The sequence below is a fragment of the Carcharodon carcharias genome, chromosome 14 (genome assembly GCF_017639515.1).
Source record: "Carcharodon carcharias isolate sCarCar2 chromosome 14, sCarCar2.pri, whole genome shotgun sequence".
NCBI lineage: Eukaryota > Metazoa > Chordata > Chondrichthyes > Lamniformes > Lamnidae > Carcharodon > Carcharodon carcharias.
In genome coordinates, this window is record NC_054480.1 from 79,747,117 (window position 1) to 79,819,205 (window position 72,089).

The following is a 72,089-nucleotide window of genomic DNA, read 5'->3' on the forward strand; positions in this document are numbered from 1 at the left end:
AAGGGACTAAATTTGACAAATGCCCAGGGCCTGATGGCCTACACCCTGGGGTTCTAATGAGATAGCTGCAGAGGTAGCTGGCACACTGGCTATGATTTTCCAAACTTCCTTAGATTCGGGGACAGTCCATTAGATTGGAAGGTGACAAATGTTACACCACTTTATCAAGGAAGGAGGAAGAGGAAACAGTGAACTATAGGTCAGTTAGCCTAACATCAGTTGTTGGGAAAATGCTGGAATTTATTATTAAGGAAGCCTTAACAATGCAATTAGAAAAGCTAGTATAATTAGAACAAAGTCAACATGGTTTTATTAAAGGGAAATCCTGTTGACAAATATATTAGTTTTTTTGAGGATGTATCTAATAGAGTAGATAAGGGGAACCAGTAGATGTGGTATAGCTGGATTTCCAAAAGGTATTTGATAAGATGATACACAAACGGTTAATAGGCAAGATAAGGACTCATGGAGTTGGGGTAATATTTAACATGGACAGAGGAAACAAACACTGAAAATGCTGGAAAAACTCAGCAGGGTCTGACAGCTCCTGTGGAGAGAGAAACAGAGTTGACGTTTCGAGTCCATATGACCCTTCTTCAGAGCTAGAGAAGTAGAAATGTGGTGAATTTTAGACTATGTTTAAGGGGGTTGAGCAGGGAAGCTGATAGAAGGCCAGCGATAGGTAGGGACAAAGGAGAGATTGACAAAGATGTCATGAACAAAAGGACAAAGGGGAGTGTTAATGGTAGTTGTCCAGGGCTAAAAAAAAGGTGCTGATTGTGGCATAAAGATAAGAAAGCAGAATATGATAATAGCAGAAGCAAGGGTAAGCACTCTGAAAAGAACAAATGACAGATGGCCCTTGTGGGGGTGGGGTGGGGGAGGAGATGGTGGTGTGGAAAAAAGGATCAAAAATGGGATAAAAAGGAAGGATAAAAAAGGAGATATGAATAATTGAATAAAAAGAAAAATGGATAAAAATAAAAATGAATTTTGAAAAAGGGGTTAAAAAGAGGTGAGGATAGAGGAAAGAGTTTATGGTTATGAAGTTGTTGAACTCAATGGTTAAGCCCAGACAGCTGTAAAGTGCCTAGTCGGAAGAGGAGATGCTGTTCCTCCAATGTGCGTTGTGCTTCACTGGAACATTGCAGCAGGCCAAGGATGGACAGTGGGCATGAGAGCAGGGTGGGGTGTTGAAATGGCAAGCGACAGGGAGGTCTGGGTCATGCTTGCAGACAGACTGAAGGTGTTCCGCAAAGTGGTCACCCAGTCTGCGTTTGGTCTCTCCAATGTAGAGGAGACTGCATTGGGAGCAGCGAATACAGTAGACTAAATTGAAGGAGGTACAAGTGAATTCTGCTTCACCTGAAAGGAGTGTTTGGGCCCTTGGATGGTGAGGAGGGAAGGGATAAAGGGGCAGGTGTTGCACCTTCTGCGATTGCATGGGAAGGTGCCGTGGGAAGGGAATGAGGGCACTGGGGGTGATGGATGGAGTGGACCAGGGTGTATTGGAGGGAATGGCCTCTATGGAATGCTGACCGGGTGGTGGGCAAGGGAAGATGTGTTTGGTAGCGGCATCATGCTAGAGTTGGCACAAATGGCAAAGGATGATCCTTTGAATGTGGATGCTGGTGGATTGAAAAGTGAGGACAAGGGGGACCCTATCATGGTTCTGGGAGGGAGAGGAAGGTGTGAGGGCAGAGGTACCGGAGATGGGTCGGACACGGTTGAGGGCCCTGTCAACCACCGTGGGTGGGAAACCTCGATGAAGGAAGACATGTCTTACCCCGCATGGGTTGAAGATTGGTTATGAATAGAAAAACATGAGCGGGGCTTTTTCAAGTTGGCGGGCGGTGAATACTGGAGTGGATCAGTGCTAGGACCTTATTTATTTACAATCTATATAAATGACTGAGAAGAAGAGACAAAGTTGTATCAAAGTTTACTGGTGATATAAAGCTAGGTGGGAGGTAAGCTGTGGAGAGGATACAAAGATACTACAAAGGGATATAGACAGGTTAAGTGAGTGGGCAACAAGATGCCAGATGGAGTATGATATAGGGAAGTGTGAAGTTATTCACTTTAGTCATAAGAATAGAAAAGCAGAATATTTTTTAAAAGGTTAGAAACTCCTGAGTGTTGATGTTCAAACAGACTTGGGTGTGATCATACAAGGAATAAAAAAAGTTAGCTTGGAGCTGCAGCAAGCAATTTGGAAGGTAAATGGCATGTTGGCCTTTATTACAAGGGGATTGGTGTACAGGAATAACAATGTCTTGCTACAATTGTACAGGGTTTTGGTGAGACCACATCTGGAATACTGTGTGCAGTTTTGGCCTCCATATTTAAAAATGAGATACTTGCATTGGAGGCAATACAGCAAAAATTCACTAAATTGGCCCCTGGAATAAGGGGTTTGTCCTATGATGAGAGGCTGAGTAAATTGGGTCTAATTTCTCAGGAGTTTAGGAAATGAGAGGCGATCTCATTGAAACCTACAAGATTCTGACGGGGTTTTGACAGGGTGGACACTGAGAGATTGTTTCCACGGGTCAGGGAATCTAAAACGTCTCAGGATAAGGGGCTGATCATTTAGAACTGAGATGAGGAGAAATTACTTCACTCAAAGGATTGTGAATCTTTGGAATTCTCTATCCCAGAGGGCTGTAAATGCTCCATGGTTGATTACGTTTAAGGCTGGGATAGATAGATTTTTGGTCTCTGAGGGAATTAATGGATATGGGGATTAATTAATGAAGTGAGGTAATTGAAATAACTTGAAATTAAGACTGATATTCAGACATGCATTAGCAGCTTTAAAAGTAGACAAATGTAGTTATGAGAGCTCTTTCTAGGCATCATGGAAAATATAGTGAGTACTATGGGAACCAGCTAAGAATCACAAGCCATAAACTTAATGGCCTTCACAGCTTGGGTAAACAAAGTGTTAGGGAGATAAGGAAACAGACAGGGAATCATTAAGCTCCTGATGCGAAGAAACTCCTGCTGAGGCCAAATGCTGAAACTGTTGCTGTAACAAGGAACATTTGCGGAATGAAGTATCCCCCACTCTTGATTGGGCGAAGTATGTGTTTTAAGGCACTGCTGGTGATGGGGGTTGTAACAATGTTTTGCTATGTGAGAACCATGGACTATAAAATTGTGACACAGTCTTTGTATCAGGGAGAGATCATTGCGAAAGTGACCAAGAGGCTTTCACAATGATCTCTCCCTGGTACAAAGACTGTGTCACAATTTTATAGTCCATGGTTCTCACATAGCAAAACATTGTTACAACCCCATCACCAGCAGTGCCTTAAAACACATACTTCTTCCAACTAGGCATTTTACAGCCTTCTGGATTGAATACTGAATTCAATAACTTTAGGCCTTGAGCTCCCTCCTCCATCCCCACCCCCTTTCTGTTTCTTCCCCCTTCCTTTTGTTTTTTCCAATAAATTATATAGATTTTTCTTTTCCCACCTATTTCCATTATTTTTAAATATTTTTAAATCTTTTATGCTCCCCTCACCCCCGCTAGAGCGATACCTTGAGTGCCCTACCATCCATTCTTAATTAGCACATTCGTTTAGATAATGTCACCAACTTTAACACCTATGTGTTCTTTTGTTCTGTTATCTGTGACATCTTTTGATGATCTGCTTCTATCACTGCTTGTTTGTCCCTACAACCACACCAGCCCCTCCACTTCTCTCCCCACACCCAAACCTACCCCCCCCCCCCCCCCCCAACACACCTTAAACCAGCTTATATTTCACCCCTTTCTTGGATTCACCCAGTTCTGTCGAAGGGTCATGAGGACTCGAAACGTCAACTCTTTTCTTCTCCGCCAATGCTGCCAGACCTGCTGAGTTTTTCCAGGTAATTCTGTTTTTGTTTATGATCTCTCCAGCATATGCTTGAATAAAACCTTTACTTACTTGAAAGCTCAAAGATTCGAAGTGGTTGTTTTTACCACAACAAATGGCGTAATTGGCAGGATCCTCACAATACCAGTCACTGGCACCGGATCGAATATTGACAGCAGAGGATGGGTGAGTATATTCATTTACCATCCATTAGATAGGGCAGTCAGCAGTCAGGACGGTGGGCCGATTTGAAGACCTGAACTAGATTATTGGCCTGTGAGTGGGGTAACTGAGGTCCATGTGGCACCAATTAAACAGCCATGTGGTAAAACAGTAGTACAGACTGTTTCCTAGAGAGAGTTCTGAGACAACCGATGTGGTAAAACTGCGTTGACCATTTCCTAGTGTCCGGCGTAGCGAGAGAACCAGTGGGGTAAAGCCATTTCCAAGGGCAGGATTTTCCACTTGGCATGCAAGAATGTGCCCGACACACCCGAGTGTGAAATAGTACGCGATGACATTGGGGCGAGCATCCCGATGTCATCGTGCGCTCTCACAATCTTTCAGTTGGTGGGCGTGTGCGAGAGTCGGCAGCACACTCATCGACAATTAAGAGGCCTGTTAAGGCCAGGCAGCCTTTGGATTTTTAGGAAACCTCATCCATGGTGCGATGAGGTTTCAGACATTAATTTAAAAACATGTTTTGACATAATTTTTACTATTGACTCATGTGAGTGATTCCTATGCATTTTTTTCCGATTTTCAAAAGCTTCATTTTAGATTTTAAAGCCCTTCAGCTCCTTGTGGCAGCTCTCTGCCTTCAGGGAGCTTTCAGTGCATGCTCCCCCACGCAAGCGCTGACTTTTGCACTCGCCTTCCTCCCACCCCCACCCCAACAATGCTGAGCTTCTCATTGAATTGTCCAGCCAGCGCAAAATTGCAGTCGGGAGCCGATCAGGGGTGGCAGGCCGTTCCTGGGCCCACCTGCAGTGCCCGTCCCAGGACCAGAAAATCCTGCTCCTGGTGTCTGGTATAGCAAGAGAACCGGTGGGCTAAAATGGTATCTACTGTTTCCTGGTTTCCGGTGTAACAAGAGGACCATAGAACGGGAAGGGATAGGTCTCCTAGTAAGAAAGCAATAGTAGTGGTCTAGACTATAAACATAACATCAGCCATGGCAGACAAAAATTTAGAGTAAGAACCCAAAGGGCCGGCCCCCTGCTAAATTTTTGGCAAATAACTTAAAAAGTGAAAAAAAATTGAATTGATGTAAGTCACTGAAGCCTTTGTTCTGGGGATAGAAAGAGAGAGAGAGAGAAAGAGAGAGCAGGTTCCCCTATGGAGTGTTAATAAACAGTGACAGGCAGGGACACAGGAATTTTGAGCTTTGGTTATTTTGATCGTCCCTATAAATGGAAGCCTTGAAGATCTGTTTACTCCCCCCCCCTCCGACAACTGCCACTTGAAGTTTCACTTAGAGTATGAAAGTTTTAAGTTGTGAAGATAAAAGTTATAAGAATGGAAATATTCATATCTTTATATACCTGTGTGTTTGTGCAATGAAGAGTTTGTGTGTGAACCTGAATGTGTTTTCTTCCCTAAATTGTCATTGGGCGTGGAGCTTCAGCACTTTGAACTAAAAGCCTCACAATGTGCGGATTGTGAGTCAGAGCATTGGAAAGTGTAATTAAACAAACAAATATTAAATACAACCAATGTAAATTACAATTCTTGCAAAGTCTAAAGATTTGAGGTTTGTTTCCTGATAAAATTCTCCAAAAAGGAAAAGGAATTTTTATTTTAAAAGGTTTCACAACAACTGACACTAATTCAAATGCTGTAAGTTTCTGTGCCGAGAAAAAGGAGTTTAAAGTGTACTTGTAAGTCTGTTCCCAAAATATAAAGATAAGCCCGAAGCCTTGATGAAGTTTGTCAGAAATCCAAGTTTTGGCAGAGTTAAAGAAGGCAGCTCAACAGTACTGCTATTTGAATCTGGGGTAATTTTAAGATGAAAAGAAAGGTCAGACACAATCTAGTGGGTTACTTTTGAGCAAAGAAAGACAACGAAGCAAAACATGTTAATGGCTGGAATCAAATAGAAACGGTTGATTTCTGTTTTAAAAGTATTATGAGAATACTTTACTGGACTGTAAAGTCTCTCAAGACAAACTGAATGAGATCAGATGGTAACTATTGGTGTAAAATGGTATGAGGAAATGATTAAGGGTAGGAGATAGAGTTAGGAAAAGAGGACACAACATATACACTTTTTAAGAGAATAGAATTTGATAATCTGGCCATCAACGGAGACATTGGAACCATACAGGGGGAGATAAGCAAAGATCTAAGATAGAGACCCCCTTTGATGTGAAATGGTAAATATAACCTAAAGAGTAACGAAATACTTTTCAAACGATTATGGCAGTAGAGAAATAGAGAATCTTAAGATGGTCATGGCCAGAGGGAATGAGAAAATAACGTGAAAATGTAAGGAATCTGTGGTGCAGACAATTGAAGAGGGAGGAGAAATAATACTTAACAATTATCCACAAGTAAAGGGAGATGAGGATGGGATGGGTGGATGTATTACCGACCACATTGATGTGCCTGCATTACTGACCTATTACTGAACATATTAATGTGCCTGCATTACTGACCTATTACTGAACATATTAATGTGCCTGCATTACTGACCTATTACTGAACATACTAATGTGCCTGCAATACTGACCTATTACCAATCTATTACCGACCATATTAATGTGCCTGCATTACTGACCTATTACTGAACATATTAATGTGCCTACATTACTGACCTATTACTAAACATATAAATGAGCATACATTATTGACCTATTACTGACAATATTAATGTGCCTGCATTACCGACCTATTGCTGACAATATTAATGTGCCAGCATTACCGACCGTTTAATTGACCATATTAATGTGCCTGCATTACCGACCTATTACTGACCTATTACTAAACATTTTAATGTGCCTGCATTACTGACCTATTACCAGCATATTACCGACCATATTAATGTGCCTGCATTACTGACCTATTGCTGAACATATTAACATGCCTGCATTACTGACCTATTGCCAACCTATTAGCGATCATATTAATGTACCTACATTACTGATCTATTACTGAATCATATTAATGTGCCCACTTTACTGACCTTTTACTGAACATAATAATGTGCCTGCATTACCAACCTACTGCTGAACCTATTAATGTGCCTGCATTACTGACCTTTTCCTGACCATATTAATGTGCCTGCATTACCGACCTATTACTGAAACTATTAAAGTGCCTGCATTATTGACCTTTTACTGACCATATTAATGTGCCTGCATTACTGACCTATTACTGACCATATCAATGTGCCTGCATTACTGACCTATTACTGAATATATTAATGTGCCTATATTACTGAACTATTACTGAACATATTAATGTGCCTACATTATTGACCTATTACTGAACATATTAATGTGCCTAAATTATTGACCAATTACTGAACATGTTAATGTGCCTACATTACTAACCTATTATTGACCATATTAATGTGCCTGCATTACCGACCTGTTGCTGAACATATTAAAGTGCCTGCGTTACTGACCTTTTACTGAACTATTACTGAACATATTAATGTGCCTGTATTACTGACCTTTCACTGACCATATTAATGTGTCTGCATTACCGACCTATTACTGAACATATTAATGTGCCTGCATTACTGATCTATTACGGACCTATCACTGAACATATTAATGTGCCTGCATTACTGACCTATTACTGACCTATTACTGAACATATTAATGTTCCTGCATTACCAAACTTTTACTGACCATATTAATGTGCCTGCATTACTGACCTATTACTGAACATATTAATGTACCTGCATTACCGACCTTTTACTGACTATATTAAAGTGCCTGCATTACCGACCCATTGCTGAACATAATAATGTGCCTGCGTTACTGACCTTTTACTGACCATGTTAATGAGCCTGCATTACTGACCTATTACTGAAAATATTAATCTGCCTACATTACTGACATATTACTGAATATATTAAGTGCCTGCATTACTGACCTTTTACTGACCATATTAATGTGCCTGCATTACTGACCTATTAGCAACCCATTACCAACCATATTAATGTGCCTACATTACTGACCTATCACTGAACATATTAATGTGCCTACATTATTGATCTATTACTGAACATATTAATGTGCCTACATTATTGAGCAATTGCTGAACCATATTAATATGTCTACATTACTGACATTTTACTAACCATATTAATGTGCCTGCATTACCGACCTATTGCTGAACATATTAATGTGCCTGCATTACCGACGTTTTCCTGACCATATTAATGTGCCTGCATTACCGAACTTTTGCTGAAATATTAATATGCCTGCATTACTGACCTTTTACTGAACATATTAATGTGCCTGCATTACCGACCTATTGCTGAACATATTAATGTGCCTGCGTTACTGACTTTTTACTGACCTATTACTGAACATATTAATGTGCCTGCATTACTGACCTATTACTGACCTATCACTGAACATATTAATGTGCCTGCTTTACTGACCTATTACTGACCTATTACTGAACATATTAATGTGCATGCATTACTGAACTATTACTAAACATATTAATGTGCCTACATTACTGACCAATTACTGAACCATATTAATGTGCCTACATTACTGACCGATTATTGACCATATTAATGTGCCTGCATTACCGACCTATTGATGAACATATTAATCTGCCTGCATTACTGACCTATTACTGAACATATTAATGTGCCTGCATTACCAACCTTTTACTGACCATATTAATGTGCCTCGTTACTGACCATATTAATGTGCCTGAATTATCGACCTATTACTGATCATATTAATATGCCTGCATTACTGACCTGTTACTGAACATGTTAATGTGCCTGCATTACTGACCTATTGCTGAACATATTAATGTGCGCACATTACTGACTTTTACTGAACATATTAATATGCCTACATTTACTGAAATTTTACTGACCATAATAATGTGCCTGTATTACAGACCTATTACTGAACATATTAATGTGCCTGCATTACTGACTTTTACTGAACATATTAATATGCCTACATTACTGACCTATTACTGACCATAATAATTTGCCTGCATTACTGACCTATTACTGAACATATTAATGTGCCTTCATTACCAACCTATTGCTGATCGTATTAATGTGCCTGCATTACTGACCTATTACCAACCTATTACCGACCATATTAACGTGCCTACATTACTGACCTGTTACTGAACATAATAATGTGCCTACATTACTGACCGTTTACTGACCATATTATTGTGCCTGCATTACCGACCTATTATTGAACATATTAATGTACCTGCATTATCGACCTTTACTGACTATATTAATGTGCCTGCATTACCGACCCATTGCTTAACATAATAATGTGCCTGCGTTACTGACCTTTTACTGACCATGTTAATGTGCCTGCATTAATGACCTATTGCTGTATATATTAAGGTGCCTACATTATTGACCAATTACTGAACATATTAATGTGCCTACCTTATTGACCTATTACTGCACATATTAATGTGCCTACATTACTGACCTATTACCGACCATATCAATGTGCCTGCATTACTGACCTATTACTGAATATATTAATGTGCCTACATTATTGACCTATTACTGAACATATTAATATGCCTAAATTATTGACCAATTACTGAACATATTAATGTGCCTACATTACTAACCTATTATTGACCATGTTAATGTGCCTGAATTACCGAGCTATTACTCATCAAATTAATGTGCCTGCATTACTGATCTATTACTGAACATATTAATGTGCCTACATTACTGACCTATTACTGAACATATTAATGTGCCCACGTTACTGACCTTTTACTGACCATATTAATGTGCCTGCATTACCGACCTATTGCTGAACATATTAACGTAGCTGCATTACCGACATTTTACTGTCTATATTAATGTGCCTACATTACTGACCTTTTACTGAACATATTAAAGTACCTGCATTACTGACCTTTTACTGACCATATTAATGCGCCTGCATTACATACCTGTTACCAACTATATTAATGTGCCTACCTTATTGAACTATTATTGAACATATTAATGTGCTTACCTTATTGACCTATTACTGAACATATTAATGTGCCTACATTACTGACCTATTACCGACCATATCAATGTGCATGCATTACTGACCTATTACGGAATATATTAATGTGCCTACATTATTGACCTATTACTGAACATATTAATGTGCCTACATTATTGACCTATTACTGAACATATTAATGTGCCTAAATTATTGACCAATTACTGAACGTATTAATGTGCCTACATTAATAACCTATTATTGACCATATTAATGTGCCTGCATACCGACCTATTGCTCAACATGTTAATGTGCCTGCATTACCGTCCTATTGCTGAAAATGTTAATGTGCCTGCATTACTGACCTATTCCTGAACATATTAATGTGCCTGCATTACTGACATTTTTCTGAACGTATTAATATGTCTACGTTACTGACATTTTACTGACCATATTATTTTGCCTGCATTACCGACCTATTGCTGAACATATTAACGTAACTGCTTTACTGACCATTTACTGAGCATATTAATGTGCCTGCATTACTGACATATCACTGATCTATTACTGACCATATTAATGTGCCTGCATTACTGACCATATTAATATGCCTGCATTACTGACGTATTACTTAACATATTAATGTGCCTACATTACTGACCAATTACTGAACCATATTAATGTGCCTACATTACTGACCGATTATTGGCCATATTAATGTGCCTGCATTACCGACCTATTGCTGAACATATTAACGTGCCTACATTACTGACCTATTCCTGAACATATTAATGTGCCTACATTACTGAACTTTTTCTGAACATATTAATATGTCTACATTACTGACATTTTACTGACCATGTTATTGTGCCTGCATTACCGACCTTTTACTAAACATATTAATGTGCCTGCATTACCGATCTATTGCTGAACATATTAACGTAACTGCTTTACTGACCATTTACTGACCATATTAATGTGCCTGCATTACTGACATATCACTGTTCTATTACCGACCATACTAATGTGCCTGCATTACCGACCTTTTACCGACCATATTAATGTGCCTGCGTTACTGACGTATTACTGAACATATTAATGTACCTACATTATTGACCAAATATTGAACATATTAATGTGCCTACATTATTGACCTATTACTTAACATATTAATGTGCCTACATTACTAGACTATTATTGACCATTTTAATCTGCCTGCATTACCGACCTATTGCGGAACATATTAATGTGCCCACATTACTGACTTTTACTGAACATATTAATATGCCTAGATTACTGATCTTTTACTGACCATAATAATGTGCCTGCATTACTGACCTATTACTGAACATATTAATGTGCCTGCATTACCGACCTTTTACAGTCCATACTAACTTGCCTGCATTACCGACCTATTGATGAACATATTAATGTGCCTGCATTACTGAACGATTACTAAACATATTAATGTGACATTACTGACCAATTACTGAACCATATTAATATGCCTACATTACTGACCGATTATTGACCATATTAATGAGCCTGCATTACCGACCTATTGCTGTACATATTAATGTGCCTGCATTACTGACCTATTACTGAACATGTTAATGTGCCTGCATTACTGACTTTTACTGAACATATTAATATGCCTAGATTACTGATCTTTTACTGACCATAATAATGTGCCTGCATTACTGACCTATTACTGAACATATTAATGTGCCTGCATTACCGACCTTTTACAGTCCATACTAACTTGCCTGCATTACCGACCTATTGATGAACATATTAATGTGCCTGCATTACTGAACGATTACTAAACATATTAATGTGACATTACTGACCAATTACTGAACCATATTAATATGCCTACATTACTGACCGATTATTGACCATATTAATGAGCCTGCATTACCGACCTATTGCTGTACATATTAATGTGCCTGCATTACTGACCTATTACTGAACATGTTAATGTGCCTGCATTACCAACCTTCTACTGACCATATTAATGTGCCTCGTTACTGAACTTTACTGACCATATTAATGTGCCTGAATTACCGAACTATTACTGATCATATTAATATGCCTGCATTACTGACCTATTACTGAACATGTTAAAGTGCCTGCATTACAGAGCTATTACTGAACATATTAATGTGCCTGCATTACTGACTTTTACTGAACATATTAATATGCCTACATTACTGACCTTTTACTGACCATAATAATGTGCCTGTATTACAGACCTATTACTGAACATATTAATGTGCCTGCATTACTGACTTTTACTGAACATATTAATATGCCTACATTACTGACCTATTACTGACCATAATAATTTGCCTGCATTACTGACCTATTACTGAATATATTAATGTGCCTGCATTACCAACATATTGCTGATCATATTAACGTGCCTGCATTACTTACCTATTACCAACCTATTACCGACCATATTAATGTGCCTACATTACTGACCTGTTACTGAACATAATAATGTGCCTACATTACTGACCTTTTACTGACCATATTATTGTGCCTACATTATTGACCTATTACTGAACATATTAATGTGCTTACCTTATTGACCTATTACTGAACATATTAATCTGCCTACATTACTGATCTATTACCGACCATATCAATGAGCCTGCATTTCTAACCTATTATTGACCAGATTAATGTGCCTGCATACCGACCTATTGCTGAACATGTTAATGTACCTACATTATTGACCTATTACTGAACATGTTAATGTGCCTCCATTACTGACCTATTCCTGAACATATTAATGTTCCTGCATTCTGACCTTTTTCTGAACATATTAATATGTCTACATTACTGACATTTTACTGACCATATTATTGTGCCTGCATTACCGACCTTTTACTAAACATATTAATGTGCCTGTATTACCGACCTATTGCTGAACATATTAATGTGCCTGCATTACCGACGTTTTCCTGCTCATATTAATGTGCCTGCATTTCCGAACTTTTGCTGAAATATTAATATGCCTGCATTACTGACCTTTTACTGAACATATTAATGTGCCTGCATTACCGACCTATTGCTGAACATATTAATGTGCCTGTGTTACTGACCTTTTACTGACCTATTACTGAACATATTAATGTGCCTGCATTACTGACCTATTACTGACCTATCACTGAACATATTAATGTGCCTGCATTACTGAACGATTACTAAACATATTAATGTGCCTACATTACTGACCAATTACTGAACCATATTAATGTGCCTACATTACTGACCGATTATTGACCATATTAATGAGACTGCATTACCGACCTATTGCTGAACATATTAATGTGCCTGAATTGCTGACCTATTACTGAACATGTTAATGTGCCTGCATTACCAACCTTTTACTCACCATGTTAATGTGCCTCGTTACTGAACTTTACTGACCATATTAATGTGCCTGAATTACCGATCTATTACTGATCATATTAATATGCCTGCATTACTGACCTATTCCTGAACATGTTAATGTGCCTGCTTTACAGAGCTATTACTGAACCTATTAATGTGCCTGCATTACTGACTTTTACTGAACATATTAATATGCCTACATTACTGACCTTTTACTGACCATAATAATGTGCCTGTATTACAGACCTATTACTGAACATATTAATGTGCCTGCATTACTGACTTTTACTGAACATATTAATATGCCTACATTACTGACCTATTACTGACCATAATAATTTGCCTGCATTACTGACCTATTACTGAACATATTAATGTGCCTGCATTACCAACATATTGCTGATCATATTAACGTGCCTGCATTACTTACCTATTACCAACCTATTACCGACCATATTAATGTGCCTACATTACTGCCCTGTTACTGAACATAATAATGTGCCTACATTACTGACCGTTTACTGACCATATTATTGTGCCTGCATTACCGACCTATTACTGAACATATTAATGTACCTGCATTACCGACCTTTTACTGACTATATTATTGTGCCTGCATTACCGACCCATTGCTGAACATAATAATGTGCCTGCGTTACTGACCTTTTACTGAACATATTAATCTGCCTACATTACTGACCATTTACTGAACATTTTAAAGTGCCTGCATTACTGACCTTTTATTGACCATATTAATGTGCCTGCATTACTTACTTATTACCAACCATATTAATGTGCCTACCTTATTGACCTATTATTGAACATATTAATGTGCCTACCTTATTGACCTATTACTGAACATATTAATGTGCCTACATTACTGACCTATTACCGACCATATCAATGTGCCTGCATTACTGACCTATTACTGAATATATTAATGTGCCTACATTATTGACCTATTACTTAACATATTAATGTGCCTACATTACTAAACTATTATTGACCATTTTAATCTGCCTGCATTACCGACCTATTGCGGAACATATTAATGTGCCCACATTACTGACTTTTACTGAACATATTAATATGCCTAGATTACTGATCTTTTACTGACCATAATAATGTGCCTGCATTACTGACCTATTACTGAACATATTAATGTGCCTGCATTACCGACCTTTTACAGTCCATACTAACTTGCCTGCATTACCGACCTATTGATGAACATATTAATGTGCCTGCATTACTGAACGATTACTAAACATATTAATGTGCCTACATTACTGACCAATTACTGAACCATATTAATATGCCTACATTACTGACCGATTATTGACCATATTAATGAGCCTGCATTACCGACCTATTGCTGTACATATTAATGTGCCTGCATTACTGACCTATTACTGAACATGTTAATGTGCCTGCATTACCAACCTTCTACTGACCATATTAATGTGCCTCGTTACTGAACTTTACTGACCATATTAATGTGCCTGAATTACCGAACTATTACTGATCATATTAATATGCCTGCATTACTGACCTATTACTGAACATGTTAAAGTGCCTGCATTACAGAGCTATTACTGAACATATTAATGTGCCTGCATTACTGACTTTTACTGAACATATTAATATGCCTACATTACTGACCTTTTACTGACCATAATAATGTGCCTGTATTACAGACCTATTACTGAACATATTAATGTGCCTGCATTACTGACTTTTACTGAACATATTAATATGCCTACATTACTGACCTATTACTGACCATAATAATTTGCCTGCATTACTGACCTATTACTGAATATATTAATGTGCCTGCATTACCAACATATTGCTGATCATATTAACGTGCCTGCATTACTTACCTATTACCAACCTATTACCGACCATATTAATGTGCCTACATTACTGACCTGTTACTGAACATAATAATGTGCCTACATTACTGACCTTTTACTGACCATATTATTGTGCCTGCATTACCGACCTATTACTGAATATATTAATGTGCCTACATTATTGACCTATTACTGAACATATTAATGTGCTTACCTTATTGACCTATTACTGAACATATTAATCTGCCTACATTACTGATCTATTACCGACCATATCAATGAGCCTGCATTTCTAACCTATTATTGACCAGATTAATGTGCCTGCATACCGACCTATTGCTGAACATGTTAATGTACCTACATTATTGACCTATTACTGAACATGTTAATGTGCCTCCATTACTGACCTATTCCTGAACATATTAATGTTCCTGCATTCTGACCTTTTTCTGAACATATTAATATGTCTACATTACTGACATTTTACTGACCATATTATTGTGCCTGCATTACCGACCTTTTACTAAACATATTAATGTGCCTGTATTACCGACCTATTGCTGAACATATTAATGTGCCTGCATTACCGACGTTTTCCTGCTCATATTAATGTGCCTGCATTTCCGAACTTTTGCTGAAATATTAATATGCCTGCATTACTGACCTTTTACTGAACATATTAATGTGCCTGCATTACCGACCTATTGCTGAACATATTAATGTGCCTGTGTTACTGACCTTTTACTGACCTATTACTGAACATATTAATGTGCCTGCATTACTGACCTATTACTGACCTATCACTGAACATATTAATGTGCCTGCATTACTGAACGATTACTAAACATATTAATGTGCCTACATTACTGACCAATTACTGAACCATATTAATGTGCCTACATTACTGACCGATTATTGACCATATTAATGAGACTGCATTACCGACCTATTGCTGAACATATTAATGTGCCTGAATTGCTGACCTATTACTGAACATGTTAATGTGCCTGCATTACCAACCTTTTACTCACCATGTTAATGTGCCTCGTTACTGAACTTTACTGACCATATTAATGTGCCTGAATTACCGATCTATTACTGATCATATTAATATGCCTGCATTACTGACCTATTCCTGAACATGTTAATGTGCCTGCATTACAGAGCTATTACTGAACCTATTAATGTGCCTGCATTACTGACTTTTACTGAACATATTAATATGCCTACATTACTGACCTTTTACTGACCATAATAATGTGCCTGTATTACAGACCTATTACTGAACATATTAATGTGCCTGCATTACTGACTTTTACTGAACATATTAATATGCCTACATTACTGACCTATTACTGACCATAATAATTTGCCTGCATTACTGACCTATTACTGAACATATTAATGTGCCTGCATTACCAACATATTGCTGATCATATTAACGTGCCTGCATTACTTACCTATTACCAACCTATTACCGACCATATTAATGTGCCTACATTACTGCCCTGTTACTGAACATAATAATGTGCCTACATTACTGACCGTTTACTGACCATATTATTGTGCCTGCATTACCGACCTATTACTGAACATATTAATGTACCTGCATTACCGACCTTTTACTGACTATATTAATGTGCCTGCATTACCGACCCATTGCTGAACATAATAATGTGCCTGCGTTACTGACCTTTTACTGAACATATTAATCTGCCTACATTACTGACCATTTACTGAACATTTTAAAGTGCCTGCATTACTGACCTTTTATTGACCATATTAATGTGCCTGCATTACTTACTTATTACCAACCATATTAATGTGCCTACCTTATTGACCTATTATTGAACATATTAATGTGCCTACCTTATTGACCTATTACTGAACATATTAATGTGCCTACATTACTGACCTATTACCGACCATATCAATGTGCCTGCATTACTGACCTATTACTGAATATATTAATCTGCCTACATTATTGCCCTATTACTGAACATTTATTGAGCCTACATTATTGACATATTACTGAACATATTAACGTGCCTAAACTATTGACTAATTACTGAACATATTAATGTGCCTACGTTACTAACCTATTATTGACCATATTAATATGCCAGCATACCGACTTATTGCTGAACATGTTAATGTGCCTGCATTACCGTCCTATTGCTGAACATGTTAATGTGCCTACATTACTGACCTATTCCTGAACATATTAATGTGCCTACATTACTGAACTTTTTCTGAACATATTAATATGTCTGCATTACTGACATTTTACTGACCATATTATTGTGCCTGCATTACTGACCTATTCCTCAACATATTAATGTGCCTACATTACTGAACTTTTTCTGAACATAGTAATATGTCTACATTACTGACATTTTACTGACCATATTATTGTGCCTGCATTACCGACCTATTACTAAACATATTAATGTGCCTGCATTACCGATCTATTGCTGAACATATTAACGTAACTGCTTTACTGACCATTTACTGACCATATTAATGTGCCTGCATTACTGACATATCACTGTTCTATTACCGACCATATTAATGTGCCTGCATTACCGACCTTTTACCGACCATATTAATGTGCCTGCATTACTGACGTATTACTGAACATATTAATGTACCTACATTACTGACTTTTACTGAACATATTAATATGCCTAGATTACTGATCTTTTACTGACCATAATAATGTGCCTGCATTACTGACCTATTACTGAACATATTAATGTGCCTGCATTACCGACCTTTTACAGTCCATACTAACGTGCCTGCATTACCGACCTATTGCTGAACATATTAATGTGCCTGCATTACTGACCTATTAGCAACCCATTACCAACCATATTAATGTGCCTACATTACTGACCTATCACTGAACATATTAATGTGCCTACGTTATTGATCTATTACTGAACATATTAATGTGCCTACATTATTGAGCAATTGCTGAACCATATTAATATGCCTACATTACTGACATTTTACTAACCATATTAATGTGCCTGCATTACCGACCTATTGCTGAAGATATTAATGTGCCTGCATTACCGACGTTTTCCTGCCCATATTAATGTGCCTGCATTACCGAACTTTTGCTGAAATATTAATATGCCTGCATTACAGACCTTTTACTGAACATATTAATGTGCCTGCATTACCGACCTATTGCTGAACATATTAATGTGCCTGCGTTACTGACCTTTTACTGACCTATTACTGAACATATTAATGTGCCTGCATTACTGACCTATTACTGACCTATCACTGAACATATTAATGTGCCTGCATTACTGACCTATTACTGACCTATCACTGAACATATTAATGTGCCTGCATTACTGAACGATTACTAAACATATTAATGTGCCTACATTACTGACCAATTACTGAAACATATTAATGTGCCTACATTACTGACCAATTATTGACCATATTAATGAGCCTGCATTACCGACCTATTGCTGAACATGTTAATGTGCCTCCATTACTGACCTATTCCTGAACATATTAATGTGCCTACATTACTGAACTTTTTCTGAACATATTAATATGTCTACATTACTGACATTTTACTGACCATATTATTGTGCCTGCATTACCGACCTTTTACTAAACATATTAATGTGCCTGCATTACCGATCTATTGCTGAACATATTAACGTAACTGCTTTACTGACCATTTACTGACCATATTAATGTGCCTGCATTACTGACATATCACTGTTCTATTACCGACCATACTAATGTGCCTGCATTACCGATCTTTTACCGACCATATTAATGTGCCTGCATGACTGACGTATTACTGAACATATTAATGTACCTACATTATTGACCAAATATTGAACATATTAATTTGCCTACATTATTGACCTATTACTTAACATATTAATGTGCCTACATTACTAAACTATTATTGACCATTTTAATCTGCCTGCATTACCGACCTATTGCGGAACATATTAATGTGCCCACATTACTGACTTTTACTGAACATATTAATATGCCTAGATTACTGATCTTTTACTGACCATAATAATGTGCCTGAATTACTGACCTATTACTGAACATATTAATGTGCCTGCATTACCGACCTTTTACAGTCCATACTAACTTGCCTGCATTACCGACCTATTGATGAACATATTAATGTGCCTGCATTACTGAACGATTACTAAACATATTAATGTGCCTACATTACTGACCAATTAATGGACCATATTAATATGCCTACATTACTGACCGATTATTGACCATATTAATGAGCCTGCATTACCGACCTATTGCTGTACATATTAATGTGCCTGCATTACTGACCTATTACTGAACATGTTAATGTGCCTGCATTACCAACCTTTTACTGACCATATTAATGTGCCTCGTTACTGAACTTTACTGACCATATTAATGTGCCTGAATTACCGAACTATTACTGATCATATTAATATGCCTGCATTACTGACCTATTACTGAACATGTTAAAGTGCCTGCATTACAGAGCTATTACTGAACATATTAATGTGCCTGCATTACTGACTTTTTACAGTCCATACTAACGTGCCTGCATTACCGACCTATTGCTGAACATATTAATGTGCCTGCATTACTGACCTATTAGCAACCCATTACCAACCATATTAATGTGCCTACATTACTGACCTATCACTGAACATATTAATGTGCCTACGTTATTGACCTATTACTGAACATATTAATGTGCCTACATTATTGAGCAATTGCTGAACCATATTAATATGCCTACATTACTGACATTTTACTAACCATATTAATGTGCCTGCATTACCGACCTATTGCTGAACATATTAATGTGCCTGCATTACCGAACTTTTGCTGAAATATTAATATGCCTGCATTACAGACCTTTTACTGAACATATTAATGTACCTGCATTACCGACCTATTGCTGAACATATTAATGTGCCTGCATTACTGACCTTTTACTGACCTATTACTGAACATATTAATGTGCCTGCATTACTGACCTATTACTGACCTATCACTGAACATATTAATGTGCCTGCATTACTGACCTATTACTGACCTATCACTGAACATATTAATGTGCCTGCATTACTGAACGATTACTAAACATATTAATGTGCCTACATTACTGACCAATTACTGAAACATATTAATGTGCCTACATTACTGACCGATTATTGACCATATTAATGAGCCTGCATTACCGACCTATTGCTGAACATGTTAATGTGCCTGCATTACTGACCTATTCCTGAACATATTAATGTGCCTACATTACTGAACTTTTTCTGAACATATTAATATGTCTACATTACTGACATTTTACTGACCATATTATTGTGCCTGCATTACCGACCTCTTACTAAACATATTAATATGCCTGCATTACCGATCTATTGCTGAACATATTAACGTAACTGCTTTACTGACCATTTACTGACCATATTAATGTGCCTGCATTACTGACGTATCACTGTTCTATTACCGACCATATTAAAGTGCCTGCATTACCGACCTTTTACCGACCAAATTAATGTGCCTGCATTAATGACCTATTACTGAATATATTAATGTGCCTACATTATTGACCTATTACTGAACATATTAATGTGCTTACCTTATTGACCTATTACTGAACATATTAATGTGCCTACATTACTGATCTATTACCGACCATATCAATGTGCCTTCATTACTAACCTATTATTGACCAGATTAATGTGCCTGCATACTGACCTATTGCTGAACATTTTAATGTACCTACATTATTGACCTATTACTGAACATGTTAATGTGCCTCCATTACTGACCTATTCCTGAACATATTAATGTCCCTGCATTACTGACCTTTTTCTGAACATATTAATATGTCTACATTACTGACATTTTACTGACCATATTATTGTGCCTGCATTACCGACCTTTTACTAAACATATTAATGTGCCTGTATTACCGACCTATTGCTGAACATATTAACATAACTGCTTTACTGACCATTTACTGACCATATTAAAGTGCCTGCATTACTGACATATCACTGATCTATTACTGACCATATTAATGTGTCTGCATTACTGACCTTTTACCGACCATATTAATGTGCCTACATTTCTGACGTCTTACTGAACATATTAATGTATCTACATTATTGACCTATTACTGAACATATTAATGTGCCTACATTATTGACCGATTACTTAACATATTAATGTGCCTACATTACTGAACTATTATTGTCCATTTTAATCTGCCTGCATTACCAACCTATTGCGGAACATATTAACATGCCTACATTACAGACCTTTTACTGACCATAATAATGTGCCTGCATTACTGACCTATTACTGAACATATTAATGTACCTACATTACTGACCAAATATTGAACACATTAATGTGCCTATATTATTGACCTATTACTTAACATATTAATGTGCCTACATTACTAAACTATTATTGACCATTTTAATCTGCCTGCATTACCGACCTATTGCGGAACATATTAATGTGCCCACATTATTGACCTATTACTGAACATGTTAATGTGCCTGCATTACCAACCTTTTACTGACCATATTAATGTGCCTCGTTACTGAACTTTACTGACCATATTAATGTGCCTGAATTACCGAACTATTACTGATCATATTAATATACCTGCATTACTGACCTATTACTGAACATGTTAATGTGCCTGCATTACTGACTTTTACTGAACATATTAATATGCCTACATTACTGACCTTTTACTGACCATAATAATGTGCCTGTATGACAGACCTATTACTGAACATATTAATGTGCCTGCATTACTGACTTTTACTGAACATATTAATATGCCTACATTACTGACCTATTACTGACCATAATAATTTGCCTGCATTACTGACCTATTACTGAACATATTAATGTGCCTGCGTTACCAACATATTGCTGATCATATTAACGTGCCTGCATTACTTACCTATTACCAACCTATTACCGACCATATTAATGTGCCTACATTACTGACCTATTACTGAACATAATAATGTGCCTACATTACTGACCGTTTACTGACCATATTATTGTGCCTGCATTACCGACCTATTACTGAACATATTAATGTACCTGCATTACCGACCTTTTACTGACTATATTAATGTGCCTGCATTACCGACCCATTGCTGAACATAATAATGTGCCTGCGTTACGGAACTTTTACTGACCATGTTAATGTGCCTGCATTAATGACCTATTACTGAATATATTAATGTGCCTACATTATTGACCTATTACTGAACATATTAATGTGCCTGCATTACCGACCTTTTACTGTCCATATCAACGTGCCTGCATTACCAACCTATTGCTGAACGTATTAATGTGCCTGCTTTACTGACCTATTACTGAACATGTTAATGTGCCTGCATTACCAACCTTTTTCTGACCATATTAATGTGCCTGCGTTACTGAATTTTACTGACCTATTACTGAACATATTAATCTGCCTGCATTACTGAACTATTACTGATTTATCACTGAACATATTAATGTGCCTGCATTACTGACCTATTACTGACCTATTACTGAACATATTAATTTGCCTACATTACTGACCTTTTACTGACCATAATAATGTGCCTGCATTACAGACCTATTACTGAACATATTAATGTGCCAGCATTACTGACTTTTACTGAACATATTAAATGCCTACATTACTGACCTATTACTGACCATAATAATTTGCCTGCATTACTGACCTATTACTGAACATATTAATGTGCCTTCATTACCAACCTATTGCTGATCATATTAACGTGCCTGCATTAGTTACCTATTACCAACCTATTACCGACCATATTAATGTACCTACATTAATGACCTGTTACTGAACATAATAATGTGCCTACATTACTGATCTTTTACTGACCATATTATTGTGCCTGCATTACCGACCTATTACTGAACATATTAATGTACCTGCATTATCGACCTTTTACTGACTATATTAATGTGCCTGCATTACCGACCCATTGCTTAACATAATAATGTGCCTGTGTTACGGACCTTTCACTGACCATGTTAATGTGCCTGCATTAATGACCTATTACAGAATATATTAATGTGCCTACATTATTGACCTATTACTGAACATATTAATGTGCCTACCTTATTGACCTATTACTGAACATATTAATGTGCCTACATTACTGACATTTTACCGACCATATCAATGTGCCTGCATTACTGACCTATTACTGAATATTTTAATGTGTCTACATTATTGACCTATTACTGAACATATTAACGTGTCTACATTATTGACCTATTACTGAACATATTAATGTGCCTACATTACTAAACTATTATTGACCAAATTAATGTGCCTGCATACCGACCTATTGCTGAACATGTTAATGTACTTACATTATTGACCTATTACTGAACATGTTAATGTGCCTCCATTACTGACCTATTCCTGAACATATTAATGTGCCTGCATTACTGAACTTTTTCTGTACATATTAATATGTCTACATTACTGACATTTTACTGACCGTATTATTGTGCCTGCATTACCGACCTTTTACTAAACATATTAATGTGCCTGTATTACCGACCTATTGCTGAACATATTAACATAACTGCTTTACTGACCATTTACTGACCATATTAATGTGCCTGCATTACTGACATATCACTGATCTATTACTGAACATTTTAAAGTGCCTGCATTACTGACCTTTTATTGACCATATTAATGTGCCTGCATTACTTACTTATTACCAACCATATTAATGTGCCTACCTTATTGACCTATTATTGAACATATTAATGTGCCTACCTTATTGACCTATTACTGAACATATTAATGTGCCTACATTACTGACCTATTACCGACCATATCAATGTGCCTGCATTACTGACCTATTACAGAATATATTAATCTGCCTACATTATTGCCCTATTACTGAACATTTATTGAGCCTACATTATTGACATATTACTGAACATATTAACGTGCCTAAATTATTGACTAATTACTGAACATATTAATGTGCCTACATTACTAACCTATTATTGACCATATTAATATGCCAGCATACCGACTTATTGCTGAACATGTTAATGTGCCTGCATTACCGTCCTATTGCTGAACATGTTAAAGTGCCTACATTACTGACCTATTCCTGAACATATTAATGTGCCTACATTACTGAACTTTTTCTGAACATATTAATATGTCTACATTACTGACATTTTACTGACCATATTATTGTGCCTGCATTACCGACCTTTTACTAAACATATTAATGTGCCTGCATTACCGATCTATTGCTGAACATATTAACGTAACTGCTTTACTGACCATTTACTGACCATATTAATGTGCCTGCATTACTGACATATCACTGTTCTATTACCGACCATATTAATGTGCCTGCATTACCGACCTTTTACCGACCATATTAATGTGCCTGCATTACTGACGTATTACTGAACATATTAATGTACCTACATTATTGACCAAATACTGAACATATTAATGTGCCTACATTACTGACTTTTACTGAACATATTAATATGCCTAGACTACTGATCTTTTACTGACCATAATAATGTGCCTGCATTACTGACCTATTACTGAACATATTAATGTGCCTGCATTACCGACCTTTTACAGTCCATACTAACGTGCCTGCATTACTGACCTATTGCTGAACATATTAATGTGCCTGCATTACTGATCTATTAGCAACCCATTACCAACCATATTAATGTGCCTACATTACTGACCTATCACTGAACATATTAATGTGCCTACGTTATTGACCTATTACTGAACATATTAATGTGCCTACATTATTGAGCAATTGCTGAACCATATTAATATGCCTACATTACTGACATTTTACTAACCATATTAATGTGCCTGCATTACCGACCTATTGCTGAAGATATTAATGTGCCTGCATTACCGACGTTTTCCTGCCCATATTAATGTGCCTGCATTACCGAACTTTTGCTGAAATATTAATATGCCTGCATTACAGACCTTTTACTGAACATATTAATGTGCCTGCATTACCGACCTATTGCTGAACATATTAATGTGCCTGCGTTACTGACCTTTTACTGACCTATCACTGAACATATTAATGTGCCTGCATTACTGACCTATTACTGACCTATCACTGAACATATTAATGTGCCTGCATTACTGAACGATTACTAAACATATTAATGTGCCTACATTACTGACCAATTACTGAAACATATTAATGTGCCTACATTACTGACCAATTATTGACCATATTAATGAGCCTGCTTAACGACCTATTGCTGAACATGTTAATGTGCCTGCATTACTGACCTATTCCTCAACATATTAATGTGCCTACATTACTGAACTTTTTCTGAACATATTAATATGTCTACATTACTGACATTTTACTGACCATATTATTGTGCCTGCATTACCGACCTTTTACTAAACATATTAATGTGCCTGCATTACCGATCTATTGCTGAACATATTAACGTAACTGCTTTACTGACCATTTACTGACCATATTAATGTGCCTGCATTACTGACATATCACTGTTCTATTACCGACCATACTAATGTGCCTGCATTACCGACCTTTTACCGACCATATTAATGTGCCTGCGTTACTGACGTATTACTGAACATATTAATGTACCTACATTATTGACCAAATATTGAACATATTAATGTGCCTACATTATTGACCTATTACTTAACATATTAATGTGCCTACATTACTAGACTATTATTGACCATTTTAATCTGCCTGCATTACCGACCTATTGCGGAACATATTAATGTGCCCACATTACTGACTTTTACTGAACATATTAATATGCCTAGATTACTGATCTTTTACTGACCATAATAATGTGCCTGCATTACTGACCTATTACTGAACATATTAATGTGCCTGCATTACCGACCTTTTACAGTCCATACTAACTTGCCTGCATTACCGACCTATTGATGAACATATTAATGTGCCTGCATTACTGAACGATTACTAAACATATTAATGTGACATTACTGACCAATTACTGAACCATATTAATATGCCTACATTACTGACCGATTATTGACCATATTAATGAGCCTGCATTACCGACCTATTGCTGTACATATTAATGTGCCTGCATTACTGACCTATTACTGAACATGTTAATGTGCCTGCATTACCAACCTTTTACTGACCATATTAATGTGCCTCGTTACTGAACTTTATTGACCATATTAATGTGCCTGAATTACCGAACTATTACTGATCATATTAATATGCCTGCATTACTGACCTATTACTGAACATGTTAAAGTGCCTGCATTACAGAGCTATTACTGAACATATTAATGTGCCTGCATTACTGACTTTTTACAGTCCATACTAACGTGCCTGCATTACCGACCTATTGCTGAACATATTAATGTGCCTGCATTACTGACCTATTAGCAACCCATTACCAACCATATTAATGTGCCTACATTACTGACCTATCACTGAACATATTAATGTGCCTACGTTATTGACCTATTACTGAACATATTAATGTGCCTACATTATTGAGCAATTGCTGAACCATATTAATATGCCTACATTACTGACATTTTACTAACCATATTAATGTGCCTGCATTACCGACCTATTGCTGAACATATTAATGTGCCTGCATTACCGAACTTTTGCTGAAATATTAATATGCCTGCATTACAGACCTTTTACTGAACATATTAATGTACCTGCATTACCGACCTATTGCTGAACATATTAATGTGCCTGCATTACTGACCTTTTACTGACCTATTACTGAACATATTAATGTGCCTGCATTACTGACCTATTACTGACCTATCACTGAACATATTAATGTGCCTGCATTACTGACCTATTACTGACCTATCACTGAACATATTAATGTGCCTGCATTACTGAACGATTACTAAACATATTAATGTGCCTACATTACTGACCAATTACTGAAACATATTAATGTGCCTACATTACTGACCGATTATTGACCATATTAATGAGCCTGCATTACCGACCTATTGCTGAACATGTTAATGTGCCTGCATTACTGACCTATTCCTGAACATATTAATGTGCCTACATTACTGAACTTTTTCTAAACATATTAATATGTCTACATTACTGACATTTTACTGACCATATTATTGTGCCTGCATTACCGACCTCTTACTAAACATATTAATGTGCCTGCATTACCGATCTATTGCTGAACATATTAACGTAACTGCTTTACTGACCATTTACTGACCATATTAATGTGCCTGCATTACTGACGTATCACTGTTCTATTACCGACCATATTAATGTGCCTGCATTACCGACCTTTTACCGACCAAATTAATGTGCCTGCATTAATGACCTATTACTGAATATATTAATGTGCCTACATTATTGACCTATTACTGAACATATTAATGTGCTTACCTTATTGACCTATTACTGAACATATTAATGTGCCTACATTACTGATCTATTACCGACCATATCAATGTGCCTTCATTACTAACCTATTATTGACCAGATTAATGTGCCTGCATACCGACCTATTGCTGAACATTTTAATGTACCTACATTATTGACCTATTACTGAACATGTTAATGTGCCTCCATTACTGACCTATTCCTGAACATGTTAATGTCCCTGCATTACTGACCTTTTTCTGAACATATTAATATGTCTACATTACTGACATTTTACTGACCATATTATTGTGCCTGCATTACCGACCTTTTACTAAACATATTAATGTGCCTGTATTACCGAACTATTGCTGAACATATTAACATAACTGCTTTACTGACCATTTACTGACCATATTAAAGTGCCTGCATTACTGACATATCACTGATCTATTACTGACCATATTAATGTGTCTGCATTACTGACCTTTTCCCGACCATATTAATGTGCCTACATTTCTGACGTCTTACTGAACATATTAATGTATCTACATTATTGACCTATTACTGAACATATTAATGTGCCTACATTATTGACCGATTACTTAACATATTAATGTGCCTACATTACTGAACTATTATTGTCCATTTTAATCTGCCTGCATTACCAACCTATTGCGGAACATATTAACATGCCTACATTACAGACCTTTTACTGACCATAATAATGTGCCTGCATTACTGACCTATTACTGAACATATTAATGTGCCTGTATTACCGACCTATTGCTGAACATATTAACATAACTGCTTTACTGACCATTTACTGACCATATTAAAGTGCCTGCATTACTGACATATCACTGATCTATTACTGACCATATTAATGTGTCTGCATTACTGACCTTTTACCGACCATATTAATGTGCCTACATTTCTGACGTCTTACTGAACATATTAATGTATCTACATTATTGACCTATTACTGAACATATTAATGTGCCTACATTATTGACCGATTACTTAACATATTAATGTGCCTACATTACTGAACTATTATTGTCCATTTTAATCTGCCTGCATTACCAACCTATTGCGGAACATATTAACATGCCTACATTACAGACCTTTTACTGACCATAATAATGTGCCTGCATTACTGACGTATTACTGAACATATTAATGTACCTACATTACTGACCAAATATTGAACACATTAATGTGCCTACATTATTGACCTATTACTTAACATATTAATGTGCCTACATTACTAAACTATTATTGACCATTTTAATCTGCCTGCATTACCGACCTATTGCGGAACATATTAATGTGCCCACATTATTGACCTATTACTGAACATGTTAATGTGCCTGCATTACCAACCTTTTACTGACCATATTAATGTGCCTCGTTACTGAACTTTACTGACCATATTAATATGCCTGAATTACCGAACTATTACTGATCATATTAATATACCTGCATTACTGACCTATTACTGAACATGTTAATGTGCCTGCATTACAGAGCTATTACTGAACATATTAATGTGCCTGCATTACTTACCTATTACCAACCTATTACCGACCATATTAATGTGCCTACATTACTGACCTATTACTGAACATAATAATGTGCCTACATTACTGACCGTTTACTGACCATATTATTGTGCCTGCATTACCGACCTATTACTGAACATATTAATGTACCTGCATTACCGACCTTTTACTGACTATATTAATGTGCCTGCATTACCGACCCATTGCTGAACATAATAATGTGCCTGCGTTACGGAACTTTTACTGACCATGTTAATGTGCCTGCATTAATGACCTATTACTGAATATATTAATGTGCCTACATTATTGACCTATTACTGAACATATTAATGTGCTTACCTTATTGACCTATTACTGAACATATTAATGTGCCTACATTACTGATCTATTACCGACCATATCAATGTGCCTTCATTACTAACCTATTATTGACCAGATTAATGTGCCTGCATACCGACCTATTGCTGAACATTTTAATGTACCTACATTATTGACCTATTACTGAACATGTTAATGTGCCTCCATTACTGACCTATTCCTGAACATATTAATGTCCCTGCATTACTGACCTTTTTCTGAACATATTAATATGTCTACATTACTGACATTTTACTGACCATATTATTGTGCCTGCATTACCGACCTTTTACTAAACATATTAATGTGCCTGTATTACCGACCTATTGCTGAACATATTAACATAACTGCTTTACTGACCATTTACTGACCATATTAAAGTGCCTGCATTACTGACATATCACTGATCTATTACTGACCATATTAATGTGTCTGCATTACTGACCTTTTACCGACCATATTAATGTGCCTACATTTCTGACGTCTTACTGAACATATTAATGTATCTACATTATTGACCTATTACTGAACATATTAATGTGCCTACATTATTGACCGATTACTTAACATATTAATGTGCCTACATTACTGAACTATTATTGTCCATTTTAATCTGCCTGCATTACCAACCTATTGCGGAACATATTAACATGCCTACATTACAGACCTTTTACTGACCATAATAATGTGCCTGCATTACTGACCTATTACTGAACATATTAATGTGCCTGCATTACCGACCTTTTACTGTCCATATCAACGTGCCTGCATTACCAACCTATTGCTGAACGTATTAATGTGCCTGCTTTACTGACCTATTACTGAACATGTTAATGTGCCTGCATTACCAACCTTTTTCTGACCATATTAATGTGCCTGCGTTACTGAATTTTACTGACCTATTACTGAACATATTAATCTGCCTGCATTACTGAACTATTACTGATTTATCACTGAACATATTAATGTGCCTGCATTACTGACCTATTACTGACCTATTACTGAACATATTAATTTGCCTACATTACTGACCTTTTACTGACCATAATAATGTGCCTGCATTACAGACCTATTACTGAACATATTAATGTGCCAGCATTACTGACTTTTACTGAACATATTAAATGCCTACATTACTGACCTATTACTGACCATAATAATTTGCCTGCATTACTGACCTATTACTGAACATATTAATGTGCCTTCATTACCAACCTATTGCTGATCATATTAACGTGCCTGCATTAGTTACCTATTACCAACCTATTACCGACCATATTAATGTACCTACATTAATGACCTGTTACTGAACATAATAATGTGCCTACATTACTGATCTTTTACTGACCATATTATTGTGCCTGCATTACCGACCTATTACTGAACATATTAATGTACCTGCATTATCGACCTTTTACTGACTATATTAATGTGCCTGCATTACCGAACTTTTGCTGAAATATTAATATGCCTGCATTACAGACCTTTTACTGAACATATTAATGTGCCTGCATTACCGACCTATTGCTGAACATATTAATGTGCCTGCGTTACTGACCTTTTACTGACCTATCACTGAACATATTAATGTGCCTGCATTACTGACCTATTACTGACCTATCACTGAACATATTAATGTGCCTGCATTACTGAACGATTACTAAACATATTAATGTGCCTACATTACTGACCAATTACTGAAACATATTAATGTGCCTACATTACTGACCAATTATTGACCATATTAATGAGCCTGCTTAACGACCTATTGCTGAACATGTTAATGTGCCTGCATTACTGACCTATTCCTCAACATATTAATGTGCCTACATTACTGAACTTTTTCTGAACATATTAATATGTCTACATTACTGACATTTTACTGACCATATTATTGTGCCTGCATTACCGACCTTTTACTAAACATATTAATGTGCCTGCATTACCGATCTATTGCTGAACATATTAACGTAACTGCTTTACTGACCATTTACTGACCATATTAATGTGCCTGCATTACTGACATATCACTGTTCTATTACCGACCATACTAATGTGCCTGCATTACCGACCTTTTACCGACCATATTAATGTGCCTGCGTTACTGACGTATTACTGAACATATTAATGTACCTACATTATTGACCAAATATTGAACATATTAATGTGCCTACATTATTGACCTATTACTTAACATATTAATGTGCCTACATTACTAGACTATTATTGACCATTTTAATCTGCCTGCATTACCGACCTATTGCGGAACATATTAATGTGCCCACATTACTGACTTTTACTGAACATATTAATATGCCTAGATTACTGATCTTTTACTGACCATAATAATGTGCCTGCATTACTGACCTATTACTGAACATATTAATGTGCCTGCATTACCGACCTTTTACAGTCCATACTAACTTGCCTGCATTACCGACCTATTGATGAACATATTAATGTGCCTGCATTACTGAACGATTACTAAACATATTAATGTGACATTACTGACCAATTACTGAACCATATTAATATGCCTACATTACTGACCGATTATTGACCATATTAATGAGCCTGCATTACCGACCTATTGCTGTACATATTAATGTGCCTGCATTACTGACCTATTACTGAACATGTTAATGTGCCTGCATTACCAACCTTTTACTGACCATATTAATGTGCCTCGTTACTGAACTTTATTGACCATATTAATGTGCCTGAATTACCGAACTATTACTGATCATATTAATATGCCTGCATTACTGACCTATTACTGAACATGTTAAAGTGCCTGCATTACAGAGCTATTACTGAACATATTAATGTGCCTGCATTACTGACTTTTTACAGTCCATACTAACGTGCCTGCATTACCGACCTATTGCTGAACATATTAATGTGCCTGCATTACTGACCTATTAGCAACCCATTACCAACCATATTAATGTGCCTACATTACTGACCTATCACTGATAAATATTAATGTGCCTACGTTATTGACCTATTACTGAACATATTAATGTGCCTACATTATTGAGCAATTGCTGAACCATATTAATATGCCTACATTACTGACATTTTACTAACCATATTAATGTGCCTGCATTACCGACCTATTGCTGAACATATTAATGTGCCTGCATTACCGAACTTTTGCTGAAATATTAATATGCCTGCATTACAGACCTTTTACTGAACATATTAATGTACCTGCATTACCGACCTATTGCTGAACATATTAATGTGCCTGCATTACTGACCTTTTACTGACCTATTACTGAACATATTAATGTGCCTGCATTACTGACCTATTACTGACCTATCACTGAACATATTAATGTGCCTGCATTACTGACCTATTACTGACCTATCACTGAACATATTAATGTGCCTGCATTACTGAACGATTACTAAACATATTAATGTGCCTACATTACTGACCAATTACTGAAACATATTAATGTGCCTACATTACTGACCGATTATTGACCATATTAATGAGCCTGCATTACCGACCTATTGCTGAACATGTTAATGTGCCTGCATTACTGACCTATTCCTGAACATATTAATGTGCCTACATTACTGAACTTTTTCTGAACATATTAATATGTCTACATTACTGACATTTTACTGACCATATTATTGTGCCTGCATTACCGACCTCTTACTAAACATATTAATGTGCCTGCATTACCGATCTATTGCTGAACATATTAACGTAACTGCTTTACTGACCATTTACTGACCATATTAATGTGCCTGCATTACTGACGTATCACTGTTCTATTACCGACCATATTAATGTGCCTGCATTACCGACCTTTTACCGACCAAATTAATGTGCCTGCATTAATGACCTATTACTGAATATATTAATGTGCCTACATTATTGACCTATTACTGAACATATTAATGTGCTTACCTTATTGACCTATTACTGAACATATTAATGTGCCTACATTACTGATCTATTACCGACCATATCAATGTGCCTTCATTACTAACCTATTATTGACCAGATTAATGTGCCTGCATACCGACCTATTGCTGAACATTTTAATGTACCTACATTATTGACCTATTACTGAACATGTTAATGTGCCTCCATTACTGACCTATTCCTGAACATATTAATGTCCCTGCATTACTGACCTTTTTCTGAACATATTAATATGTCTACATTACTGACATTTTACTGACCATATTATTGTGCCTGCATTACCGACCTTTTACTAAACATATTAATGTGCCTGTATTACCGAACTATTGCTGAACATATTAACATAACTGCTTTACTGACCATTTACTGACCATATTAAAGTGCCTGCATTACTGACATATCACTGATCTATTACTGACCATATTAATGTGTCTGCATTACTGACCTTTTCCCGACCATATTAATGTGCCTACATTTCTGACGTCTTACTGAACATATTAATGTATCTACATTATTGACCTATTACTGAACATATTAATGTGCCTACATTATTGACCGATTACTTAACATATTAATGTGCCTACATTACTGAACTATTATTGTCCATTTTAATCTGCCTGCATTACCAACCTATTGCGGAACATATTAACATGCCTACATTACAGACCTTTTACTGACCATAATAATGTGCCTGCATTACTGACCTATTACTGAACATATTAATGTGCCTGTATTACCGACCTATTGCTGAACATATTAACATAACTGCTTTACTGACCATTTACTGACCATATTAAAGTGCCTGCATTACTGACATATCACTGATCTATTACTGACCATATTAATGTGTCTGCATTACTGACCTTTTACCGACCATATTAATGTGCCTACATTTCTGACGTCTTACTGAACATATTAATGTATCTACATTATTGACCTATTACTGAACATATTAATGTGCCTACATTATTGACCGATTACTTAACATATTAATGTGCCTACATTACTGAACTATTATTGTCCATTTTAATCTGCCTGCATTACCAACCTATTGCGGAACATATTAACATGCCTACATTACAGACCTTTTACTGACCATAATAATGTGCCTGCATTACTGACGTATTACTGAACATATTAATGTACCTACATTACTGACCAAATATTGAACACATTAATGTGCCTACATTATTGACCTATTACTTAACATATTAATGTGCCTACATTACTAAACTATTATTGACCATTTTAATCTGCCTGCATTACCGACCTATTGCGGAACATATTAATGTGCCCACATTATTGACCTATTACTGAACATGTTAATGTGCCTGCATTACCAACCTTTTACTGACCATATTAATGTGCCTCGTTACTGAACTTTACTGACCATATTAATGTGCCTGAATTACCGAACTATTACTGATCATATTAATATACCTGCATTACTGACCTATTACTGAACATGTTAATGTGCCTGCATTACAGAGCTATTACTGAACATATTAATGTGCCTGCATTACTTACCTATTACCAACCTATTACCGACCATATTAATGTGCCTACATTACTGACCTATTACTGAACATAATAATGTGCCTACATTACTGACCGTTTACTGACCATATTATTGTGCCTGCATTACCGACCTATTACTGAACATATTAATGTACCTGCATTACCGACCTTTTACTGACTATATTAATGTGCCTGCATTACCGACCCATTGCTGAACATAATAATGTGCCTGCGTTACGGAACTTTTACTGACCATGTTAATGTGCCTGCATTAATGACCTATTACTGAATATATTAATGTGCTTACCTTATTGACCTATTACTGAACATATTAATGTGCCTACATTACTGATCTATTACCGACCATATCAATGTGCCTTCATTACTAACCTATTATTGACCAGATTAATGTGCCTGCATACCGACCTATTGCTGAACATTTTAATGTACCTACATTATTGACCTATTACTGAACATGTTAATGTGCCTCCATTACTGACCTATTCCTGAACATATTAATGTCCCTGCATTACTGACCTTTTTCTGAACATATTAATATGTCTACATTACTGACATTTTACTGACCATATTATTGTGCCTGCATTACCGACCTTTTACTAAACATATTAATGTGCCTGTATTACCGACCTATTGCTGAACATATTAACATAACTGCTTTACTGACCATTTACTGACCATATTAAAGTGCCTGCATTACTGACATATCACTGATCTATTACTGACCATATTAATGTGTCTGCATTACTGACCTTTTACCGACCATATTAATGTGCCTACATTTCTGACGTCTTACTGAACATATTAATGTATCTACATTATTGACCTATTACTGAACATATTAATGTGCCTACATTATTGACCGATTACTTAACATATTAATGTGCCTACATTACTGAACTATTATTGTCCATTTTAATCTGCCTGCATTACCAACCTATTGCGGAACATATTAACATGCCTACATTACAGACCTTTTACTGACCATAATAATGTGCCTGCATTACTGACCTATTACTGAACATATTAATGTACCTACATTACTGACCAAATATTGAACACATTAATGTGCCTATATTATTGACCTATTACTTAACATATTAATGTGCCTACATTACTAAACTATTATTGACCATTTTAATCTGCCTGCATTACCGACCTATTGCGGAACATATTAATGTGCCCACATTATTGACCTATTACTGAACATGTTAATGTGCCTGCATTACCAACCTTTTACTGACCATATTAATGTGCCTCGTTACTGAACTTTACTGACCATATTAATGTGCCTGAATTACCGAACTATTACTGATCATATTAATATACCTGCATTACTGACCTATTACTGAACATGTTAATGTGCCTGCATTACTGACTTTTACTGAACATATTAATATGCCTACATTACTGACCTTTTACTGACCATAATAATGTGCCTGTATGACAGACCTATTACTGAACATATTAATGTGCCTGCATTACTGACTTTTACTGAACATATTAATATGCCTACATTACTGACCTATTACTGACCATAATAATTTGCCTGCATTACTGACCTATTACTGAACATATTAATGTGCCTGCGTTACCAACATATTGCTGATCATATTAACGTGCCTGCATTACTTACCTATTACCAACCTATTACCGACCATATTAATGTGCCTACATTACTGACCTATTACTGAACATAATAATGTGCCTACATTACTGACCGTTTACTGACCATATTATTGTGCCTGCATTACCGACCTATTACTGAACATATTAATGTACCTGCATTACCGACCTTTTACTGACTATATTAATGTGCCTGCATTACCGACCCATTGCTGAACATAATAATGTGCCTGCGTTACGGAACTTTTACTGACCATGTTAATGTGCCTGCATTAATGACCTATTACTGAATATATTAATGTGCCTACATTATTGACCTATTACTGAACATATTAATGTGCCTGCATTACCGACCTTTTACTGTCCATATCAACGTGCCTGCATTACCAACCTATTGCTGAACGTATTAATGTGCCTGCTTTACTGACCTATTACTGAACATGTTAATGTGCCTGCATTACCAACCTTTTTCTGACCATATTAATGTGCCTGCGTTACTGAATTTTACTGACCTATTACTGAACATATTAATCTGCCTGCATTACTGAACTATTACTGATTTATCACTGAACATATTAATGTGCCTGCATTACTGACCTATTACTGACCTATTACTGAACATATTAATTTGCCTACATTACTGACCTTTTACTGACCATAATAATGTGCCTGCATTACAGACCTATTACTGAACATATTAATGTGCCAGCATTACTGACTTTTACTGAACATATTAAATGCCTACATTACTGACCTATTACTGACCATAATAATTTGCCTGCATTACTGACCTATTACTGAACATATTAATGTGCCTTCATTACCAACCTATTGCTGATCATATTAACGTGCCTGCATTAGTTACCTATTACCAACCTATTACCGACCATATTAATGTACCTACATTAATGACCTGTTACTGAACATAATAATGTGCCTACATTACTGATCTTTTACTGACCATATTATTGTGCCTGCATTACCGACCTATTACTGAACATATTAATGTACCTGCATTATCGACCTTTTACTGACTATATTAATGTGCCTGCATTACCGACCCATTGCTTAACATAATAATGTGCCTGTGTTACGGACCTTTCACTGACCATGTTAATGTGCCTGCATTAATGACCTATTACAGAATATATTAATGTGCCTACATTATTGACCTATTACTGAACATATTAATGTGCCTACCTTATTGACCTATTACTGAACATATTAATGTGCCTACATTACTGACATTTTACCGACCATATCAATGTGCCTGCATTACTGACCTATTACTGAATATTTTAATGTGTCTACATTATTGACCTATTACTGAACATATTAACGTGTCTACATTATTGACCTATTACTGAACATATTAATGTGCCTACATTACTAAACTATTATTGACCAAATTAATGTGCCTGCATACCGACCTATTGCTGAACATGTTAATGTACTTACATTATTGACCTATTACTGAACATGTTAATGTGCCTCCATTACTGACCTATTCCTGAACATATTAATGTGCCTGCATTACTGAACTTTTTCTGTACATATTAATATGTCTACATTACTGACATTTTACTGACCGTATTATTGTGCCTGCATTACCGACCTTTTACTAAACATATTAATGTGCCTGTATTACCGACCTATTGCTGAACATATTAACATAACTGCTTTACTGACCATTTACTGACCATATTAATGTGCCTGCATTACTGACATATCACTGATCTATTACTGAACATTTTAAAGTGCCTGCATTACTGACCTTTTATTGACCATATTAATGTGCCTGCATTACTTACTTATTACCAACCATATTAATGTGCCTACCTTATTGACCTATTATTGAACATATTAATGTGCCTACCTTATTGACCTATTACTGAACATATTAATGTGCCTACATTACTGACCTATTACCGACCATATCAATGTGCCTGCATTACTGACCTATTACAGAATATATTAATCTGCCTACATTATTGCCCTATTACTGAACATTTATTGAGCCTACATTATTGACATATTACTGAACATATTAACGTGCCTAAATTATTGACTAATTACTGAACATATTAATGTGCCTACATTACTAACCTATTATTGACCATATTAATATGCCAGCATACCGACTTATTGCTGAACATGTTAATGTGCCTGCATTACCGTCCTATTGCTGAACATGTTAAAGTGCCTACATTACTGACCTATTCCTGAACATATTAATGTGCCTACATTACTGAACTTTTTCTGAACATATTAATATGTCTACATTACTGACATTTTACTGACCATATTATTGTGCCTGCATTACCGACCTTTTACTAAACATATTAATGTGCCTGCATTACCGATCTATTGCTGAACATATTAACGTAACTGCTTTACTGACCATTTACTGACCATATTAATGTGCCTGCATTACTGACATATCACTGTTCTATTACCGACCATATTAATGTGCCTGCATTACCGACCTTTTACCGACCATATTAATGTGCCTGCATTACTGACGTATTACTGAACATATTAATGTACCTACATTATTGACCAAATACTGAACATATTAATGTGCCTACATTACTGACTTTTACTGAACATATTAATATGCCTAGACTACTGATCTTTTACTGACCATAATAATGTGCCTGCATTACTGACCTATTACTGAACATATTAATGTGCCTGCATTACCGACCTTTTACAGTCCATACTAACGTGCCTGCATTACTGACCTATTGCTGAACATATTAATGTGCCTGCATTACTGATCTATTAGCAACCCATTACCAACCATATTAATGTGCCTACATTACTGACCTATCACTGAACATATTAATGTGCCTACGTTATTGACCTATTACTGAACATATTAATGTGCCTACATTATTGAGCAATTGCTGAACCATATTAATATGCCTACATTACTGACATTTTACTAACCATATTAATGTGCCTGCATTACCGACCTATTGCTGAAGATATTAATGTGCCTGCATTACCGACGTTTTCCTGCCCATATTAATGTGCCTGCATTACCGAACTTTTGCTGAAATATTAATATGCCTGCATTACAGACCTTTTACTGAACATATTAATGTGCCTGCATTACCGACCTATTGCTGAACATATTAATGTGCCTGCGTTACTGACCTTTTACTGACCTATCACTGAACATATTAATGTGCCTGCATTACTGACCTATTACTGACCTATCACTGAACATATTAATGTGCCTGCATTACTGAACGATTACTAAACATATTAATGTGCCTACATTACTGACCAATTACTGAAACATATTAATGTGCCTACATTACTGACCAATTATTGACCATATTAATGAGCCTGCTTAACGACCTATTGCTGAACATGTTAATGTGCCTGCATTACTGACCTATTCCTCAACATATTAATGTGCCTACATTACTGAACTTTTTCTGAACATATTAATATGTCTACATTACTGACATTTTACTGACCATATTATTGTGCCTGCATTACCGACCTTTTACTAAACATATTAATGTGCCTGCATTACCGATCTATTGCTGAACATATTAACGTAACTGCTTTACTGACCATTTACTGACCATATTAATGTGCCTGCATTACTGACATATCACTGTTCTATTACCGACCATACTAATGTGCCTGCATTACCGACCTTTTACCGACCATATTAATGTGCCTGCGTTACTGACGTATTACTGAACATATTAATGTACCTACATTATTGACCAAATATTGAACATATTAATGTGCCTACATTATTGACCTATTACTTAACATATTAATGTGCCTACATTACTAGACTATTATTGACCATTTTAATCTGCCTGCATTACCGACCTATTGCGGAACATATTAATGTGCCCACATTACTGACTTTTACTGAACATATTAATATGCCTAGATTACTGATCTTTTACTGACCATAATAATGTGCCTGCATTACTGACCTATTACTGAACATATTAATGTGCCTGCATTACCGACCTTTTACAGTCCATACTAACTTGCCTGCATTACCGACCTATTGATGAACATATTAATGTGCCTGCATTACTGAACGATTACTAAACATATTAATGTGACATTACTGACCAATTACTGAACCATATTAATATGCCTACATTACTGACCGATTATTGACCATATTAATGAGCCTGCATTACCGACCTATTGCTGTACATATTAATGTGCCTGCATTACTGACCTATTACTGAACATGTTAATGTGCCTGCATTACCAACCTTTTACTGACCATATTAATGTGCCTCGTTACTGAACTTTATTGACCATATTAATGTGCCTGAATTACCGAACTATTACTGATCATATTAATATGCCTGCATTACTGACCTATTACTGAACATGTTAAAGTGCCTGCATTACAGAGCTATTACTGAACATATTAATGTGCCTGCATTACTGACTTTTTACAGTCCATACTAACGTGCCTGCATTACCGACCTATTGCTGAACATATTAATGTGCCTGCATTACTGACCTATTAGCAACCCATTACCAACCATATTAATGTGCCTACATTACTGACCTATCACTGAACATATTAATGTGCCTACGTTATTGACCTATTACTGAACATATTAATGTGCCTACATTATTGAGCAATTGCTGAACCATATTAATATGCCTACATTACTGACATTTTACTAACCATATTAATGTGCCTGCATTACCGACCTATTGCTGAACATATTAATGTGCCTGCATTACCGAACTTTTGCTGAAATATTAATATGCCTGCATTACAGACCTTTTACTGAACATATTAATGTACCTGCATTACCGACCTATTGCTGAACATATTAATGTGCCTGCATTACTGACCTTTTACTGACCTATTACTGAACATATTAATGTGCCTGCATTACTGACCTATTACTGACCTATCACTGAACATATTAATGTGCCTGCATTACTGACCTATTACTGACCTATCACTGAACATATTAATGTGCCTGCATTACTGAACGATTACTAAACATATTAATGTGCCTACATTACTGACCAATTACTGAAACATATTAATGTGCCTACATTACTGACCGATTATTGACCATATTAATGAGCCTGCATTACCGACCTATTGCTGAACATGTTAATGTGCCTGCATTACTGACCTATTCCTGAACATATTAATGTGCCTACATTACTGAACTTTTTCTAAACATATTAATATGTCTACATTACTGACATTTTACTGACCATATTATTGTGCCTGCATTACCGACCTCTTACTAAACATATTAATGTGCCTGCATTACCGATCTATTGCTGAACATATTAACGTAACTGCTTTACTGACCATTTACTGACCATATTAATGTGCCTGCATTACTGACGTATCACTGTTCTATTACCGACCATATTAATGTGCCTGCATTACCGACCTTTTACCGACCAAATTAATGTGCCTGCATTAATGACCTATTACTGAATATATTAATGTGCCTACATTATTGACCTATTACTGAACATATTAATGTGCTTACCTTATTGACCTATTACTGAACATATTAATGTGCCTACATTACTGATCTATTACCGACCATATCAATGTGCCTTCATTACTAACCTATTATTGACCAGATTAATGTGCCTGCATACCGACCTATTGCTGAACATTTTAATGTACCTACATTATTGACCTATTACTGAACATGTTAATGTGCCTCCATTACTGACCTATTCCTGAACATGTTAATGTCCCTGCATTACTGACCTTTTTCTGAACATATTAATATGTCTACATTACTGACATTTTACTGACCATATTATTGTGCCTGCATTACCGACCTTTTACTAAACATATTAATGTGCCTGTATTACCGAACTATTGCTGAACATATTAACATAACTGCTTTACTGACCATTTACTGACCATATTAAAGTGCCTGCATTACTGACATATCACTGATCTATTACTGACCATATTAATGTGTCTGCATTACTGACCTTTTCCCGACCATATTAATGTGCCTACATTTCTGACGTCTTACTGAACATATTAATGTATCTACATTATTGACCTATTACTGAACATATTAATGTGCCTACATTATTGACCGATTACTTAACATATTAATGTGCCTACATTACTGAACTATTATTGTCCATTTTAATCTGCCTGCATTACCAACCTATTGCGGAACATATTAACATGCCTACATTACAGACCTTTTACTGACCATAATAATGTGCCTGCATTACTGACCTATTACTGAACATATTAATGTGCCTGTATTACCGACCTATTGCTGAACATATTAACATAACTGCTTTACTGACCATTTACTGACCATATTAAAGTGCCTGCATTACTGACATATCACTGATCTATTACTGACCATATTAATGTGTCTGCATTACTGACCTTTTACCGACCATATTAATGTGCCTACATTTCTGACGTCTTACTGAACATATTAATGTATCTACATTATTGACCTATTACTGAACATATTAATGTGCCTACATTATTGACCGATTACTTAACATATTAATGTGCCTACATTACTGAACTATTATTGTCCATTTTAATCTGCCTGCATTACCAACCTATTGCGGAACATATTAACATGCCTACATTACAGACCTTTTACTGACCATAATAATGTGCCTGCATTACTGACGTATTACTGAACATATTAATGTACCTACATTACTGACCAAATATTGAACACATTAATGTGCCTACATTATTGACCTATTACTTAACATATTAATGTGCCTACATTACTAAACTATTATTGACCATTTTAATCTGCCTGCATTACCGACCTATTGCGGAACATATTAATGTGCCCACATTATTGACCTATTACTGAACATGTTAATGTGCCTGCATTACCAACCTTTTACTGACCATATTAATGTGCCTCGTTACTGAACTTTACTGACCATATTAATATGCCTGAATTACCGAACTATTACTGATCATATTAATATACCTGCATTACTGACCTATTACTGAACATGTTAATGTGCCTGCATTACAGAGCTATTACTGAACATATTAATGTGCCTGCATTACTTACCTATTACCAACCTATTACCGACCATATTAATGTGCCTACATTACTGACCTATTACTGAACATAATAATGTGCCTACATTACTGACCGTTTACTGACCATATTATTGTGCCTGCATTACCGACCTATTACTGAACATATTAATGTACCTGCATTACCGACCTTTTACTGACTATATTAATGTGCCTGCATTACCGACCCATTGCTGAACATAATAATGTGCCTGCGTTACGGAACTTTTACTGACCATGTTAATGTGCCTGCATTAATGACCTATTACTGAATATATTAATGTGCCTACATTATTGACCTATTACTGAACATATTAATGTGCTTACCTTATTGACCTATTACTGAACATATTAATGTGCCTACATTACTGATCTATTACCGACCATATCAATGTGCCTTCATTACTAACCTATTATTGACCAGATTAATGTGCCTGCATACCGACCTATTGCTGAACATTTTAATGTACCTACATTATTGACCTATTACTGAACATGTTAATGTGCCTCCATTACTGACCTATTCCTGAACATATTAATGTCCCTGCATTACTGACCTTTTTCTGAACATATTAATATGTCTACATTACTGACATTTTACTGACCATATTATTGTGCCTGCATTACCGACCTTTTACTAAACATATTAATGTGCCTGTATTACCGACCTATTGCTGAACATATTAACATAACTGCTTTACTGACCATTTACTGACCATATTAAAGTGCCTGCATTACTGACATATCACTGATCTATTACTGACCATATTAATGTGTCTGCATTACTGACCTTTTACCGACCATATTAATGTGCCTACATTTCTGACGTCTTACTGAACATATTAATGTATCTACATTATTGACCTATTACTGAACATATTAATGTGCCTACATTATTGACCGATTACTTAACATATTAATGTGCCTACATTACTGAACTATTATTGTCCATTTTAATCTGCCTGCATTACCAACCTATTGCGGAACATATTAACATGCCTACATTACAGACCTTTTACTGACCATAATAATGTGCCTGCATTACTGACCTATTACTGAACATATTAATGTGCCTGCATTACCGACCTTTTACTGTCCATATCAACGTGCCTGCATTACCAACCTATTGCTGAACGTATTAATGTGCCTGCTTTACTGACCTATTACTGAACATGTTAATGTGCCTGCATTACCAACCTTTTTCTGACCATATTAATGTGCCTGCGTTACTGAATTTTACTGACCTATTACTGAACATATTAATCTGCCTGCATTACTGAACTATTACTGATTTATCACTGAACATATTAATGTGCCTGCATTACTGACCTATTACTGACCTATTACTGAACATATTAATTTGCCTACATTACTGACCTTTTACTGACCATAATAATGTGCCTGCATTACAGACCTATTACTGAACATATTAATGTGCCAGCATTACTGACTTTTACTGAACATATTAAATGCCTACATTACTGACCTATTACTGACCATAATAATTTGCCTGCATTACTGACCTATTACTGAACATATTAATGTGCCTTCATTACCAACCTATTGCTGATCATATTAACGTGCCTGCATTAGTTACCTATTACCAACCTATTACCGACCATATTAATGTACCTACATTAATGACCTGTTACTGAACATAATAATGTGCCTACATTACTGATCTTTTACTGACCATATTATTGTGCCTGCATTACCGACCTATTACTGAACATATTAATGTACCTGCATTATCGACCTTTTACTGACTATATTAATGTGCCTGCATTACCGAACTTTTGCTGAAATATTAATATGCCTGCATTACAGACCTTTTACTGAACATATTAATGTGCCTGCATTACCGACCTATTGCTGAACATATTAATGTGCCTGCGTTACTGACCTTTTACTGACCTATCACTGAACATATTAATGTGCCTGCATTACTGACCTATTACTGACCTATCACTGAACATATTAATGTGCCTGCATTACTGAACGATTACTAAACATATTAATGTGCCTACATTACTGACCAATTACTGAAACATATTAATGTGCCTACATTACTGACCAATTATTGACCATATTAATGAGCCTGCTTAACGACCTATTGCTGAACATGTTAATGTGCCTGCATTACTGACCTATTCCTCAACATATTAATGTGCCTACATTACTGAACTTTTTCTGAACATATTAATATGTCTACATTACTGACATTTTACTGACCATATTATTGTGCCTGCATTACCGACCTTTTACTAAACATATTAATGTGCCTGCATTACCGATCTATTGCTGAACATATTAACGTAACTGCTTTACTGACCATTTACTGACCATATTAATGTGCCTGCATTACTGACATATCACTGTTCTATTACCGACCATACTAATGTGCCTGCATTACCGACCTTTTACCGACCATATTAATGTGCCTGCGTTACTGACGTATTACTGAACATATTAATGTACCTACATTATTGACCAAATATTGAACATATTAATGTGCCTACATTATTGACCTATTACTTAACATATTAATGTGCCTACATTACTAGACTATTATTGACCATTTTAATCTGCCTGCATTACCGACCTATTGCGGAACATATTAATGTGCCCACATTACTGACTTTTACTGAACATATTAATATGCCTAGATTACTGATCTTTTACTGACCATAATAATGTGCCTGCATTACTGACCTATTACTGAACATATTAATGTGCCTGCATTACCGACCTTTTACAGTCCATACTAACTTGCCTGCATTACCGACCTATTGATGAACATATTAATGTGCCTGCATTACTGAACGATTACTAAACATATTAATGTGACATTACTGACCAATTACTGAACCATATTAATATGCCTACATTACTGACCGATTATTGACCATATTAATGAGCCTGCATTACCGACCTATTGCTGTACATATTAATGTGCCTGCATTACTGACCTATTACTGAACATGTTAATGTGCCTGCATTACCAACCTTTTACTGACCATATTAATGTGCCTCGTTACTGAACTTTATTGACCATATTAATGTGCCTGAATTACCGAACTATTACTGATCATATTAATATGCCTGCATTACTGACCTATTACTGAACATGTTAAAGTGCCTGCATTACAGAGCTATTACTGAACATATTAATGTGCCTGCATTACTGACTTTTTACAGTCCATACTAACGTGCCTGCATTACCGACCTATTGCTGAACATATTAATGTGCCTGCATTACTGACCTATTAGCAACCCATTACCAACCATATTAATGTGCCTACATTACTGACCTATCACTGATAAATATTAATGTGCCTACGTTATTGACCTATTACTGAACATATTAATGTGCCTACATTATTGAGCAATTGCTGAACCATATTAATATGCCTACATTACTGACATTTTACTAACCATATTAATGTGCCTGCATTACCGACCTATTGCTGAACATATTAATGTGCCTGCATTACCGAACTTTTGCTGAAATATTAATATGCCTGCATTACAGACCTTTTACTGAACATATTAATGTACCTGCATTACCGACCTATTGCTGAACATATTAATGTGCCTGCATTACTGACCTTTTACTGACCTATTACTGAACATATTAATGTGCCTGCATTACTGACCTATTACTGACCTATCACTGAACATATTAATGTGCCTGCATTACTGACCTATTACTGACCTATCACTGAACATATTAATGTGCCTGCATTACTGAACGATTACTAAACATATTAATGTGCCTACATTACTGACCAATTACTGAAACATATTAATGTGCCTACATTACTGACCGATTATTGACCATATTAATGAGCCTGCATTACCGACCTATTGCTGAACATGTTAATGTGCCTGCATTACTGACCTATTCCTGAACATATTAATGTGCCTACATTACTGAACTTTTTCTGAACATATTAATATGTCTACATTACTGACATTTTACTGACCATATTATTGTGCCTGCATTACCGACCTCTTACTAAACATATTAATGTGCCTGCATTACCGATCTATTGCTGAACATATTAACGTAACTGCTTTACTGACCATTTACTGACCATATTAATGTGCCTGCATTACTGACGTATCACTGTTCTATTACCGACCATATTAATGTGCCTGCATTACCGACCTTTTACCGACCAAATTAATGTGCCTGCATTAATGACCTATTACTGAATATATTAATGTGCCTACATTATTGACCTATTACTGAACATATTAATGTGCTTACCTTATTGACCTATTACTGAACATATTAATGTGCCTACATTACTGATCTATTACCGACCATATCAATGTGCCTTCATTACTAACCTATTATTGACCAGATTAATGTGCCTGCATACCGACCTATTGCTGAACATTTTAATGTACCTACATTATTGACCTATTACTGAACATGTTAATGTGCCTCCATTACTGACCTATTCCTGAACATATTAATGTCCCTGCATTACTGACCTTTTTCTGAACATATTAATATGTCTACATTACTGACATTTTACTGACCATATTATTGTGCCTGCATTACCGACCTTTTACTAAACATATTAATGTGCCTGTATTACCGAACTATTGCTGAACATATTAACATAACTGCTTTACTGACCATTTACTGACCATATTAAAGTGCCTGCATTACTGACATATCACTGATCTATTACTGACCATATTAATGTGTCTGCATTACTGACCTTTTCCCGACCATATTAATGTGCCTACATTTCTGACGTCTTACTGAACATATTAATGTATCTACATTATTGACCTATTACTGAACATATTAATGTGCCTACATTATTGACCGATTACTTAACATATTAATGTGCCTACATTACTGAACTATTATTGTCCATTTTAATCTGCCTGCATTACCAACCTATTGCGGAACATATTAACATGCCTACATTACAGACCTTTTACTGACCATAATAATGTGCCTGCATTACTGACCTATTACTGAACATATTAATGTGCCTGTATTACCGACCTATTGCTGAACATATTAACATAACTGCTTTACTGACCATTTACTGACCATATTAAAGTGCCTGCATTACTGACATATCACTGATCTATTACTGACCATATTAATGTGTCTGCATTACTGACCTTTTACCGACCATATTAATGTGCCTACATTTCTGACGTCTTACTGAACATATTAATGTATCTACATTATTGACCTATTACTGAACATATTAATGTGCCTACATTATTGACCGATTACTTAACATATTAATGTGCCTACATTACTGAACTATTATTGTCCATTTTAATCTGCCTGCATTACCAACCTATTGCGGAACATATTAACATGCCTACATTACAGACCTTTTACTGACCATAATAATGTGCCTGCATTACTGACGTATTACTGAACATATTAATGTACCTACATTACTGACCAAATATTGAACACATTAATGTGCCTACATTATTGACCTATTACTTAACATATTAATGTGCCTACATTACTAAACTATTATTGACCATTTTAATCTGCCTGCATTACCGACCTATTGCGGAACATATTAATGTGCCCACATTATTGACCTATTACTGAACATGTTAATGTGCCTGCATTACCAACCTTTTACTGACCATATTAATGTGCCTCGTTACTGAACTTTACTGACCATATTAATGTGCCTGAATTACCGAACTATTACTGATCATATTAATATACCTGCATTACTGACCTATTACTGAACATGTTAATGTGCCTGCATTACAGAGCTATTACTGAACATATTAATGTGCCTGCATTACTGACTTTTACTGAACATATTAATATGCCTACATTACTGACCTTTTACTGACCATAATAAGGTGCCTGTATGACAGACCTATTACTGAACATATTAATGTGCCTGCATTACTGACTTTTACTGAACATATTAATATGCCTACATTACTGACCTATTACTGACCATAATAATTTGCCTGCATTACTGACCTATTACTGAACATATTAATGTGCCTGCGTTACCAACATATTGCTGATCATATTAACGTGCCTGCATTACTTACCTATTACCAACCTATTACCGACCATATTAATGTGCCTACATTACTTACCTATTACTGAACATAATAATGTGCCTACATTACTGACCGTTTACTGACCATATTATTGTGCCTGCATTACCGACCTATTACTGAACATATTAATGTACCTGCATTACCGACCTTTTACTGACTATATTAATGTGCCTGCATTACCGACCCATTGCTGAACATAATAATGTGCCTGCGTTACGGAACTTTTACTGACCATGTTAATGTGCCTGCATTAATGACCTATTACTGAATATATTAATGTGCCTACATTATTGACCTATTACTGAACATATTAATGTGCTTACCTTATTGACCTATTACTGAACATATTAATGTGCCTACATTACTGATCTATTACCGACCATATCAATGTGCCTTCATTACTAACCTATTATTGACCAGATTAATGTGCCTGCATACCGACCTATTGCTGAACATTTTAATGTACCTACATTATTGACCTATTACTGAACATGTTAATGTGCCTCCATTACTGACCTATTCCTGAACATATTAATGTCCCTGCATTACTGACCTTTTTCTGAACATATTAATATGTCTACATTACTGACATTTTACTGACCATATTATTGTGCCTGCATTACCGACCTTTTACTAAACATATTAATGTGCCTGTATTACCGACCTATTGCTGAACATATTAACATAACTGCTTTACTGACCATTTACTGACCATATTAAAGTGCCTGCATTACTGACATATCACTGATCTATTACTGACCATATTAATGTGTCTGCATTACTGACCTTTTACCGACCATATTAATGTGCCTACATTTCTGACGTCTTACTGAACATATTAATGTATCTACATTATTGACCTATTACTGAACATATTAATGTGCCTACATTATTGACCGATTACTTAACATATTAATGTGCCTACATTACTGAACTATTATTGTCCATTTTAATCTGCCTGCATTACCAACCTATTGCGGAACATATTAACATGCCTACATTACAGACCTTTTACTGACCATAATAATGTGCCTGCATTACTGACCTATTACTGAACATATTAATGTGCCTGCATTACCGACCTTTTACTGTCCATATCAACGTGCCTGCATTACCAACCTATTGCTGAACGTATTAATGTGCCTGCTTTACTGACCTATTACTGAACATGTTAATGTGCCTGCATTACCAACCTTTTTCTGACCATATTAATGTGCCTGCGTTACTGAATTTTACTGACCTATTACTGAACATATTAATCTGCCTGCATTACTGAACTATTACTGATTTATCACTGAACATATTAATGTGCCTGCATTACTGACCTATTACTGACCTATTACTGAACATATTAATTTGCCTACATTACTGACCTTTTACTGACCATAATAATGTGCCTGCATTACAGACCTATTACTGAACATATTAATGTGCCAGCATTACTGACTTTTACTGAACATATTAAATGCCTACATTACTGACCTATTACTGACCATAATAATTTGCCTGCATTACTGACCTATTACTGAACATATTAATGTGCCTTCATTACCAACCTATTGCTGATCATATTAACGTGCCTGCATTAGTTACCTATTACCAACCTATTACCGACCATATTAATGTACCTACATTAATGACCTGTTACTGAACATAATAATGTGCCTACATTACTGATCTTTTACTGACCATATTATTGTGCCTGCATTACCGACCTATTACTGAACATATTAATGTACCTGCATTATCGACCTTTTACTGACTATATTAATGTGCCTGCATTACCGACCCATTGCTTAACATAATAATGTGCCTGTGTTACGGACCTTTCACTGACCATGTTAATGTGCCTGCATTAATGACCTATTACAGAATATATTAATGTGCCTACATTATTGACCTATTACTGAACATATTAATGTGCCTACCTTATTGACCTGTTACTGAACATATTAATGTGCCTACATTACTGACATTTTACCGACCATATCAATGTGCCTGCATTACTGACCTATTACTGAATATTTTAATGTGTCTACATTATTGACCTATTACTGAACATATTAACGTGTCTACATTATTGACCTATTACTGAACATATTAATGTGCCTACATTACTAAACTATTATTGACCAAATTAATGTGCCTGCATACCGACCTATTGCTGAACATGTTAATGTACTTACATTATTGACCTATTACTGAACATGTTAATGTGCCTCCATTACTGACCTATTCCTGAACATATTAATGTGCCTGCATTACTGAACTTTTTCTGTACATATTAATATGTCTACATTACTGACATTTTACTGACCGTATTATTGTGCCTGCATTACCGACCTTTTACTAAACATATTAATGTGCCTGTATTACCGACCTATTGCTGAACATATTAACATAACTGCTTTACTGACCATTTACTGACCATATTAATGTGCCTGCATTACTGACATATCACTGATCTATTACTGAACATTTTAAAGTGCCTGCATTACTGACCTTTTATTGACCATATTAATGTGCCTGCATTACTTACTTATTACCAACCATATTAATGTGCCTACCTTATTGACCTATTATTGAACATATTAATGTGCCTACCTTATTGACCTATTACTGAACATATTAATGTGCCTACATTACTGACCTATTACCGACCATATCAATGTGCCTGCATTACTGACCTATTACAGAATATATTAATCTGCCTACATTATTGCCCTATTACTGAACATTTATTGAGCCTACATTATTGACATATTACTGAACATATTAACGTGCCTAAATTATTGACTAATTACTGAACATATTAATGTGCCTACATTACTAACCTATTATTGACCATATTAATATGCCAGCATACCGACTTATTGCTGAACATGTTAATGTGCCTGCATTACCGTCCTATTGCTGAACATGTTAAAGTGCCTACATTACTGACCTATTCCTGAACATATTAATGTGCCTACATTACTGAACTTTTTCTGAACATATTAATATGTCTACATTACTGACATTTTACTGACCATATTATTGTGCCTGCATTACCGACCTTTTACTAAACATATTAATGTGCCTGCATTACCGATCTATTGCTGAACATATTAACGTAACTGCTTTACTGACCATTTACTGACCATATTAATGTGCCTGCATTACTGACATATCACTGTTCTATTACCGACCATATTAATGTGCCTGCATTACCGACCTTTTACCGACCATATTAATGTGCCTGCATTACTGACGTATTACTGAACATATTAATGTACCTACATTATTGACCAAATACTGAACATATTAATGTGCCTACATTACTGACTTTTACTGAACATATTAATATGCCTAGACTACTGATCTTTTACTGACCATAATAATGTGCCTGCATTACTGACCTATTACTGAACATATTAATGTGCCTGCATTACCGACCTTTTACAGTCCATACTAACGTGCCTGCATTACCGACCTATTGCTGAACATATTAATGTGCCTGCATTACTGATCTATTAGCAACCCATTACCAACCATATTAATGTGCCTACATTACTGACCTATCACTGAACATATTAATGTGCCTACGTTATTGACCTATTACTGAACATATTAATGTGCCTACATTATTGAGCAATTGCTGAACCATATTAATATGCCTACATTACTGACATTTTACTAACCATATTAATGTGCCTGCATACCGACCTATTGCTGAAGATATTAATGTGCCTGCATTACCGACGTTTTCCTGCCCATATTAATGTGCCTGCATTACCGAACTTTTGCTGAAATATTAATATGCCTGCATTACAGACCTTTTACTGAACATATTAATGTGCCTGCATTACCGACCTATTGCTGAACATATTAATGTGCCTGCGTTACTGACCTTTTACTGACCTATCACTGAACATATTAATGTGCCTGCATTACTGACCTATTACTGACCTATCACTGAACATATTAATGTGCCTGCATTACTGAACGATTACTAAACATATTAATGTGCCTACATTACTGACCAATTACTGAAACATATTAATGTGCCTACATTACTGACCAATTATTGACCATATTAATGAGCCTGCTTAACGACCTATTGCTGAACATGTTAATGTGCCTGCATTACTGACCTATTCCTCAACATATTAATGTGCCTACATTACTGAACTTTTTCTGAACATATTAATATGTCTACATTACTGACATTTTACTGACCATGTTATTGTGCCTGCATTACCGACCTTTTACTAAACATATTAATGTGCCTGCATTACCGATCTATTGCTGAACATATTAACGTAACTGCTTTACTGACCATTTACTGACCATATTAATGTGCCTGCATTACTGACATATCACTGATCTATTACTGAACATTTTAAAGTGCCTGCATTACTGACCTTTTATTGACCATATTAATGTGCCTGCATTACTTACTTATTACCAACCATATTAATGTGCCTACCTTATTGACCTATTATTGAACATATTAATGTGCCTACCTTATTGACCTATTACTGAACATATTAATGTGCCTACATTACTGACCTATTACCGACCATATCAATGTGCCTGCATTACTGACCTATTACAGAATATATTAATCTGCCTACATTATTGCCCTATTACTGAACATTTATTGAGCCTACATTATTGACATATTACTGAACATATTAACGTGCCTAAATTATTGACTAATTACTGAACATATTAATGTGCCTACATTACTAACCTATTATTGACCATATTAATATGCCAGCATACCGACTTATTGCTGAACATGTTAATGTGCCTGCATTACCGTCCTATTGCTGAACATGTTAAAGTGCCTACATTACTGACCTATTCCTGAACATATTAATGTGCCTACATTACTGAACTTTTTCTGAACATATTAATATGTCTACATTACTGACATTTTACTGACCATATTATTGTGCCTGCATTACCGACCTTTTACTAAACATATTAATGTGCCTGCATTACCGATCTATTGCTGAACATATTAACGTAACTGCTTTACTGACCATTTACTGACCATATTAATGTGCCTGCATTACTGACATATCACTGTTCTATTACCGACCATATTAATGTGCCTGCATTACCGACCTTTTACCGACCATATTAATGTGCCTGCATTACTGACGTATTACTGAACATATTAATGTACCTACATTATTGACCAAATACTGAACATATTAATGTGCCTACATTACTGACTTTTACTGAACATATTAATATGCCTAGACTACTGATCTTTTACTGACCATAATAATGTGCCTGCATTACTGACCTATTACTGAACATATTAATGTGCCTGCATTACCGACCTTTTACAGTCCATACTAACGTGCCTGCATTACCGACCTATTGCTGAACATATTAATGTGCCTGCATTACTGATCTATTAGCAACCCATTACCAACCATATTAATGTGCCTACATTACTGACCTATCACTGAACATATTAATGTGCCTACGTTATTGACCTATTACTGAACATATTAATGTGCCTACATTATTGAGCAATTGCTGAACCATATTAATATGCCTACATTACTGACATTTTACTAACCATATTAATGTGCCTGCATTACCGACCTATTGCTGAAGATATTAATGTGCCTGCATTACCGACGTTTTCCTGCCCATATTAATGTGCCTGCATTACCGAACTTTTGCTGAAATATTAATATGCCTGCATTACAGACCTTTTACTGAACATATTAATGTGCCTGCATTACCGACCTATTGCTGAACATATTAATGTGCCTGCGTTACTGACCTTTTACTGACCTATCACTGAACATATTAATGTGCCTGCATTACTGACCTATTACTGACCTATCACTGAACATATTAATGTGCCTGCATTACTGAACGATTACTAAACATATTAATGTGCCTACATTACTGACCAATTACTGAAACATATTAATGTGCCTACATTACTGACCAATTATTGACCATATTAATGAGCCTGCTTAACGACCTATTGCTGAACATGTTAATGTGCCTGCATTACTGACCTATTCCTCAACATATTAATGTGCCTACATTACTGAACTTTTTCTGAACATATTAATATGTCTACATTACTGACATTTTACTGACCATGTTATTGTGCCTGCATTACCGACCTTTTACTAAACATATTAATGTGCCTGCATTACCGATCTATTGCTGAACATATTAACGTAACTGCTTTACTGACCATTTACTGACCATATTAATGTGCCTGCATTACTGACATATCACTGTTCTATTACCGACCATACTAATGTGCCTGCATTACCGACCTTTTACCGACCATATTAATGTGCCTGCGTTACTGACGTATTACTGAACATATTAATGTACCTACATTATTGACCAAATATTGAACATATTAATGTGCCTACATTATTGACCTATTACTTAACATATTAATGTGCCTACATTACTAGACTATTATTGACCATTTTAATCTGCCTGCATTACCGACCTATTGCGGAACATATTAATGTGCCCACATTACTGACTTTTACTGAACATATTAATATGCCTAGATTACTGATCTTTTACTGACCATAATAATGTGCCTGCATTACTGACCTATTACTGAACATATTAATGTGCCTGCATTACCGACCTTTTACAGTCCATACTAACTTGCCTGCATTACCGACCTATTGATGAACATATTAATGTGCCTGCATTACTGAACGATTACTAAACATATTAATGTGACATTACTGACCAATTACTGAACCATATTAATATGCCTACATTACTGACCGATTATTGACCATATTAATGAGCCTGCATTACCGACCTATTGCTGTACATATTAATGTGCCTGCATTACTGACCTATTACTGAACATGTTAATGTGCCTGCATTACCAACCTTCTACTGACCATATTAATGTGCCTCGTTACTGAACTTTACTGACCATATTAATGTGCCTGAATTACCGAACTATTACTGATCATATTAATATGCCTGCATTACTGACCTATTACTGAACATGTTAAAGTGCCTGCATTACAGAGCTATTACTGAACATATTAATGTGCCTGCATTACTGACTTTTACTGAACATATTAATATGCCTACATTACTGACCTTTTACTGACCATAATAATGTGCCTGTATTACAGACCTATTACTGAACATATTAATGTGCCTGCATTACTGACTTTTACTGAACATATTAATATGCCTACATTACTGACCTATTACTGACCATAATAATTTGCCTGCATTACTGACCTATTACTGAATATATTAATGTGCCTGCATTACCAACATATTGCTGATCATATTAACGTGCCTGCATTACTTACCTATTACCAACCTATTACCGACCATATTAATGTGCCTACATTACTGACCTGTTACTGAACATAATAATGTGCCTACATTACTGACCTTTTACTGACCATATTATTGTGCCTGCATTACCGACCTATTACTGAATATATTAATGTGCCTACATTATTGACCTATTACTGAACATATTAATGTGCTTACCTTATTGACCTATTACTGAACATATTAATCTGCCTACATTACTGATCTATTACCGACCATATCAATGAGCCTGCATTTCTAACCTATTATTGACCAGATTAATGTGCCTGCATACCGACCTATTGCTGAACATGTTAATGTACCTACATTATTGACCTATTACTGAACATGTTAATGTGCCTCCATTACTGACCTATTCCTGAACATATTAATGTTCCTGCATTCTGACCTTTTTCTGAACATATTAATATGTCTACATTACTGACATTTTACTGACCATATTATTGTGCCTGCATTACCGACCTTTTACTAAACATATTAATGTGCCTGTATTACCGACCTATTGCTGAACATATTAATGTGCCTGCATTACCGACGTTTTCCTGCCCATATTAATGTGCCTGCATTTCCGAACTTTTGCTGAAATATTAATATGCCTGCATTACTGACCTTTTACTGAACATATTAATGTGCCTGCATTACCGACCTATTGCTGAACATATTAATGTGCCTGCATTACTGACCTATTACTGACCTATCACTGAACATATTAATGTGCCTGCATTACTGAACGATTACTAAACATATTAATGTGCCTACATTACTGACCAATTACTGAACCATATTAATGTGCCTACATTACTGACCGATTATTGACCATATTAATGAGACTGCATTACCGACCTATTGCTGAACATATTAATGTGCCTGAATTGCTGACCTATTACTGAACATGTTAATGTGCCTGCATTACCAACCTTTTACTCACCATGTTAATGTGCCTCGTTACTGAACTTTACTGACCATATTAATGTGCCTGAATTACCGATCTATTACTGATCATATTAATATGCCTGCATTACTGACCTATTCCTGAACATGTTAATGTGCCTGCTTTACAGAGCTATTACTGAACCTATTAATGTGCCTGCATTACTGACTTTTACTGAACATATTAATATGCCTACATTACTGACCTTTTACTGACCATAATAATGTGCCTGTATTACAGACCTATTACTGAACATATTAATGTGCCTGCATTACTGACTTTTACTGAACATATTAATATGCCTACATTACTGACCTATTACTGACCATAATAATTTGCCTGCATTACTGACCTATTACTGAACATATTAATGTGCCTGCATTACCAACATATTGCTGATCATATTAATGTGCCTGCATTACTTACCTATTACCAACCTATTACCGACCATATTAATGTGCCTACATTACTGCCCTGTTACTGAACATAATAATGTGCCTACATTACTGACCGTTTACTGACCATATTATTGTGCCTGCATTACCGACCTATTACTGAACATATTAATGTACCTGCATTACCGACCTTTTACTGACTATATTAATGTGCCTGCATTACCGACCCATTGCTGAACATAATAATGTGCCTGCGTTACTGACCTTTTACTGAACATATTAATCTGCCTACATTACTGACCATTTACTGAACATTTTAAAGTGCCTGCATTACTGACCTTTTATTGACCATATTAATGTGCCTGCATTACTTACTTATTACCAACCATATTAATGTGCCTACCTTATTGACCTATTATTGAACATATTAATGTGCCTACCTTATTGACCTATTACTGAACATATTAATGTGCCTACATTACTGACCTATTACCGACCATATCAATGTGCCTGCATTACTGACCTATTACTGAATATATTAATCTGCCTACATTATTGCCCTATTACTGAACATTTATTGAGCCTACATTATTGACATATTACTGAACATATTAACGTGCCTAAACTATTGACTAATTACTGAACATATTAATGTGCCTACGTTACTAACCTATTATTGACCATATTAATATGCCAGCATACCGACTTATTGCTGAACATGTTAATGTGCCTGCATTACCGTCCTATTGCTGAACATGTTAATGTGCCTACATTACTGACCTATTCCTGAACATATTAATGTGCCTACATTACTGAACTTTTTCTGAACATATTAATATGTCTGCATTACTGACATTTTACTGACCATATTATTGTGCCTGCATTACTGACCTATTCCTCAACATATTAATGTGCCTACATTACTGAACTTTTTCTGAACATAGTAATATGTCTACATTACTGACATTTTACTGACCATATTATTGTGCCTGCATTACCGACCTATTACTAAACATATTAATGTGCCTGCATTACCGATCTATTGCTGAACATATTAACGTAACTGCTTTACTGACCATTTACTGACCATATTAATGTGCCTGCATTACTGACATATCACTGTTCTATTACCGACCATATTAATGTGCCTGCATTACCGACCTTTTACCGACCATATTAATGTGCCTGCATTACTGACGTATTACTGAACATATTAATGTACCTACATTATTGACCAAATACTGAACATATTAATGTGCCTACATTACTGACTTTTACTGAACATATTAATATGCCTAGATTACTGATCTTTTACTGACCATAATAATGTGCCTGCATTACTGACCTATTACTGAACATATTAATGTGCCTGCATTACCGACCTTTTACAGTCCATACTAACGTGCCTGCATTACCGACCTATTGCTGAACATATTAATGTGCCTGCATTACTGACCTATTAGCAACCCATTACCAACCATATTAATGTGCCTACATTACTGACCTATCACTGAACATATTAATGTGCCTACGTTATTGACCTATTACTGAACATATTAATGTGCCTACATTATTGAGCAATTGCTGAACCATATTAATATGCCTACATTACTGACATTTTACTAACCATATTAATGTGCCTGCATTACCGACCTATTGCTGAAGATATTAATGTGCCTGCATTACCGACGTTTTCCTGCCCATATTAATGTGCCTGCATTACCGAACTTTTGCTGAAATATTAATATGCCTGCATTACAGACCTTTTACTGAACATATTAATGTGCCTGCATTACCGACCTATTGCTGAACATATTAATGTGCCTGCGTTACTGACCTTTTACTGACCTATCACTGAACATATTAATGTGCCTGCATTACTGACCTATTACTGACCTATCACTGAACATATTAATGTGCCTGCATTACTGACCTATTACTGACCTATCACTGAACATATTAATGTGCCTGCATTACTGAACGATTACTAAACATATTAATGTGCCTACATTACTGACCAATTACTGAAACATATTAATGTGCCTACATTACTGACCAATTATTGACCATATTAATGAGCCTGCATTACCGACCTATTGCTGAACATGTTAATGTGCCTCCATTACTGACCTATTCCTGAACATATTAATGTGCCTACATTACTGAACTTTTTCTGAACATATTAATATGTCTACATTACTGACATTTTACTGACCATATTATTGTGCCTGCATTACCGACCTTTTACTAAACATATTAATGTGCCTGCATTACCGATCTATTGCTGAACATATTAACGTAACTGCTTTACTGACCATTTACTGACCATATTAGTGTGCCTGCATTACTGACATATCACTGTTCTATTACCGACCATACTAATGTGCCTGCATTACCGATCTTTTACCGACCATATTAATGTGCCTGCATTACTGACGTATTACTGAACATATTAATGTACCTACATTATTGACCAAATATTGAACATATTAATTTGCCTACATTATTGACCTATTACTTAACATATTAATGTGCCTACATTACTAAACTATTATTGACCATTTTAATCTGCCTGCATTACCGACCTATTGCGGAACATATTAATGTGCCCACATTACTGACTTTTACTGAACATATTAATATGCCTAGATTACTGATCTTTTACTGACCATAATAATGTGCCTGAATTACTGACCTATTACTGAACATATTAATGTGCCTGCATTACCGACCTTTTACAGTCCATACTAACTTGCCTGCATTACCGACCTATTGATGAACATATTAATGTGCCTGCATTACTGAACGATTACTAAACATATTAATGTGCCTACATTACTGACCAATTACTGGACCATATTAATATGCCTACATTACTGACCGATTATTGACCATATTAATGAGCCTGCATTACCGACCTATTGCTGTACATATTAATGTGCCTGCATTACTGACCTATTACTGAACATGTTAATGTGCCTGCATTACCAACCTTTTACTGACCATATTAATGTGCCTCGTTACTGAACTTTACTGACCATATTAATGTGCCTGAATTACCGAACTATTACTGATCATATTAATATGGCTGCATTACTGACCTATTACTGAACATGTTAAAGTGCCTGCATTACAGAGCTATTACTGAACATATTAATGTGCCTGCATTACTGACTTTTTACAGTCCATACTAACGTGCCTGCATTACCGACCTATTGCTGAACATATTAATGTGCCTGCATTACTGACCTATTAGCAACCCATTACCAACCATATTAATGTGCCTACATTACTGACCTATCACTGATAAATATTAATGTGCCTACGTTATTGACCTATTACTGAACATATTAATGTGCCTACATTATTGAGCAATTGCTGAACCATATTAATATGCCTACATTACTGACATTTTACTAACCATATTAATGTGCCTGCATTACCGACCTATTGCTGAACATATTAATGTGCCTGCATTACCGAACTTTTGCTGAAATATTAATATGCCTGCATTACAGACCTTTTACTGAACATATTAATGTACCTGCATTACCGACCTATTGCTGAACATATTAATGTGCCTGCATTACTGACCTTTTACTGACCTATTACTGAACATATTAATGTGCCTGCATTACTGACCTATTACTGACCTATCACTGAACATATTAATGTGCCTGCGTTACTGACCTATTACTGACCTATCACTGAACATATTAATGTGCCTGCATTACTGAACGATTACTAAACATATTAATGTGCCTACATTACTGACCAATTACTGAACCATATTAATGTGCCTACATTACTGACCGATTATTGACCATATTAATGAGACTGCATTACCGACCTATTGCTGAACATATTAATGTGCCTGAATTGCTGACCTATTACTGAACATGTTAATGTGCCTGCATTACCAACCTTTTACTCACCATGTTAATGTGCCTCGTTACTGAACTTTACTGACCATATTAATGTGCCTGCATTACTGACATATCACTGTTCTATTACCGACCATACTAATGTGCCTGCATTACCGACCTTTTACCGACCATATTAATGTGCCTGCGTTACTGACGTATTACTGAACATATTAATGTACCTACATTATTGACCAAATATTGAACATATTAATGTGCCTACATTATTGACCTATTACTTAACATATTAATGTGCCTACATTACTAGACTATTATTGACCATTTTAATCTGCCTGCATTACCGACCTATTGCGGAACATATTAATGTGCCCACATTACTGACTTTTACTGAACATATTAATATGCCTAGATTACTGATCTTTTACTGACCATAATAATGTGCCTGCATTACTGACCTATTACTGAACATATTAATGTGCCTGCATTACCGACCTTTTACAGTCCATACTAACTTGCCTGCATTACCGACCTATTGATGAACATATTAATGTGCCTGCATTACTGAACGATTACTAAACATATTAATGTGACATTACTGACCAATTACTGAACCATATTAATATGCCTACATTACTGACCGATTATTGACCATATTAATGAGCCTGCATTACCGACCTATTGCTGTACATATTAATGTGCCTGCATTACTGACCTATTACTGAACATGTTAATGTGCCTGCATTACCAACCTTCTACTGACCATATTAATGTGCCTCGTTACTGAACTTTACTGACCATATTAATGTGCCTGAATTACCGAACTATTACTGATCATATTAATATGCCTGCATTACTGACCTATTACTGAACATGTTAAAGTGCCTGCATTACAGAGCTATTACTGAACATATTAATGTGCCTGCATTACTGACTTTTACTGAACATATTAATATGCCTACATTACTGACCTTTTACTGACCATAATAATGTGCCTGTATTACAGACCTATTACTGAACATATTAATGTGCCTGCATTACTGACTTTTACTGAACATATTAATATGCCTACATTACTGACCTATTACTGACCATAATAATTTGCCTGCATTACTGACCTATTACTGAATATATTAATGTGCCTGCATTACCAACATATTGCTGATCATATTAACGTGCCTGCATTACTTACCTATTACCAACCTATTACCGACCATATTAATGTGCCTACATTACTGACCTGTTACTGAACATAATAATGTGCCTACATTACTGACCTTTTACTGACCATATTATTGTGCCTGCATTACCGACCTATTACTGAATATATTAATGTGCCTACATTATTGACCTATTACTGAACATATTAATGTGCTTACCTTATTGACCTATTACTGAACATATTAATCTGCCTACATTACTGATCTATTACCGACCATATCAATGAGCCTGCATTTCTAACCTATTATTGACCAGATTAATGTGCCTGCATACCGACCTATTGCTGAACATGTTAATGTACCTACATTATTGACCTATTACTGAACATGTTAATGTGCCTCCATTACTGACCTATTCCTGAACATATTAATGTTCCTGCATTCTGACCTTTTTCTGAACATATTAATATGTCTACATTACTGACATTTTACTGACCATATTATTGTGCCTGCATTACCGACCTTTTACTAAACATATTAATGTGCCTGTATTACCGACCTATTGCTGAACATATTAATGTGCCTGCATTACCGACGTTTTCCTGCCCATATTAAAGTGCCTGCATTTCCGAACTTTTGCTGAAATATTAATATGCCTGCATTACTGACCTTTTACTGAACATATTAATGTGCCTGCATTACCGACCTATTGCTGAACATATTAATGTGCCTGCATTACTGACCTATTACTGACCTATCACTGAACATATTAATGTGCCTGCATTACTGAACGATTACTAAACATATTAATGTGCCTACATTACTGACCAATTACTGAACCATATTAATGTGCCTACATTACTGACCGATTATTGACCATATTAATGAGACTGCATTACCGACCTATTGCTGAACATATTAATGTGCCTGAATTGCTGACCTATTACTGAACATGTTAATGTGCCTGCATTACCAACCTTTTACTCACCATGTTAATGTGCCTCGTTACTGAACTTTACTGACCATATTAATGTGCCTGAATTACCGATCTATTACTGATCATATTAATATGCCTGCATTACTGACCTATTCCTGAACATGTTAATGTGCCTGCTTTACAGAGCTATTACTGAACCTATTAATGTGCCTGCATTACTGACTTTTACTGAACATATTAATATGCCTACATTACTGACCTTTTACTGACCATAATAATGTGCCTGTATTACAGACCTATTACTGAACATATTAATGTGCCTGCATTACTGACTTTTACTGAACATATTAATATGCCTACATTACTGACCTATTACTGACCATAATAATTTGCCTGCATTACTGACCTATTACTGAACATATTAATGTGCCTGCATTACCAACATATTGCTGATCATATTAATGTGCCTGCATTACTTACCTATTACCAACCTATTACCGACCATATTAATGTGCCTACATTACTGCCCTGTTACTGAACATAATAATGTGCCTACATTACTGACCGTTTACTGACCATATTATTGTGCCTGCATTACCGACCTATTACTGAACATATTAATGTACCTGCATTACCGACCTTTTACTGACTATATTAATGTGCCTGCATTACCGACCCATTGCTGAACATAATAATGTGCCTGCGTTACTGACCTTTTACTGAACATATTAATCTGCCTACATTACTGACCATTTACTGAACATTTTAAAGTGCCTGCATTACTGACCTTTTATTGACCATATTAATGTGCCTGCATTACTTACTTATTACCAACCATATTAATGTGCCTACCTTATTGACCTATTATTGAACATATTAATGTGCCTACCTTATTGACCTATTACTGAACATATTAATGTGCCTACATTACTGACCTATTACCGACCATATCAATGTGCCTGCATTACTGACCTATTACTGAATATATTAATCTGCCTACATTATTGCCCTATTACTGAACATTTATTGAGCCTACATTATTGACATATTACTGAACATATTAACGTGCCTAAACTATTGACTAATTACTGAACATATTAATGTGCCTACGTTACTAACCTATTATTGACCATATTAATATGCCAGCATACCGACTTATTGCTGAACATGTTAATGTGCCTGCATTACCGTCCTATTGCTGAACATGTTAATGTGCCTACATTACTGACCTATTCCTGAACATATTAATGTGCCTACATTACTGAACTTTTTCTGAACATATTAATATGTCTGCATTACTGACATTTTACTGACCATATTATTGTGCCTGCATTACTGACCTATTCCTCAACATATTAATGTGCCTACATTACTGAACTTTTTCTGAACATAGTAATATGTCTACATTACTGACATTTTACTGACCATATTATTGTGCCTGCATTACCGACCTATTACTAAACATATTAATGTGCCTGCATTACCGATCTATTGCTGAACATATTAACGTAACTGCTTTACTGACCATTTACTGACCATATTAATGTGCCTGCATTACTGACATATCACTGTTCTATTACCGACCATATTAATGTGCCTGCATTACCGACCTTTTACCGACCATATTAATGTGCCTGCATTACTGACGTATTACTGAACATATTAATGTACCTACATTATTGACCAAATACTGAACATATTAATGTGCCTACATTACTGACTTTTACTGAACATATTAATATGCCTAGATTACTGATCTTTTACTGACCATAATAATGTGCCTGCATTACTGACCTATTACTGAACATATTAATGTGCCTGCATTACTGACCTATTACTGACCTATTACTGAACATATTAATTTGCCTACATTACTGACCTTTTACTGACCATAATAATGTGCCTGCATTACAGACCTATTACTGAACATATTAATGTGCCAGCATTACTGACTTTTACTGAACATATTAAATGCCTACATTACTGACCTATTACTGACCATAATAATTTGCCTGCATTACTGACCTATTACTGAACATATTAATGTGCCTTCATTACCAACCTATTGCTGATCATATTAACGTGCCTGCATTAGTTACCTATTACCAACCTATTACCGACCATATTAATGTACCTACATTAATGACCTGTTACTGAACATAATAATGTGCCTACATTACTGATCTTTTACTGACCATATTATTGTGCCTGCATTACCGACCTATTACTGAACATATTAATGTACCTGCATTATCGACCTTTTACTGACTATATTAATGTGCCTGCATTACCGACCCATTGCTTAACATAATAATGTGCTTGTGTTACGGACCTTTCACTGACCATGTTAATGTGCCTGCATTAATGACCTATTACAGAATATATTAATGTGCCTACATTATTGACCTATTACTGAACATATTAATGTGCCTACCTTATTGACCTATTACTGAACATATTAATGTGCCTACATTACTGACATTTTACCGACCATATCAATGTGCCTGCATTACTGACCTATTACTGAATATTTTAATGTGTCTACATTATTGACCTATTACTGAACATATTAACGTGTCTACATTATTGACCTATTACTGAACATATTAATGTGCCTACATTACTAAACTATTATTGACCAAATTAATGTGCCTGCATACCGACCTATTGCTGAACATGTTAATGTACTTACATTATTGACCTATTACTGAACATGTTAATGTGCCTCCATTACTGACCTATTCCTGAACATATTAATGTGCCTGCATTACTGAACTTTTTCTGTACATATTAATATGTCTACATTACTGACATTTTACTGACCGTATTATTGTGCCTGCATTACCGACCTTTTACTAAACATATTAATGTGCCTGTATTACCGACCTATTGCTGAACATATTAACATAACTGCTTTACTGACCATTTACTGACCATATTAATGTGCCTGCATTACTGACATATCACTGATCTATTACTGACCATATTAATGTGTCTGCATTACCGACCTTTTACCGACCATATTAATGTGCCTGCATTTCTGACGTATTACTGAACATATTAATGTACCTACACTATTGACCTATTACTGAACATATTAATGTGCCTACATTACTGAACTATTATTGTCCATTTTAATCTGCCTGCATTACCGACCTATTGCGGAACATATTAATGTGCCCACATTACTGACTTTTACTGAGCATATTAATATGCCTACATTACAGACCTTTTACTGACCATAATAATGTGCCTGCATTACTGACCTATTGTTGAACATATTAATGTGCCAAAATTACTGACTTTTACTGAACATATTAATATGCCTACATTACTGACCTTTTACTGACCATATTAAGGTGCCTGCATTACCAAACTTTTACTGACCATATTAATGTGCCTGCATTACAGACCTATTACTGAACATTTTAAATTGCCTGCATTACTGACCTTTTACTGACCATATTAATGTGCCTGCATTACTTACCTGTTACCAACTATATTAATGTGCCTACCTTATTGACCTATTATTGAACATATTAATGTGCCTACCTTATTGACCTATTACTGAACATATTAATGTGCCTACATTACTGACCTATTACCGACCATATCAATGTGCCTGCATTACTGACCTATTACTGAATATATTAATGTGCCTACATTATTGACCTATTACTGAACATATTAATGTGCCTACATTATTGACCTATTGCTGAACATATTAATGTGCCTAAGTTATTGACCAATTACTGAACATATTAATGTGCCTACATTAATAACCTATTATTGACCATATTAATGTGCCTGCAAACCGACCTATTGCTCAACACGTTAATGTGCCTGCATTACCGTCCTATTGCTGAACATGTTAATGTGCCTGTATTACTGACCTATTCCTGAACGTATTAAAGTGCCTGCATTACTGACATTTTTCTGAACATATTAATATGTCTACATTACTGACATTTTACTGACCATATTATTGTGCCTGCATTACCGACCTATTGCTGAACATATGAACGTAACTGCTTTACTGACCATTTACTGACCATATTAATGTGCCTGCATTACTGACATATCACTGATCTATTACCGACCATGTTAATGTGCCTGCATTACCGACCATATTAATATGCCTGCATTACTGACGTATTACTGAACATATTAATTTGCCTACATTATTGACCTATTACTTAACATATTAATGTGCCTACATTACTGAACTATTAATGACCATTTTAATCTGCCTGCATTACCGACCTATTACTGAACATATTAATGTGCCTACACTAGTGACCTATTACTTAACCTATTAATGTGCCTGCAATATTGATCTATTACTGAACATATTAATGTGCCTATATTTCTGACCTATTACCGACCTATTACTGACCATATTAATGTGCATGCATTATTGGCCTGTTACTGAACATATTAATGTGCCTACTGTACTGACCTATTACTGACCATATTAATGTGCCTGCAATACCAACCTTATACTGACAATATTAATGTGCCTCATTACTGACCTGTTACTGATGATATTAATGTGCCTTCAGTACTGACCATATTAATGTTCCTGCATTACCGACCTATTGCTGAACATAATAATGTGCCAGCATTACTGACCTTTTACTGAGCATGTTAATGTGCCTGCATTACCGACCTATTACTTAATATATTAATCTGACTACATTACTGGCCTATTACCGACCATATTTATGTGCCTGCATTACTGACGTATTACTGAGCATATTACTGTGACTACATTACTGACCTATTACTGAACATATTAATTTGCCTACATTATCGACCTATTACTTAACATATTCATTTTCCCAAATTATTGAACTATTATTGACCATTTTAATCTGCCTGCATTACCGACCTATTGCGGAACGTATTAATGTGCCCACATTACTGACTTTTACTGAACATACTAATATGCCTAAATTACTGACCTTTTACTGACCATTATATTGTGCCTGCATTACTGACCTATTACTGAACATATTAATGTGGCTGCGTTACCGACCTTTCACTGTCCATATTAACGTGCCTGCATTACCGAACTTTTGCTGAAATATTAATATGCCTGCATTACTGACCTTTTACTGAACATATTAATGTGCCTGCATTACTGACCTATTCCTGAACATATTAATGTGCCTGCATTACTGAAATTTTTCTGAACATATTAATATGTCTACATTACTGACATTTTACTGACCATATTATTGTGTCTGCATTACCGACCTATTGCTGAACATATTAACGTAACTGCTTTACTGACCATTTATTGACCATATTAATGCCTGCATTACTGACGTATTACTGAACATATTAATTTGCCTACATTATTGACCTATTACTTAACATATTAATGTGCCCACGTTACTGAACTATTATTGACCATTTTAATCTGCCTGCATTACCGACCTATTGCTGAACATATTAATGTGCCCACATTACTGAATTTTACTGAACATATTAATATGCCTACATTACTGACCTTTTGCTGACCATAATAATGTGCCTGCATTACTGACCTATTACTGAACATATTAATGTGCCTGCATTACCGACCTTTCATTGTCCATGTTAAGGTGCCTGCATTACCAACCTATTACTGAACATATTAATGTGCCTGCATTACTGACCTATTGCTGAACATATTAATGTGCCAACATTATTGACCTATTACTGAACATATTAATGTGCCTACATTATTGACCAATTACTGAACCATATTAATATGCCTACATTACTCATCTTTTTCTAACCATATTAATGTGCCAGCATTACCGACCTATTACTGAACATATTAATGTGCCTGCATTACCGACCTTTTACTGACCATATTAATGTGCCTACATTACCGACCTATTGCTGAACATAATAATGTGCCTGCATTACCGACCTTTTACTGACCATATTAATGTGCCTACATTACCGACCTATTGCTGAACATAATAATTTGCCTGCATTACTGACCTCTTACCGACCATATTAATGGCCTGCATTACTGAACTTTAATGAACATGTTAACGTGCCTGCATTACTGACCTATGACTGACCATATTAATGTGCCTGCATTACTGACTTGTTACTGAACATATTAATGTGCCTGTATTACTGAACTATTACTGACCCTATTAATGTGCTTGCATTTCCGACCTATTGCTGAACATATTAATGTGCCGGCATTACTGACCTATTACTGACCCTGTTAATGTGCCTTCATTACAGACCTATTGCTGAACATATTAATGTGTCTGCATTACCGACCTATTGCTGAACATATTAATGTGCCTGCGTTACTGACCTATTACTGAACATATTAATGTGCCTACAGTACTGACCTATTACTGAACATATTAATGTGCCTACATTATTGAACAATTACTGAATATATTAATGTGCCTACATTACTAACCTTTTATTGACCATATTAATGTGCCTGCATTACCGACCTATTGCTGAACATATTAATGTGGCTCATTACTGACCTTTTACTGACCATATTAATGTGCCTGCATTGCCGACCTATTGCTGAACATATTAATTTGCCTGCGTTACTGATATTTTACTGACCTATTTCTGAACATATTAATGTGACTGCATTACTGACCAATTACTGAACATATTAATGTGCTTGCATTACTGACCTATTACTGACCTATTACTGAACATATTAATGTGCCTACATTATTGACCTATTACTGAACATATTAATGTGCCTAAATTATTGACCAATTACTGAACAAAGTAATGTGCCTATATTACTAACCTATTATTGACCATATTAATGTGCCTGCATATCGACCTATTGCTGAACATGTTAATGTGCCTGCATTACCGTCCTATTGCTGAACATGTTAATGTGCCTGCATTACTGACCTATACCTGAACATATTAATGTGCCTGCATTAATGACCTTTTTCTGAACATATTAATATGTCTACATTACTGGCATTTTACTGACCATATTATTGTGCCTGCATTACCGACCTTTTATTGAACATATTAATGTGCCTGCATTACCGACCTATTGCTGAACATATTAACGTAACTGCTTTACTGACCATTTACTGACCATATTAATGTGCCTGCATTACTGACATATCACTGATCTATTACCGACCATATTAATGTGCCTGCATTACCGACCATATTAATATGCCTGCATTACTGACGTATTACTGAACATATTAATTTGCCTACATTATTGACCTATTACTTAACATATTAATGTGCCTACATTACTGAACTATTATTGACCATTTTAATCTGCCTGCATTACCGACCTATTACTGAACATATTAATGTGCCTACATTAGTGACCTATCACTTAACTTATTAATGTGCCTACAATATTGCCCTATTACTGAACATATTAATATGCCTATATTA